This window comes from Chelon labrosus, assembly GCF_963514085.1.
Source record: "Chelon labrosus genome assembly, chromosome: 4".
Classification (NCBI taxonomy): Eukaryota; Metazoa; Chordata; class Actinopteri; order Mugiliformes; family Mugilidae; genus Chelon; species Chelon labrosus.
Window position 1 is genome coordinate 6,407,124 of NC_140340.1, and position 69,833 is coordinate 6,476,956.

A 69,833-nucleotide genomic window follows, 5' to 3' on the forward strand; every position below is an offset into this window, starting at 1 on the left:
ATCTCAGATTAATGTCCGCAAATTAAAAAGAAAATAGTTTAGTTTGAAGCAACATTTTAGTGGTTAACAGCGGTTTATACCTCTGCAAAGACAAAGACGCCGTAAACTACGCCATTTATACTTGTGCGCTCATCAGTCTGGCTCTCTCCGTAAAAATACCACCCAAACACTAGTCGCCGCTGTGTCTTTTTTGCCAGTCGGGTTAATTTTTGTTTCTACTTCCTGTTTCACTTTCAACAATGGTGACTGAAACCTTTTCGGAAATTTCGCCAAAGACGAGTTGGTATCTCCGAACCTCCTCAGTCAACCTTTCCTCAATGAGCAATCAATTCGAAAACTGCAGAGATGGAGAAGCAGCTGGAAATACTTAAGCGGGAACACGCTGCTACCGAGCGGACCAATCACAGCTCTTGCGCTCTGCGTCGCCGCGACGCGTAGTTACATTTCTGGCGAGGTGCACGTCAGGCTACGGTGTCAGGCTCTGGTGCTGACACTGTAGCTACAAATTGACGCAGAAGTATAAACAGCGCATTAGACATTAGGATTTTAAATTCATTACAAATGGAAGTTGAAGGCTGACAATTTTCTGCACCACACAAGAATCATCTAGCATTAATAAAATGTACCAAAGACGGATCAAAACCTGCTAATCAATAGTCATAAAGACTGGTGTGGTGCAGCTTTGAGGTAGTGGCCTTGTATTCAGACAAGCTCCTGCCTTCGCTTTGCACTTGACAAACCAGTCCCTGTCAAGCCGCAGGGCGATATGATGAGTGCGGCCTTTCCTCCGGTAATGAGCTACTTTCGCAAATCGGTGCAAGTGCATGTTTTCAATGGGACGTACTCTCACACACTGTATGTAGTGAGAGCGTTGCCATGATCCCCGTGTCCTTCATCTGGGTCATGGTCTCAGCAGTTGAGAAGGGCTCTCATTAGTGTGTGTGTGTGTGTGTGTGTGTGGACTCACCCACACACAGTACCAGAATGAAAGCAGCAGAAATGATGCTCTCCCGTTGTGAAATTCATCTGGTGCAGTACAGTGACAAGCAGCGGGGATGGAAGCATCCTGAATAATGAATAATAACACAGAGAATGACGTTGCAGTGCGATGAATCCTGTGGAAAACACACACACACACACTTCCACTTTGCTTACTGCAAGTACAGCACAAGGCTTACAACTCAGGGGTTCCTATCAATACAGTGATTTTTTTTTCTCCCCTTCAGGTAGCTACAGGAGTCAAACCATAAAATCAATAAAAAGCGGTCGATAAATTCCTCACGTTTAACATTTACCGTGCCCTCGTTAAAACCAAAAAACCGAGAAAATGACAAGCAAAAACTTAACGGTGGAAACTGGTGGATTTAATGACCAATAAATGAACGTACAATAGAGAGAGAGGCATGTCTTTTTATTGCCACCGTCTATCTTGATACATAAAAAGGAATATAAAAGGTTTATGTCATTGCAGGTGGCTTGCAGGTGATCTGATGTTGTCTCTCAGTGAATTAGAAGACAGACAGACACCGATCAGGCATAACATTATGACCACCTTCCTACTATTGTCTAGGAATCCAAAACCGGTGGGACTCATCAGGGATATGGACATGGGCCTTCTGAAGGTGTACCTATGGTGTCTGGCAACAGAATGTTATTAGTGGGGGGCCTTTGAGGGGAGGGGCCTCTGTGGATCATCCCACAGATACTTGATTAGTTTGGGATCTAGTGAATTTGGAGGCCAGGTCAACACCTTGTGCTGTTCTTCATGTTTCTTTGAACTGTTTTGTTAGGTTGCATCTTGCTGGGCATGGCTGCTGCCATCAAGGAGAGTCATTGCTATGGGGTGGGGGTGCCTGGTCTGGTCTAGGTGGGTGCTACATGTCTAAGTAACATCCGCACCAGTGAATGCCAGGTCCAAAAGTTTCCCAGCAGAACACTGAATTGTCACAAGGTGGTCAAAGTTGTTCACTTCTCCTGTCAGTGGTCATAATGTTGTGGCTGATCGGTGCACATACTTACAGAGTATGAAAACAGCAAAGTGCTGAGGTACGGTTTACACTATCTCGTGGGACTCAATGATAAAAAAAAAAATAAAAAATCTTGTTTTCACTTTTAATTTAACCGGTTTATTCTAACTGGGTCAAGCCTTCTCCATGGACGTGCTCTCTTTGGGAGAGCTGACTTTGTTGTGAGTTGTTCTCACATTCGCAGTACTGAGGCTGAAGTGTCTCAGCTATTTGAGGGGTTGCCAGTAAATTAAACACCGGGGTTCATGAATTTAGTGGTGCTCTCACACCTACACCACTGAAATGCCTTGACACCCTTGTGGGGAGTATTGCCATGGGCTTTGGTGCAGAAACACATGCCCCACTCAGAATGACTTGTAATCAGTTTATTGATCCCATGACTTTTCCTCTTGTCCCCCCAGCAGCTTGACATCTGTGGCTTCTGGTGAAATACCACACAACTGGATGGACTGCCACCCTGCTTGCAACACTAGCACGCTAACATTTCAGTTAGATCATTTCTCTCATTTGTGTGTTTCCATTTGCCTCAGATCATTTGCAAATGTCTGCATACATACATGCTAAACTAAAATGCTTAATATTAGCATGTTAGCTTTTTGGTAGCCTGCAAAATAGAGAATGTTTGTACTTTCTGTAACGCCCTAATTTCCCCACGGGGATGAATAAAGTCTTATCTTATCTTATCTTATCTTTCTCGACATTAGCATTTAGCTCAAACTGTAGCCTCAGAGCCACTTCTGCAAGTGTAGATTGTCTTGTTTAAACTTGCATATTTACAGCTATAGTTATAAGACCGCAGAGGCCAAGTCATATCTATGTAAATTAATATCCAAGTCAAATATGGATGTAAAATTATTAATGTTATTGGCGAGATCTTTCACCTCCCTGAGGGTGAGGAAGGGCGCAGGAAGCAGATAATAAAGACCATCAGACAAATCCCAGTGGGAGAACAGCATGAGCCATGCTTTGCCAATAATTATTCCCCTCATTACTACAACCTGTTTGGGTTGAAGTGAAAACATGCACTCTGCATTTTATGGTATAATTTCCTTTACCCTACTGCTACTGTTGTAAAATGAGCTGACCCCATAGACTGTATATAAGTATGGACAACACATCTCCACTTCCTTGCATTAGTCAAACTTACACTATTTTCCCGGGGATATGGGCGGCGCCATCTTGCAAGTTTGGAGCCAGAGTCTGCACAGCACGGTCCGAGAGTGGAGGCATGGGGTGCCGCGTTATCGATGACTCGACCACACTTCCTCCAGACTCACTCTAATTTTTGTTTAATTACCACTACTCTCTGCTCTACCTCCACCACAAAGAAATGTTGGATTATACGCTGTACTTATTCATTATTATTTATTTTTTTCGTCTCTCACGGTCCTGTGTGGAGCGTTTGACATGGCGACTGGTAGTCATCATGAGGTCATATCCTGTTTCTATAGCGTCAAACAACTAACTAAAACGAAATTTATCGTACAAATTGACACTTGAACATGCATCAGTATTATATTAACTACCTAAAATGACAGAAACCATCCTTGAAAAAAAATTATTTGATGTGTATTTTAATGTTTTTGTTTGTCCCAAATCCCATCCACTAACATGGAGGAGGTGGAGCTTATGATCTATACTGCAGCCAGACACCAGCGGGAGCTCTACTTGCTTTGGCTTCACTTTTGAGGAGCTGCTCCGTCGTCCATCTTTATTTATGGCCTATGGCTGAACCCCTTCTCCACCCCATCTTCTTAACACACCAGCCATCTATCTCTCTCTCTATATCTCTGACTCATTCACCTCCTTATTCACCCAGCAGAGAGATCACAGGCCGGAACAGATGAGGTGAAGCGCTCAGCGGTGTTGAGATATGAACCCATAGTCGGCGGCGGACAGAGGAGGGGAGGATGACATTGAGCTTGAGTCCAGAAAAATTAGTGCCAAGTTTTGAACTTCAGGTTTCATACAGTCACATCGATCTGTGAGAGGGGATCGCTAACAGATCTTTACGAAGCAACGCTGGCTTCAACAGACAAACAAAAAGCCGGCGCGGGGTGTCCTTCCTCGCTGCCGCCACGTCCTTGCAGGAGCAGTCAAACCAACTGATTAATGGTCCGGCAGTAAGAAACACACACAAAGGCAAGCAGGTGCTTTGGGAATCAATTCATCACACTTTATTTTGTGTGACCCCGGCAGCACAATCTACTCTCAGCACAAAAGTAGCATTGCAGCGCAGAGAACATATACAGTACGTTCACACACACACACTTAACAGATGACAAAGCCCGCTGCTAAGATTTTCAATCATCCTTTCTACCTGGGTTTTATTGGAACGAGTAAAGCAAGTGTGCACACTCGTGTTTGCTTATCGGGAATGTCCCTTTATCCTTTACACTTCTTTTGTTTTCTTGTTTTGAGAGAGATTGCAATTGAATCAAATACGACTGGAGCACAGGAGGGTGAAGGACATCTTGGGGTTAGCCTACGCTATGTTTAGACATCCTGAAGATGCTTCATGAAGAGGGGGCTATTGAGGTCACTAGGCCATCCCTCTAAAGGCTTGCAGGTGCTGGTTGAACTGGTCAGCACTTTCTCTGGCTGTGAGCAGTTGCTTTTCGCACCACTGAACCAGAGCCTGCTGCAACATCCGCAGACGGATGCCCTCGAACTGCGCGATCTGGGAGAGACGCGGGGAATTAATGTTAGACATTGAAGTGAATACATGTGAAAAAGTTAAAAAAATAAAATAAAATGGATGCTGCACAATAATCCATACGGGTGGAGAGTCAGTTTTACCTCCTGTTTAGCCACTTCACAGATGTGTTCAAATTCTTCCTCCGCTGCTTTCTTCACTTCCTCCATCTGGATGTGAAGAGCACACAGAGCAGCATCACTATAAAATCTGTCTTCATCAGCAGAGTCAACAAACACATTTAGTCTTTGCAGCATATTTCCTGCTTCATGCTCTACACCGATCAGGCATAACATTATGACCACCTTCCTAATATTGTGTAGGTCTCCCTTGTATCTCCAAAACATCTGTGACTCATCAGAAAATGGACATGGGCCTTCTGAGGGTGTCCTGTGGTGTCTGGCAACAGAATATTGTTAGTGGCTCCTATGGGTTGAGGGGAGGGGCCTCTGTGGATCATCCCACAGATACTTGAACAGTTTGGGATCTAGTGAATTTGGAGGCCAGGTCAACACCTTGTGCTGTTCTTCATGTTTTTTGTTGTTGTTCCTAAACCGTTTTTGTGTGGGGGGATGACTGCTGCCATCAAGGAGTGTCATTGCTATGGGGTGGGGGTGCCTGGTCTGGTCTAGGTGGGTGCTACATGTCTAAGTAACATCCACACGAATGAATGTCAGGTTCAATAGTTTCCCAGCAGAACACTGAACTGTCACAAGATGGTCAATGTTATTCACTTCTCCTGTTAGTGGTTTTAATGTTGTGGCTGATCGGTGTCGTGCCGAATTATATCAGCGGACCGCTGCTGACACCTGCTGGTCACAAGGCGTTTCCTTCAGCAATGCGTTAACCATACACGGCGACAGACACTCACAGTAGCCTTCTTGACAGGTTTGGCCTTCTCCGCGTTCCTCCTGGCGTTCTCTAACTCCACCAGTTTACACGTTCTCCTAAAGAGCATTTCCTGCGTCGGATAAAATAATCACATAACCACACGGGGACATTACACATGGGTCTGACATGTAGATGGAAAGACCACAACAGACAGAAACGAATGTTAAAGTAACTAGTAAACACACCTTTTCTGCCTCCTGGTAACGTGACTCCAGGTCCAAGCCGAGTCCGAGGGTGCTCACGTCGTTCTCAGCAACACTCATCATATTTTTCTGCCCACACACAAACACAGAATTTCTCAAACTACTGTATATAGTACTATTACCATATACCATACTTTATTAAAAAGAACAAACAAGTTACCTTTATAGAATCAAAGACTTCTGATAATTTCACACAAGTCCTTTAAGATAGAACATGATGTCAGTTTGTTAATGTATTTTAACTTGTATGAACTGTTGTGTGTGTAATCAGTAGTGTTGTGGTCTCACCTAGAGAAAGCCTGTTTGTCAGGGTCCTCCCCTTGTTCCACACAGAGATGCAGAGCAGCAGAGAAGTGCCCACAGGCCACGGCTACTTCTACAAACAAACACAGGACGCAACACACCGGACTTGTGACCACTACAACTGGAACAGTTACGCGAACGAATACTAACACACTACATACACCGATCAGCCAGAACGTTATGACCACGGATGGGAGAAGTAAATGACATTGACCATCTTGTGGCAATTCATTTCATGTACTGCTGGGAAACTTTTGGACCTGTCACTCATTCATGTGGATGTTACTTAGACATGTAGCACCCACCTAGACCAGACAAGGCACCCCCACCCCATAGCAATGAGGGTGTCATTGCTATCATTGTTGCTATTGCTTGATGGCAGCAGCCATCCCCAGCAGGATGCACACACAAAAGCAATTTAGGAACAACTAAAAAAACATGAAGAACAGCACAAGGTGTTGACCTGGCCTCCAAAATCACTAGATCCCAAACTGATCAAGTATCTGTGGGATGCACTGGAACGAGTTTCTTTCTGTAACAGATGTTAAAGCAAATTATTGCGCCTTATTAGTCCTTCTTATGTATATAATACACATTTACTTCGGTCTCTATTTCTTATACATTTGTTTATATGCAAATGTAGATTTTTTCTTATTTCTTCTTATTATATATTTTTTTATTTTACTAGATTTTTACTTATATTTTATTTTTATTTTATTTTACTAGATTTTTGCTTATATTTTCATTTTATTTCATTTTATTTATTTTTTTTAATTATTATTTTTGCTTGTGGTTTTCAAGAGTGCTTTTTGTGCAACTGAGCTACTGTGACCAAGCAATTTCCCTTGTGGACGATTCCCTTGTCTAAGTCCACAGAGGCCCCTCCCCTCAAAGGCCCCCCCACTAACACCATTCTATTAACAGACACCACAGGACACCCTCAGAAGGCCCATGTCCATTCTATGATGAGTTACCACCGTTTTGGAGGCACAAGGGAGACCTACACAATATTAGGATGGTGGTCATAATGTTATGCCTGATCACTGTATGCTCCTACACACATGAGCTGCTGAATCCCAGCACCAGTCCTAAATGACACCAGCTGGCGGATGCTACTTCCAAGCTTAAATGAAACGCTACTTTCATGAAAAGCAGCAGTTTTCTTACTTTGCTCGGTCAGCACCACGTCCTGGAATTTCTGCAAGTAAAAGCAAAAATTGGGTGAATCTCAGCAGGCGCGTGGGCATGTGAGAAATAAACAGGACAAGGAACACACACACAGGTGAGTGACTCACCTCAGCTGCAGTCTTGCTACAGCCGGTCAGGGTGAGGTTTTGATCGCGTTTCGTCTGAAAGAACTCATCCACGTCCTGCCGACACAATCATTAGTGCATTAAAAAAAAATAACATAAAACACCAGTCTTCTCATACAGACAGAGTACGTTACCTTATGACCCTCTTTCCTCATCTCTTCCACAGCTTGACTCAGTCTGTTGAAAATGTTTTTCCTTACTTTCTGTCTTCCTGGAGGCTGGACATAAGATGTACTGTAATTACATTTTGTCAAGCATGGTAGCATTCATTGCATAATAAGCCCGCTCCATTTGTATGGAGTCATAAGAGTGCCAAAAACTAATGTGGAGAATGTGAGAAGCTAATATTTTATATGAGCACTTTCACATATTTGTAGAGTATTTTTTTTTTTTTTTCATTTCTGAATACATAGCATTTATACATTTTTTTAAAGAAAAAATATATATTATTTATTTATTTATGCATATACATTTATTTTATCCTGTCATAATATTAATATATTTTTTTATTTACATCCATTTATTATCCCTTTGCTTTTACTATTTCAGTGTGTCAATCCACTTTTAATCAATCACTTTTAATTTTTTTTTCACTTTCGCTAAGTTAATTTTTAAGCAAAAATTAAAATGGATAGATTACTATTATGATTAATATATATTTAATTCAGAGGTTGTGCTTGACTTTTTCGTTGTCTGTCATTTTGACTGACAGGGTCATAAAAATCCCGTCATAATCTGTTTTTACCCATCACTTTAATTTTTTAAAATCATAATAATGACATATTCAATAGCATTATGTTTCATTAAGTTTTCATTAACTTTAAGTACTTTTTCAGAACAGTATTGACTTTAAATGGTAAAAAAAACAAAACGTTTGGGCTGCCGACACGTTTTGTTAGTACTCAGACCGGGGATTGCTAGCGCTAACAGCTCTTAGATGGCACCGTAGGGTTGAAGTGCTTCGGTGGTATGCAAACTCTTTTATTTTTGCACATTTTGCACAAAACTCCGCTTTTATCAAGGCTTCTATCAGGTAGTTTTTTAAATAAAATTTGCCTTCCATCAGTCCTAGCAACGTGCTTTCATCCGATTCCTCCATTTTGGTAGCCGTTAGCCTCATAGACATTATAGACAGATATACATATATATTGTATATATGTCTATGGTTAGCCGAGCTCTGACGTGTGCATCAGTGTAATCGGTGTACCAGGAAATCGTGCACTGACAAAAGTTCCGTGATGTTTGGAACGCAAACTGCGATAAGAGACAAGAGCCAATTAATAACATCACTCGCCACCAAGTGGTCAGGGGTGTGAATTGCAATCTGTCAAAATGACAGATGGCCTTTTTCCGTCATAGTTTTAAAAAAACGGTCAATGACCCCGATTTCATTTGTCTTTACATTTACACATTCATTTATTATTTTCTCTTAACAGCTGCACATTATTTTCTTCTTGTTTAATTTAATTTACGTCCATGTATTATATATATATATATATTTTTTTTTTGGCACACCTATGACTCCATAGTCACTGACACAAACTTATACACAATATAGCTAAGAGGTAGTGTCACTACAGTGTTTGTATGTGCGTCCATCTACATGTAAATCTGGATTTATACATGCAAACAGAGACACTGTAATGCACCAAAGTAGCCATCAACTGCACAGTGGACAGTCCCACTGTGCCAACCTAGTGTGCAACTCATTGTTCACAATTATGAGGCTACAGACTAGTACTCCCAAAAGTGCTATTCTACCTGCCATCTCACTTATATGTGACGAGGGTATGAAGTGCAAAATATATTGAGGACACGTATTCGGAGGGTAATGTGTTAGTCACGTGCAAATCCTTCTTCTGAAACACTGTAAAGTTAAGGTTTAACCATTTACAATCTATCTCCATCATAAAAAAACAACCACATTAAACCCTACTGTAACAGCAAACTCCTTCCTTTTCCTGGGCCTGATTCTAAACGTGAAGCTTGAAAAGAAACAAGCAAAAAAAATAAATAAAAATCTGTTTGTGTCCGCTTACGTCTGAGCTGGTCAAGAACACCTCCACTGCTTTGTTTTTGCTGAGTATGCTGTGTGCAGCAACCTGCCGGAGGAAGGTCTCCAGCGCTTTACAGTACGGCTGCCACTCTCCTAAAGCAAGGAAACCTGAAGGGAGACCACCAGCGTATTTGATCCTAACACTGACACTGAAATGCATATAAGTATATTCAATGTGTTTTCGTAGGGAGGTGGCCCTTGAGTGAACTCACCGAGCTGTTTCAGAACCTTGGAGGATGCATTCACTTGAGCCTTTGCAGGAAGAGGAGGAAACTTGAAAAGGAAAAAGGTCTTACGTTATTCTGCAACATTATTCTTTGAGAAAAGCTTAATGCATTTTGTTATCCGGTGCTTTGTTAGGTTGAAGTGCGCACATTTTATTTATTTCCTTTCTATCAGATATTACACAATGTGTTCACTTCACAATAGAGCAACTCGCTGCCTTACTATGAACCTGAAGCCTCCTGTTACACTCTCTCAAAAAAGAAAACGTGCAGATCTTCTGTGTAATTCTCTGCAGCGCTGCAGCACTTAAGTCTGCTTCCTGATTTCAGAGAATAGGAGGATGCAACGAAGGGAAAGCCGGAAGGATTATAAAAGACACAAAATGCTCTTCGTAAACCTGGAGAGAAGTGGCAAGTTTAGTCACCAGCGACTGCTGTTACTTGTCCCAGCAACAAAAGCATTGTGTACTTTTTTTGTTATCACTCGTAATATGTAAAGAATGTAGCTCCGCTTTATCCCTGAGCTCTGCCAACTCAAACTACAGCAGCAGATAAAGATTCAACATTTAGCTTTGCAGCTTTACTGACTGGACAACCACATTATTTGTCTTCTTCACGTGTTATTCTCAGAAAAAAAAACATGCAGAAGTTATGTTCACAATGAATTGAAGTACTCACTATGACGCCCTGTATCCCAGGAACATCTTCCTGGCAGAAGAGGTGCTGCTGCAGCCATTCAAAGTCCTCATAGGTCCGGTCCACATGGTACTCTCCCGTCCCAGACAGCTGAGGCACACGTGAGAGGAAACGGTTTGCAGTTTTGCAGAAGTCAAAGCAGTATACTTGCTGCCTTAAACTACATGTAGAGTAACAGTCTTCAGAAATTAGTTTCTCACCTTCTGGGACACAATTAGGAAGGTAAGAGCGTCCCCGTCTTTCAGCGCCTCTGTCACTGTGATGCTATGATCGTGTACGCTGAGGATGGACACTGGGCTCACTTCTTCCTGCAGTTTAAAATGCGGGTAGTAAGGTCATCAGTGCAAGCCAAGATTAAATTCACGTTTGTATGCAAACTTTATGTAAAGGTAGGAAAAAAAAAAAACCTTCACTCTGAGTTCTTGGACGTCGGCTGGCTGCAGTAAAAGGTCGTCACATGACACTCAAAGGTTTTCAAAAACAGCAACACTCACTGCACTTCAGGCGACTTACCATCATTGTTGCGGCTGCGGTTTAATGATTCCAGTGTGTGTTTGCAGAATGTTTTTAAATCTACTTCTGTCTCGAGTTGGAGACCTTTTCGTCTGCTGGCTTTGGTCGCGCTCAAGCCTCCAACTGCTGAGAAGGCACAGGATATCCTCTGGGTCAAAGTGCACAATGGTCCTGAGAGAAATGGAGTAAAGCGGAGCCGAACGCAAAGTGCTGGCGCAGGGAAAACAAATGAGTTAATGGTGTGTTAGTCAGTAACTCTGGACCTTGTGACACACCCATACAGGAAAAAGTGGCATAACGGTCCGCTCGCTTATCTCGCCCGCAGCGTTACAGCCTGAATTTACAAGTTTTTCCATAAAAGAGGCTCAACACAAACACATTCCCAAGGGGTCTGTTTAGGTCAGTTTCTACACACTGAATAAAAACATGCAATTGAAACCGTTTTGACTTTATTATCAATAAATGAAAATACATTAAAACGTCACACAGGGTACAGCAGGGTAAAAAGATATCTAGTAGAGGTAATCTTCCTCATCCACATCCCCAAAATGAAAGCTGAAGGACGACCCGTCAAAACTGTAATGATCGTAGTGGACGTACTCCTCCTCCTCTTCCTGAGCAAAGCTCCAGTAGAAGTGTGGGTCTTCCACAAACGGGCTGTCATCGTGGAAGTCGTGGAGGAAGTCTGGGAAGCTGAAGTGGAAGAGGGTGTCGTGCACATCCTCGGGCTCTTCGGCAGAGGCCTCCTCATTTAGGAAAGCTTCGTGGCCCACGCTGTCGTACAGCCTCCTCCTCTCCTTGTTGGAGAGCACAGTGTAGGCTGAGGGGAAGGAGGAAAAACGAGGAGGTTAGGTCTTCGATGAAGTGATTTAGTTTGTTTTACAATTGCACATACAACGATCAGGCACAACATTATGACCACAGCCAGGAGAAGCGAATAACCTTGAGCATCTTGTGACTGCTGGGAATCTTTTGGACCTGGCATTCATTCGTGTGGATGTTATTGAGACATGTAGCACCCACCTAGACCAGACCAGGCACCCCCACCCAATAGCAATGACACTCCCATCCCCAGCAGGATGCAGCCTGACACAGACACACACACAAAAACACTTTAGGAACAACTTAAAAAAAAAACAAAAAAAAAACATGAAGAACAGCACAAGGTGTTGACCTGGCCTCCAAATTCACTAGATCCAAAACTGATCAAGTATCTGTGGGATGATCCACAGAGGCCCCTCGCTCAAAGACCCCCCCCACTAACAACATATGTGTTCCCAGAAACAACAGGACAGGACACTCTCAGAAGGCCTTTGTCCATTCTCTGATGAGTCACCACAATAATAGGAAGTTGGTCAAATTCTAATGCCTGATCGGTGTATAATACTAACTGGACTAAAAGAAAAGTTTCAGGGTGTAGGATGCATGTTTTTGTTTTTTTTACCTTCAGCAATCTCCCTAAAAGTTTCCTCTGCATCGGCGCTCTTGTTCTTATCTGGGTGGTACTTCATGGCCAGTTTGCGGAAAGCCTTCTTTATCTGGTTGTCCGTTGCTGTTGCCTCCACACTCAGAGTGTCATAGTAGTTAGTCCGTGAGGCTGCAGGCAGCAGGGCTGCACACAGGCACAGCAGGAGCACCACGCCGGGCCGCATCCAGCCGAAAGCACCTTGCGCTGACATGTTGAGCGCCTGAGCACGCACGAAGGACTGGAAACCAAAAGAAAAAAAAAAAACGTCACGCAGCTGTGTTCATTTGGAGGCGCAGGCGGCTACCTTGCGGTTTGGCAGCTCATCTTTATGCACAGAGAGCTATCTGGTCTACACGTCAGCAGTTGCAGACTTCTGCTTCCGAGCCGTTTCATGTGCAGATGCTGCAAAGTGGCGTCAAAATAAAGTTTTAAATAAAGTTATTAGTTCTAATAAATTCACCTTTTATGCCACGAACGAATTATTTCCTGGTATATATATATATAAAAAAAAAAAAAAGCAGCCAAACTTCAAGTTACTTGTGTGCAGTTCACTGTTTTCACCGCTAGAGGGCATGAAACTACCATTATAGAAAACGAAGAGGAAGACCGTGTGTCTTCTTCGTTGGTAACGAAAGGTGCATCAAGAAAATGTGGTAAACAGCACCGGGGCCTTGAAGAACTGCCAAAAATAACACAAGCCCGATTTCTGTCTTTCGCTGGAATATCTGTGGACATTTCAGTGAGACGGAGACGAGGGGATTTGTTTCGTTTTGTTTCCTTTGCACCCGAGTTACTCGACTTTTCTCTGAATTCTGCTCTGCTGTTTGATTCGGTAAGATAACATTAGCATTTAGCCAGTTAGCCAGATATCGTTCGCTAGCTCTTAGCTGTTTTGCGAGCACGAAGCCCTCGTTGCATCTTTTTTTTTCTTTTTCTTTTGAGGCACATTTATCCAGGAATGTGATACGACAGTTTGTTGCTTTATTCATCCACGAACAGTCCGTGCGTTCAGTGCAGTTTGTGTTGTTGTGGTGCAGCATTAGCTGCTGCTTATCATCAGATGTCAACAACACCAGAGCTGCTTATTATTAACGAGCTTTTGTCACGTGCTAATATTTCATCCCCACCATTGCCTGGTTTAATTACACCTCCTATTTGTCATGTTTATTATCAATATTAATATCCTCCTTTACTTATAAACCTGATGTCTCAACTTGGGTTCATGTTTTTGTCCTGCAGGTAGTTGAATGAACAGCAGATTGCATCACTTGAAGGAAAAACTAAAAACAAACAGTTAATGACTTGTTGACCCGTGTATGTGAATGTTTACCAGGTCACGGCCACCAACCCTTCACACACATGAGTGCTACTTTCTCCTTGAGCTGGGCCGAGCGCCATGCCTGACCGGGACAGTTCCTACCTGTCAGGTGGTGGGAGTGGCGGTAGCCTGGGTGAAGAAGGAGGACCGGGGTCCGGTTTGGCGGGGGGCTCGGCGGAGGGCAGAGGAGGATCGGGAGGAAGCGTCGGCGGGAACGTCTCTGTCTCTGGGGGAATGGGTGGAGGAGGAGCGCTCGGCAACGGCAACGGTTGTGGGAACGGTGGAGGCGGGGGGCAAGGTGCAGGACTGGCACTGGACGGCGTCTGCAGGGACTTCATACGCAATGTCTGCAAGAGAGGGAAGCGCTGCCGCTTCAGGCACCCAGACTTCAACGAGGTGCCAGACTTGGGAGTGCAGAAGAACGAGTTCATCTTCTGTCACGACCATCAGAATAAGGAGTGTATGCGCTCCAGCTGCCGCTTTGTCCACGGATCCAAAGAGGATGAGGACTACTACAAGAAAACAGGAGAGTTACCTCTCAGACTAAGAGGGAAAGTTGCAGCACGACTTGGCCTGTCCCCCATGGACCTCCCGCACAGCCGTGGGGAGGTTCCCATCTGCAGAGATTTCCTGAAGGGAGAGTGCCAGAGGGGCAATAAGTGTAAATTTCGACATGTGAAAAAAGACTATGAATATGAACCTTCCAGGGTTGGGGTGGGCGGTGTTATAGGTGCGGGTACCAGTGGAGTTGTAAATACTGGGGTAGGGATAGGTGGTGGAGTAGGAGTTCCCTGTGGAGGAATGCAAGGACTTGTGGGAGGCGGGGGTGGCAGTAACATGATGGGGGCAGGCTGCCCCAGCTTGGGGGGTTGCAGGGATCCAGGTATCTCGGGAGTTGGGGGAGTGGGTGGAGGCGGGATGAGCGGTTGTCTGTCCTTAACCTCCTCAGGGCAGCGACGTTACGACAGGAGCACCTGCTCGGTGTACGACCCTCTGTTCGAGAGCGCGCTGTTCGATCCCGGTTCCCTGGAGGCGTCTATGGACCACACCACGCTGCAGCTGAAGAGGCGCCGGCTGGAGGGGCTGCGCCTGGCAGACGGGGGTGGGCACTACGAGTTGGGAGTTCAAGCCGCTTTGCCAGCTCGTCCTCTGGAGTACAGATTCCTGGAGGAGGAGAATTCACTGCTCAGGAAGAGGGTGGAAGAATTGAAAAAGCAGGTTAGAATAAGACATGAGTACATGTACATGACTGATCATCGAATCGCTTACATACAGTGTGGCTCAAAGACATAATGCCATTATCACAAACTACTTTATTCATTATTTGAAACTGATAACATAATATTTTATCACGTAAAATAAAATAATCCTTTAATTTATCCCCACAGTGGGGAAATTGGCAGTTTTGCAGCAACATAGGGTAATTAAGGACAATACACACAAGACAAGGAAAAGTAATACATAAAAATATCAAATTAAGTAGTAGTAGTAGTAGTAGTAGTAGTAGTAGTAGTTCTACATCTGTGGTCTACTGGGCGCAGGCTTGGTTATACATCCTCACAGCAGCAGGAAGGAGCGTTAATGCTCCTCCACACAGCGAGGGTGAAACAGACGGCCACTGAGGAATCTTCCCGTTGCTGTTTCAGCTCCATGGAGGGGGTGGGATGACAGTTTAGCTTCCGTCCTCTGATCACCCCACCACCTCCACAGGCTCAAGAGGGCAGCCCGGAACAGAGCCGGCCTTCTTCACGGCACGCTATATAGCTGATGCCACCACAGAGTCGTACAAGGATAACATGTCAAAAAAAAAAAAAACACTTTTAAAATACACTTGATTTGTTTTCAGTCAATACCAGATTAGTTGTTGACAAAATATGAGTCACATTTGACGGTATAAATCAACCGAAGACAAATATAATCTCAAATAATGATAATTTATCAAATTCAGTCAGTACTTAACGAATGTTAAATGCCATGAACCTTATAAATCTGTTTAATGCGGTGCTCTCTCTACTACCAGGGGTGTGTGGGGGCTTCAGTAGCTTTGAGATATAAAAGGCGATACGTCCCGCATGCATTACTAAACTGAAATTTTATCTGGGGGATGTACAACGCCTGCTTGAAATATGGCTTTACGGGTCCAAATGGTGTGGAGGTTTGGCGAGGTTTGCCCAGACTCGAGGATCAGCTACATGCTGGCTGCCAAAGAAAAGCAAGACTTTGTTTTTACACAGGCATGTTCTTGTTTTGCATGGTTTTATTTTTAGGCAGGAATGACTCTAAACAGCCAGAGATATGTCTGGGCTTCTTTTACTTTCAAGCAGCTTGTGATTTAGGAGGTCATCTGACAAGCACTCAAGTATTTATGAATATTTAATAAAGAAAAATGTAGCGTCTAACATCATAAGACACAGACTCTGAGACGGGAAAGAGTGCAGGACCGTGTTTTTTTACACATTCCTTTCTAAGTCCTGTCTATTTGTATCTCTCAGGTTTCTAATCTCATTGCAACAAATGAGGTTCTCCTGGAGCAGAACGCCCAGTTCCGCAGCCAGGCCAAGGTGATGACTCTGTCTTCCACTCCCACCCCCACCGAGCAGAGTCTGGCGCCCCCCGTGGGTGCAGTCAGTTCCTACAATCACGGCATCGCCCAGACCCACACCACCCTGAGCAGCGCCGGACTGCAGCCCCGGCCCGTCACCCAGCAGGACCTGGTGGCTCCCACCGGTGCCCCGGCGGCGCCCCCGACCAACGCGGCCCCTCCCACAGCTCCCCCGCCTCACCTCAACCCGGAGATCACCCCCCTCTCGGCTGCCCTCGCGCAGACCATCGCCCAGGGAATGGCCCCTCCCGTTTCTATGGCGCCGGTGGCTGTGTCGGTGGCGCCGGTGGCGGTGTCCATGACGCAGCCTCTGCCGGGCATCACCATGAGTCACGCCACTACCCCGATGGTGTCGTACCCCATTGCGAGTCAAAGCATGAGGATCACGACTCTGCCTCACTGAACTGTAAGACTGTGATACTCATGAGTCAGACTGTAGCATCCTTAATGGGGATTTTTTTTTAGCATAGATGATCTAGACGGATGACAGAGCAGGGACAGCAGTGAGACGCAGACACTTGTAAATCTCCACCAGAGGGCAGAATAAAGGCTCATCTTGTCCCTGAAGCAACTGTGTGTTCTGTGGCAAAAATAAAACATGATGTCCCGCAGACTAAAAGACTCTTACAAAACATTTTCTGCACCAAAAAAAAAAAAAGAAATGCCAACAAAAGTCAAAACATGTGAAGTCATCCATACTGCTTGAAACCATTTCTGCTGTGTCGTCCACGTGCGAGGACGTGGAGACCCTGGAAGCAGTTTGTCGTTATATTTTTGTGGTTCGCTCTGGTGTAAACTAACTTTGGTACTTTGCTCATTTAAAACAATAACAACCAGTCAACAATGAGCCTTGTGTGTGTGTGTGTGCGTGTCTTTCTTTTTGTGTACAGATTGTAATTACTTTTACATTCTCAGCTGGCAGAGGTCCAGGTGGGTACGCCTTGCCTGGGGAAACGTGGTTTCATATTTCAAATGCTCCTGTTAACACTAGCATTGCTTGAACCGTCTGGGGAGGAGTCGAGGCTGTGTCAACTTGGATTATGACCGATGTTTTCCTCAGTGGCTTCACATCCGTGTGGGCACTGGGCCGTTTGGCCTAGTATAATCAGAGGGAGTAGGCATGTCCACGGCCTGTGCGCTCACTCCGGATTTAGGGATCGAGAGGAATGCCAAGTGTGCTGTTTTAAAATAAACAGGAGCAGCTGAACGTCTGTTGTAGTGGGTTAACAATTTGCCTGGGCTTCATAAAACAGATGAAATAGTTTATTTCTAATAATAATAACGAGCTGAGGAGAGTCTGGGGTATGCGTAATGCCGCAGTAATAACGGTAATAGATTGACGCAGCGCTTGAAAGAGTCAAGGATGCGTTTTTTGTCACTGTGGGCGTGTTTTCTGTTCTCTAACGGGACTACGTGAGGAGCAGAACTTGCAGTCGGTCGCTACTTCAGGACCAGATCATAATCAGGTCCCCGTCTAAATAAATCAGTCCGTTTTAATAGAGTTAAATCAGAAGAGAAGTCGTGGATTAGCTGCGCTGCGGGCGGAGTTCTCGTTCATCTCCGCGTTTGCTGAAACTATCCGGCGCGAGGCATGAAACGCGCCGTTAAGTAAGTTAACTACGCGGTTTTAATCGGGACATTTTCCATCCAGCGAAAGCCCTTTGAGTCTTCCCTTTGGATTCAGAAGGTTCCGCCATGCAGAGCGAGAAATCCGAGCCGAAGGAAACCAAGGGCGCCGAGTGTCCGAGCAGCAGCAGCGGCAGCAGCGAGGCCGAGAAGAAAGCTCTGGTCGTGCAGCCAGAAGCTTCCAAAACCAAGGGGATAAGCGCGGTCGCGGTGCTCTGGACGTTTGGGAAATGCCTGGGCGCCCTGCTCCCCGTCTACCTGGCCGGCTACTACCGGGTCAGCACCAGCCTCCTGGTGTGCGGCATGATGGTCTACACGGGATGGAAACATGCCCGAGAAGCCAAGGAGGCGCGCCTCAAGTCAGCCATACAGCTGCTCAACGACGAGGAGGAGTTCTTGTCAAGGAAAGTGTCCAAAATCAAGAGGGACCTTCCCGCATGGGTGAGAGGAGACCGCACAGCTGTCTGAGCGATTATTCCATCATTAAAAATACCTGTAATATACTAATGCACTAGTATTCTTCCTCAAGCCACTTTGACCTAGAGTAACCTCACATTATATACATCAGTGCATCATAATATCCTGCAAAGAATGCATCTAATAGTTGCTGATGAGGAATAATGGATTCAATATTACAATCAAAAACTATTTAACTGGTAAAGTGCAGGTCCTCATTGATACATGAATGCAACCAGGCGTGCAGAAATATTTGCATTTTACATCCTACACTATGTCCCTCCACCTTTTTCAGCTGCAAAGTTTTGCTGTGCGTGCGTTTGGATTTCAAGATCAAACTTGTCTAAAAGCACATCAGCCTATTCTCGGTGAACATCCAAGCCCCTAAAGTCTTTGTGCAGCTGCAACCGAAGGTGGCTGGAAAAATGTAATCCTGTAGGCTACGCACGCGTTCATGTCTGTAGGCAAAATGGAAGTCCCGTAAACCCACATGTGCAAATGTGTTTTGACATATACACTCAGTGTTTTCGACTCAGAACATTTGGCCACACCCAAATGAGGTTCCTGAGGGTTTCTATTTCAGTCAGTGATTTCAGAGATTGCGTGCCTAGCCAGACGGCACGCGTCTCCTCATTAGAATATGTGAAGTGCTGTCAGGGTTGTCTCTGATTCTGCTGAATATGAATGGGGGGTAACATCTCCAGCACTTATAACACAAAAGTATCCCCACACCTGACATTAATCCAAAGTAAAATCAGGTATCGTTCAAACTAGAGACAAGCTTTATCCACACTTTTGGATAAAGTTTTCTTTTGAAAAACCTGGTGAAAGAACATCAACTGTGTTACTGAGGACTTGTTCAGAGCTGCATCCTCTGTGACTGAGTCACTTCCTTATCCTGTTGTGTGTTTACCGGGACCTTTATTCAAGGTGTGCTTGCACTGTGTTTCTTTCCCTTAGGTGAACTTTCCAGATGTTGAGAAGGTTGAGTGGCTGAATAAGGTAAACTATCACATCTATCGCTTTCATCCTTCATGTCCAGTCCTCATTAAGCTCGGCAAACACACGTCCGCCCATTCAATAGCCCAGCTGTTGTGCCGAGTGACACTTGTTGGTGTGTGTTAGTGTTTAGTAGCTGGTGCTGGCTGATAGACGGTAGCGCTGCTGCTGCCGAGTTCCAGAAAAGGCCACACCCTCGATAGTGTGTCTGCAGAGAGCAAGCTCAGTGCCAGGCAGCCCTCTCAAGATGGAAGATGGAAAGACAAAACACATACAAATCAACCCCACAACTAAAAGACACGCGCTCCTGGTGATGTGACTCTAGGTCCAGAACTAGTGCAAGAGAAAACAAGGCTAATACCACATGTGGGGCAAATAGACCTGACATTGTTATGTGGATGAACACTAATACTCTACATATGCTCCATAAATATCCACCCCTGAAACAGAGCACTCACAAACGTCCATTCAAAGGGTTCTTTGTGAAAGCAGACCTTTTCTTACATGTGCTCGTTCAGCAGCACATCTAGGAATGTCTCAACTTTTCCATTCCGTCGCAGGCGACCCGGCTGAAAGGGAAGGTGGGGGGCTGGGGGAGGAGGAGGAGCTGCTCGGTCCCCGAAACTAAATAAAACTGCAGCTATCACCCCGCCCCCCCTTCCTCCTTCAGTCTACTTGCCCCCGGAGAAAAAGGCCCTAACAACAGAAATAAAAATAATCATGCAAACCACGAGATCTGGACCAGAGAGCAAACAAAGCGGAGATTTGAGATCGGCTACCGGAGGGGAGGGGAGGGGATGGGAGGGGTGAGGAGGGGTGGTCAGCAGTTTCCCTGATTGCTCGAGCTTCGTCCTCCACAGGATCAGGCATCTGATGACTCACTCCCCGCTTATGCCAGACTATAACCACTATAACCAACTTTGGGGCTTTTCACAAGCACACAAAGAGAAACGGCCTCTGCTTTCACATTCCTTCCCAGAAAGAATGGACGGAAGGCCAAATAAGTTTGTAGTCTCAGCACTGATAGTCGTAAAAAGTGTAAGAACGCTGCTACTGTACACGCAGAGCACTGTAATTCCCAGTGTGATACAGCAAATAATGCAGCCAGACAGCTGAAGAGGCTCAGCTCAGTCCAGCTGTCTCTGTCGTTCTTCTCATATCGCTTATGGAATCCGCGGCATCTCACACCGTTTTGTTGCTAAATAGCCAAAATGCCAGAGCCTTAGCCTGGTTGCACACTGCAGGCATGCACACACGCTGAATTTTCTGCTCCTTACACATAAAAGCATCTTCTCCGCGGCGGTCCGGCAGGTCTTGCAGCAGGTGTGGCCCTTCGTCGGCCAGTACCTCGAGAAGCTTCTGGTGGAGACCATCGCCCCGTCTATCCGGGCCTCGAGCACGCACCTCCAGACGCTCAGCTTCACCAAGGTGGACATGGGCGACAAGGTGAGGGTCACTGAGAGCTTAGCTTCACCATAACACGGCTGAAACGCTGCATGTCAGTGCAAACAAATGTGCTTTCCGTTCGTTTCAGGCCATGAAGGTCGTAGGGATCAAGGCCCACACGGAGAACGACAAGGGGCAAGTCCTGCTGGATCTGTATATCAGGTGACCGTTAACCCTTCGCACCTTTGAGTCACATTTTTATTAAAGCTTCTAGAAGGCGTTTCATTTTCGTTTGCTGACGTTTTCCTTTCTTGCGTCCTCAGCTACGTCGGCAACGTGGAGATCAACGTTGAAGTGAAAAGGTACTTCTGCAAAGCCGGAGTCAAAGGAATACAGGTGCGCCCTGACGTCAGCGTGCAAAGCATCATGTTCTTAAACCTTTAAGGATTGAATGAAACGCTCTGCCTCGTTTCACAAACATCCTTTGTGTCTCTGTCTTTAGCTTCATGGGATGATGCGGGTCATTCTGGAGCCTCTGATCGGAGATGTGCCCATAGTGGGCGCAGTCACGATGTTTTTCATCCGTCGGCCTGTAGGTCCATCCACTCTCACCTCTATTTGTCCCTTTCTTGCTAACCTCCTCCACCCCCACTCCTGCGACTATCACATGTCCAAATATTGCCCCGTATGCTTTTTATGCTATTGATTTCTCGTCAGTCCTGATTGATTTGCTCCACATTCTTCTGTCTTATCTCCTCCCAGAAACTGGACATCAACTGGACTGGACTGACTAATTTGTTGGACGTTCCTGGACTGAAGTGAGTCGTGGTGAAATTAGCCTCTCTTAGCTTTATTACGTTAGACATACCCACAGCCTGTTAAACACAGAACAGTGTAATACTGTGTGTGTTTCTTTATACAGTAAAGGGCAAAGTAGATCCACTGTTTCCTCTGAGACTGTTACTCCCTCCTTCGTTGCAGCGTCATGTCCGACAGCATGATCATGGACGCCATTGCCGCGTTCCTGGTGCTGCCCAACCGCCTGGTCGTCCCTCTGGTTCCCGGCCTGCACGTGGCCCACCTGCGCTCTCCTTTGCCCAGGGTGAAGACTCAGCGTTCTCCCTGCAGATTGAGAACATCACATTAGAATATCACAAACTCAGAAAACAACTCTCTTGTTTGTTTTTTTGCCTCAGGGTGTGGTACGAATCCACCTGCTGGAGGCGCAGCAGCTGGCGGCCAAGGACAACTACGTGAAGGGGGTCATGGCCGGCTTGTCGGACCCGTATGCCATCCTGAGGGTGGGCCCTCAGACCTTCACCTCCAAGCACATCGACAACACAGACTCTCCCAAGTGGGGAGAGGTGTACGAGGTGAGGAGGAACGGGCGTTTTGTGTGTTTTTCGGCAGTGTGTATAAAATCATCTTTGATTTGTTGTGCTGATAGGCGATCATTTTTCATTCATGAGGCCAGACACATCTTCCCTGCATATCAGCCTTCATGTCCGTTATGTGTGTCCTGTACGTCAGGTTATAGTCCATGAAGTGCCTGGTCAGGAGCTGGAGGTGGAGGTATATGACAAAGACCCAGACCAGGATGATTTCCTGGGCAGGTACATGCACATAATTCACGTCTGTCTTTTACATTTGTCACTTTTCACCCGTCACTCGTCACCTTACGCGAAAAGTTCGTAATCTTGTAGAGTATATTTATAATTTTTTGTTATTGTTAACGGTACAGAATCTGATTTCTGCGCTGATGATCCTCTTTATCTTTTATCTTCTAATAATTCTCCTCCACGCAGGACCAAACTGGATTTGGGCATTGTGAAGAAATCCATACTTGTGGATGATGTAAGTGAAAAAAGCCGTTATCGTCTTAGCCACAGATTAGAACATGCAACATGTTTCTAACTCTGAATTTCTGTCTTTTTTCCCCAGTGGTTCAATTTGAAAGATACTCCATCTGGACGTGTTCATTTCAAACTGGAGTGGTTGTCTTTGCTGCCGAACACCGATCGACTTGAGCAGGTTAGAGTCTTATTCTCCTGTGTATAATATTATGATGGTTGTCGTTGGTGTGTGTTAATCTGCAGTCTGTTTTTATTAACAGTAAGAATAAAAACTTAATCTCTGTCTTCAATTCTGATCCCAGACCCTAAAGAGGAACGAAAGCGTCACCACGAAGGCTGCCGATCCCCCTTCATCAGCCATCTTGGTTGTATATCTGGACAAGGCTGAGGCACTTCCTGTGAGTCACATATCTACCCTCCCCGTGCCCACATTCGTGCTTGGCTCAGAGCTGCATCCTGTCTGTGGTTGTGGCTGAGCTGTAACTGCCATCCGTTTCACTTTTTTTGTTGCCTTGTGGTCCGAACCCCGTTCACGCTATGCTCCTACGGATGCGTTTATCTAACGTTAGCCGAGCTTGTCAAACACACCTTTTTTTACTGTTCTCTTTTTCCCTTGTTTGTAGCGAACACAAAAGGGAACAGTAGTTACAGAGGCACTGGTGTGAAACCCAGTGCTTGTGGTTTTTAACTGTGTAGATTCATACTTCCTGATTATGCCAAGCGGCATGCTGCTTCCTTTCAGCTGTTTGTGCTGTTGCTACGGTAACCTCATATACACGGTTATTCACACCGGCCTCGTGTTGTCAGGATGGCAGATAAGTCTGTTTATCGCTCGGCTCTTGGTCGCGGGACGTCATAGTTCGCATGCCTCACCGTGTATTCATGTTTGTCTCTTAGATGAAGAAGGGAAATAAAGAACCCAACCCCATGGTGCAGGTGTCCGTGCAGGACATCACTAAAGAGAGCAAGGTATACCAAAGCAGATTAAAATACAGTAGATGGTGTTTTTTTGAGTTTCATCTTTTTTTTGTAAACGCACGATTCTTGTCTTCAGACTTGTTACACGACCGTTAACCCGGAGTGGGAGGACGCTTTCACCTTCTTCATCCACGATCCCCGCAAGCAGGACATAGACATTCAGGTAAACGGCCCGTAAGACGAAGTGTTGCACGCTGGAGGTGTGTGTGTGTGCTTCGCGGTCTGATGTTCTGCTGTGGTTCTGGCTTTCCTCGGCTCAGGTGAAGGATGCCGACCGCGTGCAGGCGTTGGGCAGTCTGACCATCCCCTTGTCCCGTCTGCTGTCGAATGCCAATCTCTCTCTGGACCAGTGGTTCCAGCTGGACAACTCGGGACCGGCCAGTCGCGTCTATATAAACGCAATTCTCAGGGTAAAATGGCAGCTTTAACTCCACACTGCATATCTGGTAATATAGAGAAATAAAGGAGGAACATGACTACAGGATTAAACTGGAGTTCTGTTCTTCACCTCCCATCTTCCGCTTCAACGTAGGTCCTGTGGTTAGATGAGGAACGCATTTCATCGGATGAGTCGTCCACTCTGGCAGCTGCACCGTCCAAGCAGCTGTCCCAGCACACCTCCCCCCATCCCAGCTTTGCCACGGAGGTAAAAAAAACGGAGGACATGTTTCGAAACGTCTTAAGCTTTCTCGCGCATGCTTTATTTATTTTAAGCATTATTTATTTATTTATTCATTTTCAGGGGCTGCTGCGAATTCACCTGCTGGCAGGACAGAATCTGGTCCCGAAGGACAACATGATGGGAGGGATGGTGAAAGGCAAGAGCGACCCGTACGTCAAGATCAACATCGGGGGCGAAACGTTCACCAGTCACGTCATCAAGAGCAACCTGAACCCCACCTGGAATGAGATGTATGAGGTGGTTTTAACCCAGCTTCCGGGACAGGAGCTGCACGTGGAGGTGTTTGATAAAGACATGGACATGAAGGATGACTTCATGGGCAGGTGACTGGGTGTAATTTAATTACCACATGTGCTGATTCTATTCTAGAGGATGCATCCTGATCTAATTTTTCTTGACTAACAGGCTGAAGGTCAGTCTGAAGGACATCATTGCATCCCAGTACACTGATCAGGTGAGCAGGAGCTGCTTTTGATGACTTATACTCATATCTATGAATGCAAATTAGCCCATACTCGGCCAGAACACTCTCAAAATGTTTTCAACTACTTTCCCAGTGGTACAATCTCAGTGATGTGAAGTCGGGTCGGGTTCACCTGGTGCTGGAGTGTGTTCCTACGTCCTCAGAGCCAGACAGACTGGAGCAGGTCGGTGTTTTTTAAAATCAACCCATGAGTAAAAGGACTCTTTCAGGAGGTTTGATTCATATTCTTTGCGGTTCTTTCCTGCATCTTTAGGTTCTTCACTTCCACTCCAGACAGTCCTACCAGAATAAAGCAGTTCCCTCTGCAGGCCTACTCTTTGTGTACGTGGAGCAGGCTGATGGCTTACCGGTGAGTCTTTTAAAACCGCTGTGAAGTATAAATGAGCAGGATTAACAGTTAAATTTTCAACTTGTTGTCTCTCTGCAGGTGAAGAAAAGTGGAAAAGATCCAAAAGTGGGTGCGGAGATTACTCTTGGAGAAACATCTCATAAAACTACCGTAAGAGTTCTGCGTTTTGAGAATACTGGTTGATGTTAATTCTAAGAGTGCCAAAGTCCCGTATGTGTCAGTGATGCTGGCTTGACACTTGAGTCTCTTCTGAAGGTGTGTGAACGCACAACGTCCCCCCGCTGGAACGAGGCATTCTACTTCCCGGTTCGTGACCCCAGAGAGGATATTCTGGTCATTAAGGTGAGACGGCTTCAGTGGTGGAACAAAATAGGCGTCATAACCCATCATACGGACAGAAATAGTGGCGTCGCTCTTTTATAATTACTCCTCTGTTGACATTCAGCATTGTGTTTTCCCAGTTCTCCCACACCTGGACTCTGCCCATCGGCTCCCTGGTTGTTCCCATTAGAGAGCTTCTTTCTGAACCGGAGCTGGTTCTGGATCAGTGGTTCCATCTGGATGGAGCGTCACCTGAGAGTCAGGTTCTTCTGAGGGCCGAACTCAAGGTAGGATAACCTCCGTCTGTTGAATGATATTTAGTACATTTTTTTTTGCCGTTCCTTAAATTTGTATTGTTATATACACCGATCAGCCACAACATTAAAACCACTGACAGGAGAAGTAAATAACACTGACCATCTTGGGACAATTCAATGTTCTGCTGGGTAGCACCCACCTAAACCAGGCACCCCCACCCCATAGCAATGACACTCTTTGAGGGCAGCAGCAGGATACAGGAACAACAAAAAACATGAAGAACAGCACAAGGTGTTGACCTGGCATCCAAGATCCTGATCAAGTATCTGTGGGATGATCCACAGAGGCCCCTCCCCTCAAAGCCCCCCCCCCCCCCCCCACTAACAACATCCTGTTGCCAGACACCACAGGACACCCTCAGAAGGCCCATGTCCATTCTCTGATGAGTCACAACTGTTTTGGAGGCACAAGGGAGACCTACACAATATTAGGAAGGTGGTCATAATGTTATGCCTGATTGGTGTAGATGCTCTTTTGCGGAATCTGGGCTGTTGTAACGCTGACCTTCAAGGTGAAATAATAATCATATCAACTCAATTGCAGATGCTGATTCCCACCAAATGTCCCGGTGCCGTTGATAAGCCAAAGGTCACTTCAAAACCAGACCCTCCAACTCCTCAGCGAAAGCCGGAGACAGACACTGTGCTCAGGTGAGATACTGTTAATACAGTATACCTTTTTCTCAGTATCTCTTATCTCTTAACAATTGTGGATTGTTTCTGAACGTCACGCTGCTCACTTGTGCCTTAAATTGCCCCGCCCGCGGATGTATAAATCTGAATTTCTGCTTTAGGTCCAGCTCGGTGGACGTTCCTCCTGTGGAGACCATTGTCTCCTCAGAGATTTCGCATGAAGAGGACGTTAGCGTAAAGGAAAAGGTAGCCGACGTGGCTGAAGAAAAGGTGGAGGAACCACCGACTCCCGCCATAACGCAGCCTCCTCATAGCTCTCCAGACATCAGCTTTGCCAGTGAGGTAACACCGCTAAATAGTGATCTGTAGCAGCAGACACAAGAAACGGGGCAAAGCAAGCTCCAGTTTAATAAAAGACAATATAAAGACAAATTTCTCCCCTCCCTCCCCTTCCTTACTTGCAGGGGCTGCTGAGAATCATCCTGCTGGAGGCCCAGAGTCTGGTTGCCAAAGATAACATGATGGGCGGCATGGTGAAGGGCAAGAGTGACCCGTACGCCAAGATCACTGTCGGAGAGGTTGTGTTTAAGAGTCACGTGGTGAAGGAGAATCTCAACCCAGTCTGGAATGAGATGTATGAGGTGTGTATGAGAGGCAGATCATTTGAGACATAAGGCTCATTTAAGGTACTGCGGGACATAACCTACGTACGTAGCCTTCACCGGTGCGAGACATTTATACTTGTGCGCTCGTCAGTCTGGCTCACTCTGTAAAACACCACCCAAACGCTGGTCTTACGCTAGGGTTAACTTTTGTTTCTACTCCCTGTTTCACAGAAGTCGAGTCATACAAATGCTTGTACCTTCAATCCTCCTCAGTTAATCTTTCCTTCCTTTTCCACGTGTTCTATTTTTTTGATCCAAGACAGTCAAATCAAAAATTGCGAAGATGGAGAAGCAACCGGAAATTCTAAAGCCGAAGCACGGCGCTACCAAGCGGACCAATCCCTACTCTTGCAGTCTGCATCGCTGCAATGTGTAGTTACATTTTTGGGGATGTGCACGTTGGCTACGGTGTTAGGGTCTAGGTTGACGTCGTAGCTAGGGCGTCAAATTGACGAAGAAGTGTCCATGTACTTTTAAAGGCTCATTTAAGGTAGAAACTACCTACTGTAACCTACCTACGTAGCCTACGCCAGTGCTAGCTATTTATACTTGTGCGATCCACCCAAATGCTAGTTGGCGCTGTGTCTGTTTTTGCCAGTCGGGTTCATTTTTGTTTCTACTTCCTGCTTCACTTTCAACAATGGCAACTGAAACTTTCACAAAAATATTGCAGAAGATGAGTCATAGAAATGTTTGTATTTCCGAACCTCCTCAGTTAGCCTTTCCTCCACGTGTTCCATCTTTATTGATCCAAAACAATCAATCTGAAAATTGATTGTCGAAAATACTAAAGTGGAAACTACCAGCTACTACCAAGTGGACCAATCGCAGCTCGCCGCGGTGCGTAGTTACTTTTCTGGGGAGGTTCACGTCTACGGCTACGGCGTCTGCTCTGCACTGTCGCTGTAGCTATGCCGTCAAATTGACGCTGAAGTCTGAACCGCCTATTAGTGTCAACCTGCTCATTATCATGTTATGATCACTGTTGTTGTTCCCTCAGGTGGTGCTGAGGCCTCAGTCGGGACAGGAGGTGCAGGTGGAGCTGTATGACAAAGACATGGACAAAGATGATTTCCTGGGCAGGTGAGGAATAATTTGATCAGCAACGACTCGGAGGCTTCTCATCCTTCCTGCCTCAGCTTAATCTTCTGGAAATAAATGTGTTTACTAAATGTAGTTAAGACTGTATGTTATGATATCCTTTATATCATTTAGTGTTCCTAAACTGATAATACATCAGAATTTATTCTCATATCTCATTGTGCATTTTCTTCTTCAACAGATTCAAAATCAGTGTGGTGGACGTAATCTCTTCCCAGTTCAAAGACGAGGTGGGTATCCTGTCTGCTCTGTGTCTACTTGTGTTCCCCTGGTGTAATTATACTCTGTGATTCAGCGAGTGTACCCCTCTGTTCCAGTGGTACACCCTGACCGACGTGAAGTCTGGCCGCGTCCGTCTGATAATGGAGTGGGTTCCGGCCGTGTCCCATAACGACACCTTGGACGAAGTCAGTGCAAATTTATATCATTTGCTAATGTTTCTCCTCCGCATCTCCTCCACATCCGCACCGTTCTCCTCTCGTTGCTGATTCACTGCCCTCATATCGATGCTGAGTCACTCTAATGTATTTTTCATTGGACTGTTTGCTGCAGGTGATGCTGCTGAGGTCTCTCCAGTCCTACCAGAACAAGGCTATTCCCTCTGCAGCGCTGCTTTTTGTTTATGTGGACAGAGCACAGTCATTGCCTGTGAGTACCTTGTAATTTCGTGCGCTGGAAAACACAGTAATAAGCGTGTCGTCTTGGACTTAAAGGATCATTCTAGCATTTTGTGTCTAGATATTTAATAGGCACCAAACTGTGGCTACCACCAAACGTCTGAGATGGGGCGTGTGTCTGCCGTCGCCTTAAAGCACATGCTCAGATTATTACAGGTGCAGCAACATTCAGCTCAATGTACACCGATCAGCCACAACATTAGGACCACGGACTGGAGAAGTGAATAACACTGACCATCTTGTGACAATTCAGTGTTCTGCTGGGAAAAATTTGGACCTCACATTCATTCATGTAGATGTACTTAGACATGTAGCACCCACCTAGACCAGACCAGGCACCCCCCACCCTACAGCAATGACACTCCTTGATGGCAGCAGCCATCCCCAGCGGGATGCAGCCTGACACAGACACAAAAATGGTTTAGGAGCAACTAAAAAAAACATGAAGAACAGCACAAGGTGTTGACCTGGCCTCCAAATTCACTAGATCCCAAACTGATCAAGGATCTGTGGGATGATCCACAGAGGCCGAACCCTTCAAAGGCCCCCACTAGACACCACAGGACACCCTCAGAAGGCCCATGTCCATTCTCTGAGGAGTCCCAACTGTTTTGAAAGGCACAAGGGGAGACCTGCACAATATTAGGAAGGTGGTCATAATGTTATGCCTCATTGGTGTATGTCTGACAGGCCACAGCTCTTGCTTAAGGAGAAATCTCGTGCCTCGATCGGAGTAAGAGAGAGCCTTCTAGGGAAGAGTAAGGTTACAGAGTTGAGAAACAGAAAAGTGCTGTTACGTAAAAAGGTTAAGAAAAGGAAAAATGGTTTTGGTTTTAAAATTGTGGCAACAAAATGGCCAACCTGAAATTGCAGCTAGTTCTACTACAAATGGATGCCAGCCATCCCTGTCAGTGCACCGCGACTCGCAGCCCATTGTGTTCCTTAAGAGCTTTTTTGACCAGACCACTGCTGCCACTCAGATAGGAGAAGAAACACTTCACCAAAACACCATTCCCTGAAGAAAAAGCCCTCTCAAAGAAACCTGCCGCAGACAGAGTGGAGGAAATTTGTTAGAAGCAAAGCAAACTAGACTATCTGTGTTGTAAGCCAATCCATAATGTTGTTGGACACTTACAATCTGAGCCTGTCGGGGAAAGAAATCGCACTTTAAGTGGACAGATAGCTCATTTGATTACGTATGCAGCTGTTTACTGGTCGCTCTTTATGGCGTCGTTCTTCTTCACTGTTGAACCAACTCCGAACATGTTTGTCCCTATTATTTATTCAGATGCGAACAGATGTAAAAATATGGGGGGCCAGGTTTATGGACAGACGGAAAAAAAGAAAGACTGAGTAACAGCTGCTGTTTGCTGACTAACAGTCATTCCTATCATGAAGCAACGGTGTGAATCACTCATTTATTTTTAAAGGAAGCGTTGGGTCTCAAACTATTCAATACAAAACCGTACAAAGTGGAAAACTGGGTTTGTCACAGCTACTCTAATAATGGTACGTGTCTTTCTGTGTCCAGTTCAAGAAAAGTGGAAAGGAGCCCAAGGCCGGAGCTGAGCTTGTGTTTGGTGACACATCCTACAAAACCAAGGTATGACGTGGATTATGCAGACGTGGAAATTGCTAGATATGGCAATTTAGGGCTGCAGTTAGTATTTAGTTTTATCATAACAATGGTTGATCCATTAGTTTTTGGATTATTAGTCTCTGTCTCAACTAACCAGGAGGTCATTGGCTGTTTGTAAGATGCTACACTTTGGCTCCCCCCAGTGGTAGTATCTCAAAAGACATGAGGTTTGGCAAGAATGAATGCCAATAACCCCAGCGTTCAAGAAGTGCAATATTTAAAGTATATCCTTGTTATTTAATGACCACATCTGTTCATTAACCTCCTCTACCCCTTTCCTCTGTGCAGGTATGTGATCGCTCCAGGTCACCCCAGTGGAACGAGGCGTTCCACTTCTTGGTCCGCGACCCCAGAGAGGAGATGCTCATAGTGAAGGTGCCTGCACCGAATACCTCACGATATTTAACAAACCAGCGTTCGAAACCGTCTGCCGTCACAGGATCATAGTAAACACGCGTGTCCTTGTGTCTGTAGCTGTCCAGTGCGTGGGATCAGCCGATGGGGTCGCTGGTCCTGCCCGTGCGAGAGCTGCTCTCCGAGCCGCAGCTGGTCCTGGACCAGTGGATGCACCTGGACGGGGCGTTGCCTGAAAGTGAGATTCTCCTGAGGGCTGAACTCAAGGTATGACAATATGCACGCACACACACAGTGGGTTAGAGATGTTGTGATTGAAAATAGAGAAATTGAACCGGTAACTTGTTGTTGGTAGATCCTTGACTCGAGGATGGCTGAGGTGCCACAGCCAACTGCAACGGGATCAAAAAAAGAAGAGATGATCACCACCGCTGAAAAGACGCTCAGAGCAGCAAGTGGGGAGCCGAAAATCTCCGAGCCGCCAAAGCATGAGTGAGTTGTTTGCGACGATGATTTATATTTGAGTAGTCTAACACAAAAACGTGCAGTAAGTAAACGTCCTACAGGTTTAAATGCATTAAATTTACGTTTAAAACGGAAACAAGCACTAAAGTGTCTGTGCATGAGGGAAGGATTTACAGCCAAGTGAAGCTGTCCGGTTAGTTCCTGTCCCGTCTGGCTGTCATGTTTCCTAAGAGCAGCTTGTGTTTTCAGGTCTGTCGCGGTGTCAAAACAACCCGAAGCACCAGAAGCAGATCCTCCACCTGCCACAGAAGAGATGACTGCTGCCGAACCGGCTGCCACTCACGCTGCACCTGAGACAATCCCTGCTGCTGCTGCTGCTGCTGTAAGTCACGTCACATAAAAGTCAAGTTGTCTTTACGTCCGAGCTATTTCCACCTTCTTTACTTTTATTTTTTTCTCTCAGCTGGTGGAAGAATCAACAGGTGAAGACGAGGATCTCGCCCAGCAGCAACAACGCACGGCTGGTCGAGGAGAGTTTGATCCGCAGCAAACGAAGAGGTCAGCTCCACATCGCAATAAATACAGCCATATTTCTTTTGGCTTAAAATAAATTATGAACTGGGAGATAATTTGTGCGACAACTCCGTGTCTTTGTGTGCGAATGTAGCGCCGGTTTGGACGACCTCGCCCACGCCACGGTGACCGGTCTACCCACTGACACTGTGAAGCCGGCGGAGACCACAGAAGTCCCCAAAGCGGGCCAAGTTCTTCCACCACACACAACCCCGAGCCAGGACTTTGGTAAAGAGGTGGGTTTGAGTTATGGTTTTGGTGAGAATCGCTGTGGCTGTTTCCACCAGCTCTCTGCCAAAGTAAATATAAAACGGGGGAATTTTTCATCGCTAATGCTGTGAAATGCTTAGAAACAGTAATGTTTATCAAAGCTGTGCGTCTGAGAATGTGTCACTTTGTTCCCACGGTCATTTCATGGTGACCTGTAAATAGCCCTCCGTGTCTTTTTTTGCCCAAACACCAAGAATGTTCCACATCCTCTTGTTTTAAAATATCGAGTTGTGACGGGATGATTCCAGCTTCCTCTGCTGTTTCTGTGGATCTGGTGTGGAGTCTGTTGAATGTGGCCGGCCTGTATGAAAAAGAAGGACTTCCTGACACAGAATGTTGTTAGTGGGGGAGACCTTTGGGTCCTATGGGTTGAGGGGAGGGGCCTCTGTGGATCATCCCACAGACACTCGATCAGTTTGGGATCTAGTGAATTTGGAGGCCAGGTTTGTGTGTGTGCATCCTGCTGGGGATGGCTGCTGCCATCAAGGAGTGTCATTGCTATGGGGTGGGGGTGCCTGGTCTGGTCTAGGTGGGTGCTACATGTCTAAGTAACATCCACATGAATGAATGCCAGGTCCAAAAGTTTCCCAGCAGAACATTGAATTGTCACAAGATGGTCAATGTTATTTACTTCCACTAATAATGTTATGCCTGATCGGCGTATCTCACTCTAGGACTTCCTGTATATTTTCTAACACTCCTGTCTTCCTCCTGTAGGGGCTGCTGAGGATTCACTTGCTGGAAGCCCAGAATCTAGTTGCAAAGGATAACCTGATGGGCGGCATGGTGAAGGGCAAGAGTGACCCCTACGTGAAGATCAACGTAGGGGGGGTCAACTTTAAGAGTCAAGTTATCAAAGAGAATCTGAACCCAACATGGAACGAAATGTATGAGGTACGAAGCTTTTAGCTGAACCTGTTATTATATATTGTTTGGATTTCACTGTATCCACATTATTATAATTTTTATTTTTTATTTTTTTTTAACAGGTTGTCCTGAATGGGCGCAGCGTCCAGGAGATCAAGCTTGAGGCGTTTGATAAGGATTTGGATTCTGATGACTTCCTGGGAAGGTGTGTGTCATGTGCATATAAATCAGTAGTGGTAAATCAGTCGTCCATACACGGACCTAGAGAAGACAAGCTGCACAGCTGCAAAGTAAAAAATGGAACAGTGCACAATATGTACAAAAATCATGCGATGAATGTTCAAACTGTCTATGAAGGACAGAAACAAGGCTGCATGAATGAAGTGGATAAAGTGCAAACAGGGTGAGGTTAAACGGAAGTAAACAGGATTATATATTTAACTGTTATTGCAGAGGTAGTATGCATAATAAATGATAATAAATCACAACAGGAGACAGCTGCAAAAAAGGTACTTTAAAAGGTGCTAAAAAAAATAAAGAAGTACACTAGAGGATTGTCCTTAAACTGCTCTAATATGTATTTTGTCAAAAGTAGACTTCCCTCATATGAAGTTAAACCCTTGTTGTTGTTGTTGTTTACTGCCTGTTCTTCTGTCCACAGATTCAGCATTAAGCTAAATGAGGTCATCAGATCACAGTACACAGATCAGGTTAGTCAACAACTCATAATCTCAAGTTGCACCATGTGATTTCTGAACTCTGTCCCGTGTTATTTCCTCATGCCAAGGGCGTGCCGCTGCTGCTCTAACCGCCGCTGTCTCTGTTGCAGTGGTTCACTCTGAATGACGTGAAGTCTGGGCGAGTTCACCTGATACTGGAATGGGTCCCTACGGTGTCCAGTTCGGCCAGACTCGACCAGGTTGTCCCCTTTGTCCTCCACCTCCTTTACTTAAACAGGGCGTTTTGAAATGCCTCTATAATCCTTGATAATGCCGTTGGATTGAATCCATCATCCGAGTCACGCTACTGTTCACACTGCGACATACAGTAATTATCAGGCCTAACTGCTCGTGCTCCAACTCACAGGTGCTGCAGCTTCAGTCTCTCCAGTCGTATCAGAACAAAGCGGTGCCTTCTGCAGCTTTGCTCTTCGTCCATATCGAGGCTGCACATGCGTTACCTGTAAGTGACCTGCTGGAGATTTACATGCTGCACTGTAGTTCCATTCCTTACAACAATACATCTTGAACACTTCTCTTTTTACTGCTCAGCTGAAGAAGAGTGGAAAAGAACCCAAAGCAGGAGCCGAGCTCGTTCTGGGCGAAACGACTTACAAAACCAAAGTGAGACTCTCGACGCATGATGCTCCGTGCCTCGGTGTCACGAATACGTTGTTGTACTGTAAATAACTTCGTTTTCACTGTACCTCCTCAGCTGTGCGAGCGCACTGCCAGTCCTCAGTGGAACGAGTCTTTCTACTTCCTGGTCCATGACCCGAAACAGCAGATGCTGGTGGTGAAGGCAAGGGACTTGTTTACATCTGTTTGTTTGCAGAATCTGCACTTGTGCTCTTATAGAACTTTTTCACAGCAGACATTTCGATTTCTCACACTAGGAAGTCACAGATGGAAATAAAGACGTTATGGATTATTCAGTTTCCTAGGAAAAAGCAGCATCTCTCTTACTAAGAGGATTGCAGCCATCCCTGTGCTACTCCTTCTGTAACTTGTGCTAATGTCTGCTGTGAAAAATGTACATTGCATCCATTTGTAGATGCAGCAGTAACAGAGTTAATGTTGGAGTGACACATTTCATCCTCCATTCCTGCATTGCAGTTGTCCAGCGGCTGGGACCAGCCAATGGGATCTCTGGTGGTTACCGTCAGGGAGCTGCTCGCAGAGCCGCAGCTGGTCCTGGATCAGTGGTTCCATCTGGACGGAGCGTTGCCCGACAGTCAGATCCTGCTAAGGGCTGAACTCAAGGTGATCATTTCTGACATAAAGATAGAAGCTATATTGTGTGTGTTGCAGCCATAGACTGTATATAAATATACACACACTTCCTTGCATTGGTCAAACTGACGCTAGTTTCCTGGGGATACGGGCGGCGGTGAGTTTGGAGTCTACACAGTACGGCCCGAGAGTAGCCACGCGCAGTCGCGTTATCGACATGACCCGCCCACACTTCCTCTCGACTAGTCTCTTGCGTTTTCGTTTAATTAATACTACGCTCTGCTCTACCTCCACCAGTTACAAGGAAATGTTGGATTATACATTGTACTTATGTATTTTTTTTATGTATTTCAATTCTTGCGGTCCTGTGGGATTGCCATGGCAACTGGTAGTCACCATGATGTCACATCCTGTTTCTATAGCGTCAAATAACTAACTAAAACAAAACTTATCCCAGAACAGAATAGATTGACGCATATTTTATTGTTTTAATTCAGCCACAGTCCTATCCACTAACATGGAGGGGGTGGAGCTTATGACCTATACTGTAGTCAGACACTAGGGGGAGCTCTACTTGCTTTGGCTTCACTTCTGAGGAGCTGTTCGGTCGTCCATCTTTATTTACAGTCTATGGTTTCAGATAATTAATACCGACTCTTGCTCCTTTTCACAGATTCTGGATTCCAAAATGGTGGACATGATCAGTGCGGGGACTGTGCCCTGCGGATCTGGAAACGGACAGGTGAAGCTATCCCTTTCGTATGCCTCCCAAGACAGAAAGCTCACCGTCATCATCCATGCCTGCAGGTGTGTGCATCAAAACACACTCTCAGTTGCAACGTTTTCATTTGCTTACAACAGAGAGTATTTAGAGCTCAAACACTGAAGTTTGTCTCATTTTCACAAATTGGATAATGAGTCCTTTGACTAATGTGGGTGTTGCAAAAGAAAGTCAGCATACACTGATATAAACGTCAGTGTGTGACTCTCTTCTGCCAGTTATTGTGAAGATGTGTCCAGCCACAATTACTGCGTGTGAAAGTCAATAGAGTTGAGTTTAATAACAAAGCTCAGCTGGGATGTAAATCCCAGAGCAAAAAACAAAAATGCAAAAAGTGCAGGAGAAACAAAAGAAAACACAACGGGCCACAAGGGCAGGAATCTGGCTCTCTCTGGGAGGCAGTGGAAAAGTTCAGTGTTTGCAAAAGAGAAACCCACAAAGGCGCAAGGCAAGCTGGCACAAACCATAACATGTGGAATGATCTGGCACTGGAGTGAAGCCATGGCCAGCCCTTTAAAGAGTGTTGATTGATAACTGGCTGCAGCTGAGTCAGGTGCTCCCGCCCAGGTGAGCCTAATGAGGGAGAGAGAGAGAGAGAGAGTGCAGGGAAAGAACAAAAATAGCATCAGCACTGGAAACCCAGGACCACAACAGTTATAGTAAAACTGAAGAAGATCAGCTTTAAGAAAAAACTACAGAGTAAAGAACATGGTGATGATGTCTCAAATAACCCATGAGCGATACACACTATAGCACGTTGCACTGTACTGTACAATCAGAGTTACACTTCTTGAATATAATATAATCTCCTAAATTTCATTTTTTAATCTTTTCTTTCTTCTCTCTGCACCCAGAGGTCTTCTCTCACAGGGTAAGGACGGCGTAGACAGCTACGTGTCCCTCATGCTCCTCCCAGACAAAAGCAAGGCCACCAAGAGAAAGACAGCGGTCAAGAAAAAGGACCTTAATCCAGAATACAATGAAAGGTAAATTCACTTTACTGTCTCTGTGTTTCTGTTAATGTTTTATTTTCCTTTTTATATCCCTCTTGTTTACGGCTCATGTTGTGATTGTCTTTTAAGGTTTGAGTATGACCTGCCTGCGGAGGAGGCAAGGTTCAGGCGCCTCAGTGTATCAGTGAAGAATAACTCGGCCTCATTCAGGAGCAAAGACGTGATTGGACAGGTCGGTCCAAAGCCGTACTCCACCTGCACCTCTGTTAACGGCTCACACTCATATGTCTGGCCACGGTTTGCTCAGCACTCACACTCGCATTCCCAACATGAAACTAAAAGATGACATTTCTGTTCTTCAGGTCCTGATCGAGTTGGCCCAGGTTGACCTGAAGTCTGGTGTCACAGAATGGTGAGCAGCGCAGAGCAGGCTGGACTCGCGTCAGGCTTTTTGTGAAAGTGCAGCACTGCATGAGATATTTAGCATCAAAACACTTAACCCTGCGCTCAGCTGAAAAGTGGCTGCAAAAACGCAGCAGTTTCCTAAATGATCAATCATTGAACTGCGCGTTTTTTTTTTCCAGGTTCACTCTGAGAGACGAGGCTGAATAGACGCCGTGCTCGCTGCCGTCGCGCCAGAGACGATGATTACTCATCGCTCAACCCGGCGCTGCTGCTACTCACACCGATGCCTTCTCCTTCCCACTTCTACATTCAGGGCCACTGTAGCAGCCCTACCTACATCCACCCAGCTGTCTGTGTATTAATTATCATATATAGAATAGAAGTGGACTGCACTGTTTATTCACACACGCACACCAAAGACGAGAAGGCCTAAGTAGCTGAGATGAGGACAAAGTGCACGTAAGTCATGATTGAAGGTCACATTTCTACATGAAGGAATTTAACGACTGAGTAGAGGAAGTGAAAGATGAACACGGCCGGGGAGAATGAAGTCATATTTTATTGCTTTGTTTGAGCTGCTTCTTGTTGTTTTGAATCTGAGTGCATCTTGTTTGAAGTGTAGTAACATGTTTCTTTTAGATTTTTTTTACGTATCATTCATCACTGTTAACACCACTTCAGTATCTAGGATTTGGTTTGACGGCAGGCTTACGTTGGTATTCGTATTTTGTTTTTTTTGTTACAGCACTTTGCCATGACAGTGCCTTTGGAAATACTTTTCTATGTTTATTGTTTACGCATACATTTTATTACGTACATCACCATTATGGAAGGATTTTGTGTATATTTGCAAAGATTGCAGGTCAGATCGGATACTGCTTGTCAAAGGGTGGCAAGAAAAATAAACGGATTTTGCACTTCTCGCTTTGTGTGTTTGTGGATTAATTTATGGGGTTATAAAAAACAATCTTTTTTGTGTGTATATTATTCCAATTTTTACTGTCTTTTCTACATTTGCATCGTTTCCTTTCATTGTTGCTGTCACCGACTATGATCTACGTTATGAAGAAATCTCTCCGCCGCCAATTTAATCTAAAAAAAAAAAAGTAATTTGTGGTACTTCACAATGCAAACAACACAAAACTTTGGAGATGTGTGTTTCTTATAAAATGGAAAAAAAAATTCTTGCCTGTTACCGCGGTGTAAAAATAGACATACATAAACTACCTGAGGGAAATGTGTGAGTAATTACCACAATTTATTATCTACTTATACTTGGGTAAAGTATAACTGAGGTACTTCATTTACTTGGGTATCTCCATGTTATGGCACTTTCTACTCCACTACAGTTGTTTACAGAAAATGCCGCCCAAAAAATAGGAACAGGTTTGATTGCTCAACCCCCTCAGATTTATCTGCTACAACAATAACGTGCAGATTACACACTAATGTTTCACCATTAATAACCTAACAACATACAGCATCAGTTTTCAGGACCAAACAAGTATCCTACTTCACTTTTATACTTTACAAACTTCACTTGCTGCCAATATTCACCTTTATACCTGATTTGTCATGCAGGACTCTGATACTTGTAATTTGCAGTAGTGGTACTTTTATTTAAGTAAAGGATCTGAAAATATCAGTTTATTGACTGAAGATGAAAGAATAGTTTTTTATTTAGGTGTCCAACGCCCAAATAGGACACAGACTCATAGACACTATTACATTACTTAATTTACAGTACACTGACTCATTATACACCGATCAGGCATTATATTATGACCACCTTCCTAATATTGTGTTGGTCTCCCTTGTGCCTCCAAAATAATTGTGACTCATCAGAGAATGGACATGGGCCTTCTGAGGGTGTCCTGTGGTGTCTGGTAACAGGATGTTGTTAGTGGGGGGGCCTTTGAGGGGAGGGGCCTCTGCGATCATCCCACGGATACTTGATCAGTTTGGGATCTAGTGAATTTGGAGGCCAGGTCAACACCTTGTTCTGTTCTTCATGTTTTTTTAGTTGCTCCTAAAGTGTTTTTGTGTGTGTGTCTGTGTCAGTCTGCATCCTGCTGGGGATGGCTGCTGCCATCAAGGAGTGTCATTGCTATGAGGTGGGGGTGCCTGGTCTGGTCTAGGTGGGTGCTACATGTCTAAGTAACATCCACATGAATGAATGCCAGGTCTAAAGGTTTCCCAGCAGATGAACAAATGGGCGTTTCCACAGACAAGTTAACCGAGCAAACAGGCCCCTCCTCCTCCTCCTCCTCCTCCTCCTCCTCCCCCTTCACTGCTTTCACTTTCATTTACGAGGAAGAGCCAGTGTCGGGGGAAGGTAAGTTCTATACGCCATTAACTCATATTTAGGTGCAGAATTTATGTCCAACCAGCATCAAAAGTTAATATAACACGACGCAGAAAAAAAAATCAATGTAGGTTCAAAATGTAAAGATGTAAGAACGAGATAAGAAAGAGGCGAGTTAAAGCGTATTTGGCTTTAACCGAAAGTAGATTCGATTGACAGTACTCCCACAACACGACGACGTATCTGGTTTCAGCAAATAATCCGAATAAAAAGTGTTTGCTGGGTTTGAATTTGATAATTGCTGCTGTCATGTAGATATATTCAATTAATGTTTACTGTGTTGTACAGGAAGAAGATCGAGAGACAAAATGGAAAGTGGTGAAGTAGAAGACATGGATACTGTGAGTTGAAAACTAGTACTGAACACTGCATTAGTATGAAATAGAATTATTTTAAGGGAACTATATATATACATATATATATATAGATAGCTAGATATATATATAGATAGCTAGATATATAGGTATATATAGATAGATAGATATATAGATATATATAGATAGATAGATAGATATAGAGATATATATAGATAGATAGATATATAGATATAGATATATAGACACACACACAAACACACCTATCAGGCATAACATTATGACCACTGACAGGAGAAGTGAATAACATCGACCAGCTTGTGACAATTCAGTGTTCTGCTGGGAAACTTTTGGACCTGACATTCATTGGTGTGGATGTTATACTGCCTTCTGTTCAGAAGTAATTACATTATACTATTCTATTTTGTCTTTGAAAATATTCTCTTTCCCCTCATCTTTGTATAGACCCCTGTTGACTATGAAATGCAAAATCAGGACTTTTATGATGCCCAGGTAGGTGTTTTCCTTAGTGTATCTTTCTACATTCAGTAACTTCAACCAGTCTGAAGTCCTGGTTAAACAGGAATCTGTTTTCTGTAAAGAGTATGTGAAAGTGAAACAATTAGACTGAAAGCACATGATCAATAACATAATATTGTGTAGGTCTCCCTGTGCCTCCAAAACAGTTGAGACTCATCAATCATTTTGAAGTATTTACCTTATACTATAGCATTTCTTGAAATATTAGCTGAAAACTACCACCCACCTAGACCAGACCAGACACCCCCACCCCATATCAATGACACTCCTTGATGGCAGCAGCCATCCCCAGCAGGATGCAGCCTGACACAGACACACACACAAAAATGCTTTAGAAACAACTCACAAGGTGTTGACCTCCAAATTCACTAGATCCCAAACTGCTCAAGCGTCCGTCTTAAGTATGTAGTGGTTTTTAAAATCATTTTGAAGTATTTACCTTATACTGTGCTATTTTTAAAAAAATCTATTTTTCTCATGTTTATATAGAGTTCTGCTGATGGTGAAACCCCTCCAGACGCAGCATCTCCTGATACACGTGCACAGGTAGGTGTTTTCTTTAGTATATCTGTCTGCGTTCAGTCTAAAGCAGAGGTCTTCAACAGGGGGTCCGCGACCCCTAGGGGGTCCGCGGAGGTACTGCAGGGGGGTCGCGAAAATGTTTTGATTGATTAGACATTTTTTTATATTCACCTCCACAATTTTTTTTAAACACACATGAAGTTCTTTTTAAATGTTATACAGCTTGGGGATTATGGGGAAAAGAATCAAGGCTCTAACTATTATATAACATATATTTATGGGCGATTTCCTGATAGTAGTGATCATAAACGGCAACAGAGTCAACCATCTTGATGTAAATAAACGATCTATGCTGCTGTGCCATACTATAGGACCGGTTTAATATAAAACACAATTTTATACAATATATATATATAAGTAGGGGGTCCCCGCTCCATCTCTCCATCAGATTGGGGGTCCTTGGCCTGGAAAACGTTGAAGACCCCTGGTCTAAAGTCCTGGTTGTACAGGCCTCTGTTTTCTGTAAAGAGTAAGTGAAAGTGAAACTATTAGACTGAAGGCACATGATCAACACTGTAATCACAAATACCATAATCTCACAAATAGACTAAAGATGATCCTATTATTACCAGCAGCATGTCAAAGAGTTCTGTTCTAGTGAGAACTAGAGAACTTGCAAGGCTGTAACATTGTACAAGTCTATTTAAAACTGCTGCTGTTGATGTGAAATTGTGTCAGAGTAGCTAACCTGGTATAATTTATTAAATGTAATATAATGTCATATAATGTTGTGTTTTTACATAACTAGGACCGTGGTGTTTTAAATACAATTAACATGAAATTATTTACAAAGCTCAGTTAACAAACACTGTGTTTGTTACATGCTTTCAGGCCGGGATGACTTCACCACCTGACAGCGAAGTTTTTCTTACTCTGTCATTCAAGTGGTTAGAGCCCAATCGACCACAGAAAATAAAAACAGAGCTAGAGCTACTGCTTCAGTCTTGGTTCAACAAAAACACAGATTTTGTGGACTGCACAGTTGTAAGGTTCTTAGGAGACACTGAGGTTTTGATAAAGCTTCATCCTGTTCCAGGTGTAGTATGACTGTGTTTAAATTATGTTATTTCTACAGTAGAAACTCACACAATCATCTCATTACATATTTGGCAGCTTTCTGTATTAATATTAGTTTTGAAAGTTAATTTTGTGCTATTCTTCCTTTTAAGCCCTGAGTGTGCTTCAAACGCTCATTGGACAGACACTGAAATACAAGAAAAACAAGGAAGACAAGAAAGACATCAAAGACACGAAAGACATGAAAGACAAGAAAGACGTGAAAGACATGAAAGATGAGAAAGACAAGGAAGACAAGAATAAGGTCACCATAATGTCTGTTAGTCTAACTCTACTAGATCAGGACACACAAATACCTGAGGATGCTTCAATGAACTTCTCTCCTTCGATGTCAGAGCCGCAACATGTATGTACTGTGTAACAAATAATAACACGTTTTTTTCAAAACTATTGTTTTTTAATAAATTGATATGCTGTGTTTTTATTCAGGAACAAGTTCAGCAGGTGGAACAGAGTAGTGCAGTTTCTGCAGCAGAAGAAGACAAGACACATACTGTTCTTGTCCCAGTGGGTCATTTCTTGTATGTGAACCACATCTACAAGGAGGAAGTTAAACGCATAGAAAAAAAAAACGGAGTTCAAATGAAAGCAGAGGTAAAGGTGACATTTGAAGCAAAACAGAAAGATGGAAACCCACAGAACGCTGAGGCTGAGTTCACAAGTCTTGTCCAGAAACACTTAACTGAATACAGTGGCTCCACTGTTCCTCTCAAGAACATAAATCCTGGTAACTGGAGTGGCATACAGAATATCATCCAGAAAAATGACAACAAGCTTTTACTTACTCTATCCTCTGAAGAAATGAATATATATGGACCCAAACATCATCGAGATACTGTCCGCGAGTTCTTAAATGCAACACAGAAAACAAATACAAATGCATCTCCTGGAGAGTCAAAATGGCCATCTCAAGACACGTCCCAGAAGATTAAAATGACCATCAAAGACCCTCTCGTTGATGAAGGAGTAACCATGGAGGAGAGCTGCTGGAAGCTGATAAATACTTCTTTCATTGAGCAACTAGCAAAGATCAAATATAAGTTCGATGTGGACTTTAAAGTGTCAGACAACAGTCACGGCAAAGTTAATGTTAAAGCTTGCTACATAGGAGCCGGAGAAAACCCCTCCATGGAGAGTCATGCTATCAGAGCTCTTCTCTGTCTGTACCAGAAGATTTCCACCTCACCCATGGGCTTCACCTCACACCAAACTTCCACTGGGTTCAGTGGCCCACTGGAGAAGTTGAGCTTTGATTATCAGGCAGACAGGCCATCCCACAGACCTGCGCCGAATGGACAGTCAGCATACAGCATGGACAACGCTGAAGAACGCTCAGCAGGGGGAGCAACAGCAGCAGACAAAGATGAAAACTGTCCAATATGTATGGATACGTTTACCAACAAGAAACAGCTGAAGTGCAAGCATGAATTTTGTGAGGAATGCCTGCGAAGGTCTGAGAAGTCAATGGGACCCACCTGTCCTATATGCAAGGACGTCTTTGGTGTGATGAAGGGAGACCAGCCAGAAGGAACAATGTCGACAAGACAATTTCCCTCACCCCTCCCTGGATTCCCAGACTGTGGCACTATAGTGATCACTTACAACATTCCAGATGGAAAACAGACGGTAAACAAATGAGTTTATTTTAACACCCCTTATGAGGAAATCACCTCAATTGTGCTCTAATTTTGTATTTTCTATATGTGAATTTCTAACAATGATGGCTACTCTTTATTCTCCTGATGCAGGAAAAACATCCCAAACCTGGACATCACTATTCAGGTATCACTAGACATGCATATCTGCCAGACAACAAAGAAGGAAAAGAAGTGCTGCAGCTGTTGAGAAGAGCTTTTGACCAGAAACTCATTTTCACTGTCGGGACATCCAGAACTACTGGGTTGGGTGATCAGGTGACCTGGAACGACATTCATCACAAGACATCAATGACAGGAGGATCACAGATGTACAGTATCCCAATCTCTTTCTTCTGTTTCACTAAACACTCATCAGCCAAAACATTAAAATACCTGAAGATGTTTAGGTCCCCCTAATGCCTCAAAACAAATCTGACCTCTTATGGCACAGACATGGGATCTCTGTGGATGTCCTCTGGTTTGTGTCTCTCACGGATTCAAAGTCTGATTGGATATGGAGAGTTTGGAAGCTGGGTTAACATCTTGAGCTGTTCATGAGCAGTTCTCTTGTCCTGCTGGGGGTTACTGTTGTGGCGATATGCCCATTCTGCGATAATACGTCCGTGGGTCCTACGAATCAAAATTAAATATGACTACATGACAGAAAATGACATCATAATGAGACAACCTGGAGTTTTAACTTCAACTATCAGTGAATTTAATGTTATGGTTTATTGGTGTACACACCAATCAGCCACAACATTATACAGATACAGAAAGCTTTATTAATCCCCAAAGGGCAATTCAGTTTCTACAGTCCACCATCTAGACATACAACCATTAATGCAACAATAGTATATAGCAGGAGTAGCATGATATGGTTTTGGTCCAAGTACAATTAATAATAAACATCAGAAGTAGAATAAATAATGATAAAAAGAAAGAATACAATGAACCGCTTGTCCTCATAGAGAATAAAGTAAGATAAAAAATAGCAGCCCAGAATAAAAGATAATATGTGCTTATTAGAGAGACATATTAAAAAATAAAAGTTGCCAAGTTAAAAAATTAGTAATAAATAACTGAATAAATAAATGGAAGATGAATTGCACATATACGTTCGACCTAAACTACATTGTGCCAAGAACAGATCAGTCAATAATTAAGAAGGAATAAATGAACTTGCATAATGGTTTGTCTTTCTGGGAGGCTGCAAGTAACGCCGACCTGATGGCATAAGAACAAATTAATTTCCAAAAATATGATATAGGTTCACCAAACTTTTTGCTTTTTACACGTTTCTCCCAAAGAGAATTTAGGTCGCACATTTGGATTCCAATCATTTTGACCACCGTCAGGAGAAGTAAATAACATTGACCATCTTGTGACAATTAATTCAATGTTCTGCTGGGAAACTTTTGGACCTGGCATTCACTGGTATGGTTGTTATTTAGACATGTCGCACACACCTAGACCAGACCAGGCACCCCCACCCCATAGCAATGACACTTCTTGATGGCAGCAGCCATCCCCAGCAGGATGCAGCCTGACACAGGCAAAAACACACAAAACACTTTAGGAACAACTCAAAAAAACATGAAGAACAGCACAAGGTGTTGACCTGGCCTCCAAATTCACTAGATCCCAAACTGATCAAGTATATGTAGGATGATCCACAGAGGCCCCTCCCCTCAAAGGTCCCGCTACTAACAACATTTTGTTGCCAGACACCACAGGACACCCTCAGAAGGCTCATGTCCATTCTCTGGTGAGTCACAACTGTTTTGGAGGCACAAGGGAGACCTACCTATGTTATGGCTGAGCGGTGTATTATTCCTCAGTGTTTTCTGAAATATATTAATCCCTGCACATATCTTATTTCCACAGGTTTGGATATCCTGACCCCGACTACCTGAGCAGAGTGAAGGATGAGCTGAAGGCTAAAGGCATCAAGTGAAGACTTTGATAAATAACACAGTCTAAATAGAAAAGAAATAAGACGATTGTGTAAAACAGGCAATTACTGGCATTCACAAATGATTTTCTTTTTCTTCTCTAGCAGCGTTTCAAATTATCAGAAAGGGCTTTTCTGAACTGCATCTTTAAGAATATACTATACTATGTTCATATAGTGATACTGTAATTTCTTTAATGAAGGATTTGGAAGCATTTTTTGTTGATTAGCAAATCAGTCTAAGTCTACAGCACATAAATCGTTTTAAATTTTAACTTTTAATATGTTTAAATTAACACTGACTCATTGGAATAGATCAGTGACGTAGCAAATAAGACAGACAATAGACCCCATCCAAATCTTTCCCTTCCTCACATTTAACCACACATCCTCTGATTCTATTGTTTCCTTTTCTGTTTGCACAGAGCTGGTGGCCGTATAGATAACCAGTATGTGGAAAAGTGTAAATTAAACTTTCGTTCAATTATTTTTTGTTATTTGATTCTGATTCCAAAAAATCTCAAAAGAACATAATATGTACTTCAATCACATACAAATGTAATAGTTCACATTTGTGCAACGCTTTTTCATCAGCATGATCGACACCAGTTTACTCTAATAAAGTTTCGAGTGTGATCTGCAAGTGGTGAATTCTTCTTAATTTACTTTTACAACCATATTACATATCACAAACCCGTTTTTATTTTGACACACTGATGAGCAAACACGAGTGACACAAGCTAAGAGCTGGATTCACAGTAAAGAATTAATAATATATTAATGAGAAGTCAGAATTAAAAGACATTTTCATAAAAAGAATAATTGCAACTGGAGTTTACATGCTCTCCCTGTGTCTGCGTGGGTTCTCTCCAGGTACTCCAGCTTCCTCCCACCGTCCAGAGACATGCTGGTTAGGTTCATTGGTGATTCTAAATTGGCTGTAGGTGTGAGTGTGAATGGTTGTCTGTCTCTCTGTGTTAGCCCTGAGATAGACTGGAGACCTGTCCAGGGTGGACCCCGCCTCTCGCCCAATGACAGCTGGGATAGGCTCCAGCCTCCCCCGAGGCCTTTCAGAGGTTTATGTGGCGATACCTTTAAAACTATAGGCTCTACAAAAGAGGATTATTCATTCATTCATTCATCTTCTGTAACCACTTGTCCTCTTAAGTGTCGCGGAGAGCTGGACCCTATCTCTGTTTTCATTGGGTGAGAAATGAAAACAGAGCTTGGTCACTAGCTAGGAAGACTGGAAACCCATCACATTGGTTAGCTTTTAAACAAATTAGAAATAAATGCACATCATCTGTGCGGAAAGCTAAATCTAATTATTACTTAGACTTGATAGCAAACTCCAGCTCAAATCCTGCACAATTTTGGAAAGCAGTGAACTCAAACAAAAACACAACCACTAATTCTCTGCCCACCCATATCAAATATGATGACTGTTTCATATCTGAACAGAATGAGACTACCCTTGCTTTCAGTAGACATTTTGTTGAAGCTGGGCATTTATTTGATAAAGAGTTTAAAGGGACTACTCAGATAGTTGACAATTGTGTGCAATATACAAACCATGCTTCTAAGTTTACTTTTCAACCTTTCTCTCAAAATGAAGTGTCTGAGGCATTACAAGCTATTGACACTAGGAGTGCTACTGGATAAGATAATTTAGATCCTTTTTTCCTTAAATTGTCTGCTCCTATTATCACAAAGCATATAGTGCATATATTTAATCTTTCCATTGTGATGGGCATATTTCCTAGTGCATGGAAACTAGCCCATGTGACACCTTTGTACAAAGGGGGTGATAGAGATGATTTAAATAATTACCGTCCAATCTCCAAATTACCCTGTTTATCAAAGATTTTTGAATCACTGGTTAATAACCAACTCAAGTCATTTCTTTCATGTCATCAAATTTTAAATCCACAACAATCTGGGTTTAGAACAAACCACAGCACTATCACAGCTACCACATTAGTTACTAATAATATAATATCTGCCTTAGACGTTAAGAAGCACTGTGCTGCCCTTTTTGTTGATTTGTCAAAAGCATTTGATACAGTGGATCATCCCTTACTCTTACAAAGATTACATAATATTGGTTTGGATGATAAGGCATGTGAATGGTTTTGGAACTATTTGTCTCAGAGGTTTCAGTGTGTGAAGTCAGGAAATGTCAAGTCAGAGTTTTTGCCAATCACAAAGGGTGTTCCACAAGGGTCCATTTTGGGCCCAGTTCTCTTCACCATCTATATTAATGATATTGTCTCTACCTTAAATGGTTGTCAAGTCCACCTTTATGCTGACGAAACTATTTTGTATTGTATTGCTGTTCTTCAAGAAGCTCTCATTAACCTTAAATTAGTACTAAATGAAAAGAAAACTAAATATATGCTATTTAGTAGAGCAAGGAATATTGAGGTTAATGATGTGCAAATAACCACTGTAACTGGTTCCAGCATTGATAGAGTTTCTGAGTACAAATATCTTGGTATATGGCTGGATGACAAACTCACATTTAATTACCATATAGCCATCCTAGTAAAAAAACTGAGACAAAAAATTGGTTTCTTCTACAGAAACAAAGCCAACCTCCCTATGGAATGTAGGAAACAAGTTGTTGAAGCAGTTTTTATGTCAGTTCTAGACTATGGTGATGAGTCTACCACTCTGCTCTGAGGTTCATTACTGGTGATGCCTATAGCACTCATCATTGTGTCCTCTATGGTAAAGTGGGTTGGTCATCTTTGTCTGAGAGGAGACTTAATCATTGGTACCTGTTTATTTACAAAGGTATTATTGGAAAATTACCAGGTTATATTTCAAACATGCTTGTTTGGAATTCTGGTCCCTATCAGACCAGATCAAATGACTGTTTGATGCTCAAGGTTCCTCGTATCCACACTGAATTGGGAAAGTCGGCCTTTTGTTATGGTGCCCCTACTTCCTGGAATAATCTCCAATGTAACATAAAAATTAACTCTCTACTTTCTTATAATCAATTCAGATCTGTAATCACAAACCTTCCTATGTCAAATTGTACCAGTTTTATGTAAATGTTATTTTAATATTATTATTATCATTATTATTATTACTATTTTATTATTTTATTATTTTATTATTTTACTATTAATATTTTCTGTATCTTTATTTTTCCCTTCCTTCCTCCTTTATAATGTTATGTAGGTTATCTTATTATTTGTTTTATTTTGTTTTATTTTCCACAATTATTATACTATATCTATTGTTATCCCATTGTTACTGTGTAATCTCGGCTTCACTGAAAATGAGGACTACCCTCAATGAACCTCCGAGAATAAATAAAGATTGAATGAATGAATGAATGAATGAATGTCTCCAGTCTATCACAATAAAAGTACAATTGTGGATATATAGACAGCAAAAATGTGCATAAACTACCCAAGGGAAATATGTGAGTAATTATCACAATTTATTATCTACTTATACTTGGGTAAAGTATAACTGAAGTACTTGGATGTCTCAATGTTGTGGTATTTTCTACTCCACTACAGTTGTTTTACGGCCTTAGTTACTTTTAAGATTAGCATTATAGGAAGCATTTTTAAATACTCAAACAAAAGTTTAACCTTTTTCAGATCCTGGTGTCTCACAATAATCAGCGTGTGACACAATTCAATTCAATTTTATTTATAATAGCGTCAATAACAATACAAACCGTCTCAAGATGCTTTAAACCTGGCCTGAAACCCCCAGAGCAAGCCTGAAGGTGACGGTGGCAAAGAAAAACTCCCTTTTAACAGGAAGAAACCTTGAGCAGAACCCAGCTCATATGGAGGGACCCATCTGCCTAAGGCCAGCCGCGGTACAGACAGAAGAAAGAGAGAGAAGAGAACAGCAGGAGGAATGAGATAAACATACATCTGTCATAGATACATATATGTGACTAAAGCGTACATGTGGAATCTTATGATACAAACTGATGATGTTACATGACAGTTTGAAAATGTAAAAGGAATCATAGGCAGGTTGGAGAATTGTTCATTCAGTTAGGAGTGGTGTGACAAAGGCGTCGTCACAGGCCTGGGACAGCACATGGTGTTGAACAATCGAATTCACATTCACATACAATAATTTCTTATTGGGTATGGTGGTGAGTGCACGTACCACTTACAGGTCAATAAAATAACACACATCACCACATTTAGTTTAGAGTATTTAGCAATTTATTTTCATTTTTGTCATAGTCATGTTTTCACCTGTTCTCACCAATGCTGTTTTTTTTTCTCTGTCCCAGGGATTAACCAGAACTGTGGCTGAGGCCCAATTCAATAGGTTCACAGATTGCTCTCAGGTGTGTTGGGTGTGGAACTTACCAACTGAAAGTAGGTCAGGGGTGATTTTGTTTGTAGTATAATAAGTTATGTTGGTTTATGTAAAACTTGTGACTTCCGAGTAGCACAATATGTCAGAATATCATGGTTGTATATATAAATCATGTTTATGTTGTCATACTAAATTCAGGAGGAGTAAATCAATTATTGCAGCGAATGGTTGGTCCAGAGGGAGGGGCTGAAGGTATAAAACCTCTGGCCACCAAGGCCATGAGAGAGAGAGTTAAAAGATGATGCACAAAGTGCGGAGGATTGATGGGATGTTTGCTGAACAGGTTTCAGTTGTTTTTCACATTTTTTTTTCTGTAAATAAAGGCACACTTTTCGTTTGCAACCAAAGCCATCTCCTTGATGTTTTTAACTAACTGCAGGAGACAGTGAAGACAGGACAGGTTGATGAGACCACATCAATATCATATATATATATATATATATATATATATATATATATAAAAATAGATAGATATAGAAGAAAATGCTCAATAAAATTAGGAATAGATTTGTGATTGCTCAAGCCTCCCAGATCTATCTGCTACAACAGTAACGTGCAGATTACTCTCCATTAATAATCTAAAAACATACAGAATCAGTTTTTAGGACCAAACAAGTATCCTACTTCACTTTTATACTTTAAAAACTACACTTGCTGTCAATATTCACTTTTACCTGATTTTTCATGCTGGACTCCAATACTTGTAATTTGCAGTAGTGATACTTTTACTTAAGTAAAGGATCTGAAAATATCAGTTTATTAACTGACACAGGCTCATAGACACTATTACATTACTTAAATTACAATACATTTACTCATTATACATCGAACATGAATAACATTATGACCACCTTCCTAATATTGTGTAGGGACACATTGTCAAATTAAATTAGTTATGTAGGTGTGTGGGTAACCTATAGAAATATACCAGCTAGCTATTAAACCTACCTACAGAAAGGATATTTGTAGAGAAATTAACATATCAAGCGTGAATATAAATCAAAGAGCATTTAATATATAAAGCACATTTATGTTACTTCAAAGAAGCAACAGACAGTTTTGAGAGCTGTGTGTTTTAGTGTGTTACTCCAGTTCAGTTCCAGCTTCAGGTGTGTATGAGCGTGTGTGTCTGAGTGTGAGGAGAGTATGTTGGATCAGAGGGGAAGACAATTTTTACAATATTTATTTGACTCTTTTTCTTCAAATAGGAGTCAGATTTAAATGAACTTGGATTGCTTTGTCTTTGTTCCTCTCACTCTCACTCCTCTCTGTTCTCCTCTTTACTGCTTGTGTCAGTTGTTTCTTTCTTCCCGGCTCACAGGTGTCACTCCTTTGTTAATTCACCTTCTTCTTTTTTCTCTCACTCCTTCCGCCCCTCCTTTTCCTGTCAGGAGGTGAAGGGCTGTTCTGTTGTTTTACCTTTCTGCCACACTGTGGTGTCTGGTAACATAATGTTGTTAGTGGGGGCCTTTGAGGGGAGGGGCCTCTGTGGATCACCCCACAGATACTTGATCAGTTTGGGATCGAGTGAATCTGGAGGCCAGGTCAACACCTTGTGCTGTTCTTCATGTTTTTTTTGAGTTGTTCCTAAAGTGTTTGTGTGTGTGCCTGTCTGGCCGGGATGGTATGTATGTATGAATTCAAATTTTCTTCCATATAAAGCTGACTTAACTCTGGGGTCATGATCAAATGACCAATCAAATATAAAATGGGCGTTTCCACAGACATATTAGGCGCGTTCGACTTGATGCAGATCTGAGCAGATCTGACTTGACGTGATGCATGCTGGGTAGAACAAGTTCATTTTAACCAATCATATTCGAGATCTATGAGCATGACAACCCAGCATGCATCACGTCAAGTCAGACTCAGACAGATCTGCATCAAGTCGAACGCGCCTATTAACCGAGCAAACAGGCTCCCCCTCCTCCTCCTCCTCCTCCTCCTCCTCTTCCTCCACTGCTTTCACTTTCATTTACAAGAAAGAGTCAGTGTGGGGAAAGGTAAGTCCTATACGCCGTTAACTCATATTTAGGTGCAGAATTTATGTCCAACCAGCAGCAAAACTTAATATAACATGACGCAGTGTTAAAAAAATCAATGTAGGTTCAAAATGTAAAGACATAAGAAAGAGGCAAGTTAAAGTGTATTTAGCTTTAACCAAAAGTAGAGTCCATTGACAGTACTCCCACAACACAATATTTCACCAAATAAACCGAATAAAGAGTGTTGATGGGTTTGAATTTAACAAATGCTGCTGTCATGTAGACATATTTAATTAATGTTTACTCTGTTGCACAAGAAGAAGATCGTGAGACAAAATGGAAAGTGGTGAATAGCCCATGGATTATGTGAGTTGAAAACGAGTACTGAACACTGTATTAGTATGAAATAGAATTATTTTAAGGCAACTCTGGAATTATATATAAAACACACCTATCAGGCATAACATTATGACCACTGACAGAAGTGAATAATATTGACCGTCTTGTGACAATACAATGTTCTGCTGGGAAACTTCTGGATCTGGCATTCATTCGTGTGGATGTTACGCCCATTTGATCATGACCCCACAGTTAAGTCAGCTGTATATGGAAGAAAATGTGACAGAGTCAGAGCATTGTGGGTTTGTTTGTTCACTTTCTACACCGATCAGCCACAACATTAAAACCACTGACAGAAGTTGTAAATAACATTGACCATCTTGTGACAATTCAAAGTTCTGCTGGGAAACTTTTGGACCTGGCATTCATTGGTGTGGATGTTACTTAGACATGCAGCACCCACCTAGACCAGACCAGGCACCCCCACCCCATAGCAATGACATTCCTTGATGGCAGCAGCCATCCCCAGCAGGATGCAGCCTGACACAGACACGCACACAAAAACGCTTTAGGAACAACTAAAAAAAAACATGAAGAACAGCACAGGGTGTTGACCTGGCCTCCAAATTCACTAGATCCCAAACTGATCAAGTATCTGTGGGATGATCCACAGAGGACCCTCCCCTCTAAGGCACCCCACTAACAACAATCTGTTGCCAGACACCACAGGACACAGGATGAGCTGAAGACTAAAGGCATCAGGTGAAGACTGAGATAAATAACACAGTCTAAATAGAAAAGAAATAAGATGATTGTGTAAAACAGGCAATTACTGGCATTCACAAATGTTTTTCTTTCTCTTCTCTAGCAGCGTTTCAAATGTTCAGAAAGGGCTTTTCTGAAATGCATCCTTAAGAATATACTATATTATCTTCATATAATGACACTATAATTTATTTAATGAAGGATTTGGAAGCATTTTTGATGATTAGCAAATCAGTCTAAGTCTACAGCACATAAATCGTTTTATATTTAACTCAATATATGCTTAAATTAACACTGACTCATTGGAATAGATCAGTGAAGTAGCAGATAAGACAGACAATAGACCCCATCCAAATCTTTCCCTTCCTCACATTTAACCACACATCCTCTGATTCTATTGTTTCCTTTTCTGTTTGCACAGAGCTGGTGGCCGTATAGATCAGTACGTGGAAAAGTCAGCATACAGCATGGACATGGCTAAACCACTGGTGGCAGGGGGAGCAACAGCAGCAGCCAAAAACAAAAAATGTGCAATATGTATGGATACGTTCACCAACAAGAAACAGCTGAAGTGCAAGCATGAATTTTGTGAGAAATGCCTGCGAATGTCTGAGAAGTCACTGGGACCCACCTGTCCTATATCCAAGGACGTCTTTGGTGTGATGAAGGGAGACCAGCCAGAAGGAAAAATGTCGACAAGTCAGCGTTCCTCATCCCTCCCTGGATTCCCAGACTGTGGCACTATAGTGATCACTTACATCATTCCAAGTGGAAAACAGACGGTAAACAAATGAGTTTATTTGAACGCCCCTTATGAGGAAATCACCTCAATTGTTATAATTTGGTATTTCCTATATGTGAATTTCTAACAATGATGGATACTCTTTATTGTCCTGATGCAGGAAAAACATCCCAAACCTGGACATCACTATTCAGGTATCATTAGACATGCATATCTGCCAGATAACAAAGAAGGAAAAGAAGTGCTGCAGCTATTGAGAAGAGCTTTTGACCAGAAACTAATTTTCACTGTCGGGACATCCAGAACTACTGGGAAGGATAATCAGGTGACCTGGAATGACATTCCTCACAAGACATCAATGACAGGAGGACCACAGATGTACAGTATCCCAATCTCTTTCTTCTGTTTCACTAAACACTCATCAGCCAAAACATTAAAACACCTGAAGATGTTTAGGTCCCCCTCGTGCCTCAAAACAAATCTGACCTCTTATGGCACAGACATGGGATCTCTGTGGATGTCCTCTGGTTTGTGTGTCTCACAGATTCAAAGTCTGATTGGATATGGAGAGTTTGGAGGCTGGGTTAATGTCTTGAGCTGTTGATGAGCAGTTCTCTTGTCCTGTTGGGGGTTACCATTCTGCAATAATACTTACGTGGGTCCTACTTTTCAAAATAACATCCCTAGAAGAAGATGACATCATGAAGAACATCACAAGGTGTTGACCTGGCCTCCAAATTCACTAGATCCCAAACTGATCAAGTATCTGTGGGATGATCCACAGAGGCCCCTCCCCTCAAAGGCCCCCACTAACAACATTCTGTTGCCAGACACCACAGGACACCCTCAGAAGGCCCATGTCCATTCTCTGATGAATATCAATTGTTTTAGAGGCACAAGAGTGACCTACCTACAAGGGAGATGGGTGTATTATTCCTCAGTGTTTTCTGAAATATACTACCCCCTGCACATATCTTATTTCCACAGGTTTGGATATCCTGACCCCGACTACCTGAGCAGAGTGAAGGATGAGCTGAAGGCTAAAGGCATCAGGTGAAGACTTTGATAAATAACACAGTCTAAATAGAAAAGAAATAAGATGATTGTGTAAAACAGGCAATTACTGGCATTCACAAATGTTTTTCTTTCTCTTCTCTAGCAGCGTTTCAAATGATCAGAAAGGGCTTTTCTGAAATGCATCCTTAAGAATATATTATATTATATTCATATAGTGATACTGTTATTTCTTTAATGAAGGATTTGGAAGCATTTTTGTTGATTAGCAAATCAGTCTAAGTCTACAGCACATAAATCATTTTATATTTAACTCAATATATGCTTAAATTAACACTGACTCATTGGAATAGATCAGTGAAGTAGCAGATAAGACAGACAATAGACCCCATCCAAATCTTTCCCTTCCTCACATTTAACCACACATCCTCTGATTCTATTGTTTCCTTTTCAGTTCACACAGAGCTGGTGGCCGTATAGATCAGTACGTGGAAAAGTCAGCATACAGCATGGACACGTCTAAAGCACTGGTGGCAGGGGGAGCAACAGCAGCAGACAAAGACAAAAACTGTGCAATATGTATGGATACGTTTACCAACAAGAAACAGCTGAAGTGCAAGCATGAATTTTGTGAGGAATGCCTGCGAATGTCTGAGAAGACCCTGGGACCCACCTGTCCTATATGCAAGGACATCTTTGGTGTGATGAAGGGAGACCAGCCAGAAGGAACAATGTCGATGAGTCAGCGTTCCTCATCCCTCCCTGGATTCCCAGACTGTGGCACTATAGAGATCATTTACAACATTCCAAGTGGAAAACAGACGGTAAACAAATGAGTTTATTTGAACGCCCCTTATGAGGAAATCACATAAATTGTTAGATTTTGGTATTTCTTTCTGTGAATTTCTAACAATGATGGCTACTCTTTATTGTCCTGATGCAGGAAAAACATCCCAAACCTGGACATCACTATTCAGGTATCATTAGACATGCATATCTGCCAGACAACAAAGAAGGAAAAGAAGTGCTGCAGCTGTTGAGAAAAGCTTTTGACCAGAAACTCATTTTCACTGTCGGGACATCCAGAACTACTGGGAAGGATGATCAGGTGACCTGGAATGACATTCATCACAAGACATCGGTGACAGGAGGACCACAGATGTACAGTATCCCAATCTCTTTCTTCTGTTTCACTCAACACTCATCAGCCAAAACATTAAAATACCTGAAGATGTTTAGGTCCCCCTAGTGCCTCAAAACAAATCTGACCTCTTATGGCACAGACATGGGATCTCTGTGGATGTCCTCTGGTTTGTGTCTCTCACGGATTCAAAGTCTGATTGGATATGAAGAGTTTGGAGGCTGGGTTAATGTCTTGAGCTGTTGATGAGCAGTTCTCTTGTCCTGCTGGGGGTTACCATTCTGCAATAATACTTACGTGGGTCCTACTTTTCAAAATAACATCCCCGGCAGAAGATGACATCATAATGAGACAACGTAGAGTTTTAACTTCAACTATCAGTGAATTTAATGTTATGGTTTATTGGTGTACACACCAGTCAGCCACAACATTATGACCACTAACAGGAGAAGTTAATAACATTGACCATCTTGTGACAATTCAGTGTTCTGCTGGGAAACTTTTGGACCTGGCATTCATTGGTGTGGATGTTACTTAGACATGTAGCACCCACCTAGACCAGACCAGGCACCCCCACCCCATAGCAATGACACTCCTTGATGGCAGCAGCCATCCCCAGCAGGATGCAGCCCGACACAGACACACACACACAAAAAATGTGAAGAACAGAACAAGGTGTTGACCTGTCCTCCAAATTCACTAGATCCCAAACTGATCAAGTATCTGTGGGATGATCCACAGAGGCCCCTCCGTTCAAAGGCCCCCACTAACATTATTCTGCATTCTCTGATGAGTCACAATTGTTTTGGAGGCGCAAGGGAGACCTACACAATATTAAGAAGGTGGTCATAATGTTATGGCTGATCGTTGTATTATTCCTCAGTGTTTTCTGAAATATATTAACCCCTGCACATATCTTATTTCCACAGGTTTGGATATCCTGACCCTGACTACCTGAGCAGAGTGAAGGATGAGCTGAAGGCTAAAGGCATCAAGTGAAGACTTTGATAAATAACACAGTCTAAATAGAAAAGAAGTAAGATGATTGTGTAAAACAGGCAATTACTGGCATTCACAAAAGTTTTTCTTTCTCTTCTCTAGCAGAGTTTCAAATGATCAGAAAGGGCTTTTCTGAAATGCATCTTTAAGAATATACTATATTATCTTCATATAATGATACTGTAATTTCTTTAATGAAGGATTTGGAAGCATTTTTGTTGATTAGCAAATCAGTCTAAGTCTACAGCACATAAATTGATTCATATTTAACTCAATATATGCTTAAATTAACACTGACTCATTGGAATAGATCAGTGAAGTCAGACAATAAGACAGACAATAGACCCCATCCAAATCTTTCCCTTCCTCACATTTAACCACACATCCTCTGATTCTATTGTTTCCTTTGCAGTTTGCACAGAGCTGGTGGCCGTATAGATAATCAGTATATGGAAAAGTGTAAATTAAACTTTTGTTCAATTATTTTTTGTTATTTGATTCTGATTCCGAAAAACCTCAAAAGAACATAATATGTACTGCAATCACATGCAAATGTAATAGTTCACATTTGTGCAACGCTTTTTCATCAGCATGATCGACAGTTTACTCTAATAAAGTTTCGAGTGTGATCTGCAAGTGGTGAATTCTTCTTAATTTACTCTTACAACCACATTACATGTCACAAACCCATTTTTATTTTGACACACTGATAAACAAGCACGAGTGAAGCTAAGAGCTGGATTAACAGTAAAGAATTAATAATATATTAATGAGATGTCAGAATTAAAAGACATTTTCATGACAAGAATAATTGCAACTGGAGTTTGCATGTTCTCCCTGTGTCTGCGTGGGTTCTCTCCAGGTACTCCAGCTTCCTCCCACCATCCAAAGACATGCTAGTTAAGTCCATTGGTGATTCTAAATTAGCTGTAGGTGTGAGTGTGAATGGTTGTCTGTCTCTCTGTGTTACACCCTGGACAGGTCTCCAGTCTATCACAATAAAAGTACAATTGTGGATATATAGGCAGCAAAAATGTGCATAAACTACCCCTTATAAAACTGAAAAGGGAAATGTGTGAGTAATTTCCACAATTTATTATCTACTTATACTTGGGTAAAGTATAACTGAAGTACTTGGATGTCTCAATGTTGTGGTATTTTCTACTCCACTACAGTTGTTTTACGGCCTTAGTTACTTTTAAGATTAGCATTATAGGAAGCATTTTTAAATACTCAAACAAAAGTTTAACCTTTTTCAGATCCTGGTGTCTCACAATAATCAGCGTGTGACACAGTTCAATTCAATTTTATTTATAATAGCGTCTATAACAATACAAACCGTCTCAAGATGCTTTAAACCCGGCCTGAAACCCCCAGAGCAAGCCTGAAGGTGACGGTGGCAAAGAAAAACTCCCTTTTAACAGGAAGAAACCTTGAGCAGAACCCAGCTCATATGGAGGGACCCATCTGCCTAAGGCCAGCCGGGTACAGACAGAAGAAAGAGAAAAGAGAACAGCAGGAGGAACGAGATAAACATACATCTGTCATAGATACATATATCTGAGTAAAGCGTACATGTGGAATCTTATGATACAAACTGATGATGTTACATGACAGTTTGAAAATGTAAAAGGAATCATAGGCAGGTTGGAGAATTGTTCATTCAGTTAGGAGTGGTGTGACAAAGGCGTCGTCACAGGCCTGGGACAGCACATGGTGTTGAACAATCGAATTCACATTCACATACAATAATTTCTTATTAGGTATGGTGGCGAGTGCACATACCACTTACAGGTCAATAAAATAACACACATCACCACATTTAGTTTAGAGTATTTAGCAATTTATTTTCATTTTTGTCATAGTCATGTTTTCACCTGTTCTCACCAATGCTGATTTTTTTTCTCTGTCCCAGGGATTAACCAGAACTGTGGCTGAGGCCCAATTGAATAGGTTCACAGATTGCTCTCAGGTGTGTTGGGTGTGGAACTTACCAACTGAAAGTAGGTCAGGGGTGATTTTGTTTGTAGTATAATAAGTTATGTTGGTTTATGTAAAACTTGTGACTTCCGAGTAGCACAATATGTCAGAATATCATGGTTGTATATATAAATCATGTTTATGTTGTCATACTAAATTCAGGAGGAGTAAATCAATTGTTGCAGCAAATGGTTGGTCCAGAGGGAGGGGCTGAAGGTATAAAACCTCTGGCCACCAAGGCCATGAGAGAGAGAGTTAAAAGATGATGCACAAAGTGCGGAGGATTGATGGGATGTTTGCTGAACAGGTTTCAGTTGTTTTTCACATTTTCTTTTCTGTAAATAAAGGCACACTTTTCGTTTGCAACCAAAGCCATCTCCTTGATGTTTTTAACTAACTGCAGGAGACAGTGAAGACAGGACAGGTTGATGAGACCACATCAATATCATATATATATATATATATATATATATATATATGATATTGATGTATATATATATATATATATATAGATAGATAGATATAGAAGAAAATGCTCAATAAAATTAGGAATAGATTTGTGATTGCTCAAGCCTCCCAGATCTATCTGCTACAACAGTAACGTGCAGATTACTCTCCATTAATAATCTAAAAACATACAGAATCAGTTTTTAGGACCAAACAAGTATCCTACTTCACTTTTATACTTTAAAAACTACACTTGCTGTCAATATTCACTTTTACCTGATTTTTCATGCTGGACTCCAATACTTGTAATTTGCAGTAGTGATACTTTTACTTAAGTAAAGGATCTGAAAATATCAGTTTATTGACTGACACAGGCTCATAGACACTATTACATTACTTAAATTACAATACATTTACTCATTATACATCGGACATGAATAACATTATGACCAGCTTCCTAATATTGTGTAGGCCTCCTTTGTGCCTTTCAAAACAGTTGTGACTCATCAGAGAATGGACATGGGTCTTCTGAGGGTGTCCTGTTGTAGCGTAGGGACTAAAAACAGTTACACACACACACACTAATAGTTGGGCGCCAGACAGGAGATTAATAAAAAGTTGAACTATAATCCTGTCAAATTAAATTAGTTATGTAGGTGTGTGGGTAACCTATAGAAATATACCAGCTAGCTATTAAACCTACCTACAGAAAGGATATTTGTAGAGAAATTAACATATCAAGCGTGAATGTAAATCAAAGAGCATTTAATATATAAAGCACATTTATGTTACTTCAAAGAAGCAACAGACAGTTTTGAGAGCGGTGTGTTTTAGTGTGTTACTCCAGTTCAGTTCCAGCTTCAGGTGTGTATGAGCGTGTGTGTCTGAGTGTGAGGAAAGTATGTTGGATCAGAGGGGAAGACAATTTTTACAATATTTATTTTACTCTTTTTCTTCAAATAGGAGTCAGATTTAAATGAACTTGGATTGCTTTGTCTTTGTTCCTCTCACTCTCACTCCTCTCTGTTCTCCTCTTTACTGCTTGTGTCAGTTGTTTCTTTCTTCCCGGCTCACAGGTGTCACTCCTTTGTTAATTCACCTTCTTCTTTTTTCTCTCACTCCTTCCGCCCCTCCTTTTCCTGTCAGGAGGTGAAGGGCTGTTCTGTTGTTTTACCTTTCTGCCACACTGTGGTGTCTGGTAACATAATGTTGTTAGTGGGGGCCTTTGAGGGGAGGGGCCTCTGTGGATCGTCCCACAGATACTTGATCAGTTTGGGATCGAGTGAATTTGGAGGCCAGGTCAACACTTTGTGCTGTTCTTCATGTTTTTTTGAGTTGTTCCACACACAAGTGTTTTTGTGTGTGTGCCTGTCTGGCCTGGATGGTATGTATGTATGAATTCAAATTTTCTTCCATATAAAGCTGACTTAACTCTGGGGTCATGATCAAATGACCAATAGAATATAAAATGGGCGTTTCCACAGACATGTAAACCTAGCAAACAGGCTCCTCCTTCTCCTCCTCCTCCTCCTCCTCCTCTTCCTCCACTGCTTTTACTTTCATTTACAAGAAAGAATCAGTGTCCGGGAAAGGTAAGTCCTATGCTCCGTTAACTCATATTTAGGTGCAGAATTTATGTCCAACCAGCAGCACAATTTAATATAAGATGACGTAGTGTTAAAAAAATCAGTGCAGGTTCAAAATGTAAAGACATAAGAAAGAGGTGAGATAAAGTGTATTTAGCTTCAACCGAAAGTGGAGTCCATTGACAGTACTCCCACAACACAATATTTCACCAAATAAAACAAATAAAGAGTGTTGATGGGTTTGAATTTAACAAATGCTGCTGTCATGTAGACATATTTAATTAATGTTTACTGTGTTGTACAGGAAGAAGAAGAGAGACAAAATGAAAAGTGGTGAAGAGCCCATGGATTATGAGAGTTGAAAACTAGTACTGAACACTGTATTAGTATGAAATAGAACTCTTTTAAGGTGACTCTGGAATTATATATAAAACACACCTATCAGGCATAACATTATGACCACTGACAGTAGAAGTGAATAATATTGACCGTCTTGTGACAATACAATGTTCTGCTGGGAAACTTCTGGATCTGGCATTCATTCGTGTGGATGTTACGCCCATTTGATCATGACCCCACAGTTAAGTCAGCTGTATATGGAAGAAAATGTGACAGAGTCAGAGCATTGTGGGTTTGTTTGTTCACTTTCTACACCGATCAGCCGCAACATTAAAACCACTGACAGAAGTTGTAAATAACATTGACCATCTTGTGACAATTCAAAGTTCTGCTGGGAAACTTTTGGACCTGGCATTCATTGGTGTGGATGTTACTTAGACATGTAGCACCCACCTAGACCAGACCAGGCACCCCCACCCCATAGCAATGACACTCCTTGATGGCAGCAGCCATCCCCAGCAGGATGCAGCCTGACACAGACACACACAAAAACACTTTAGGAATAACTAAAAAAACATGAAGAACAGAACAGGGTGATGACCTGGCCTCCAAATTCACTAGATCCCAAACTGATCAAGTATCTGTGGGATGATCCACAGAGGACCCTCCCCTCTAAGGCACCCCACTATTAACAATCTGTTGCCAGACACCACAGGACACCCTCAGAAGGCCCATGTCTATTCATTGATAAGTATCAACTGTTTTAGAGGCACAAAGGAGACCTACACAATATTAGGTTATAATGTTATGGCTGATCGGTGTATTATTCCTCAGTGTTTTCTGAAATATGTTAACCCCTGCACATATCTCATTTCCACAGGTTTGGATATCCTGACCCCGACTACCTGAGCAGAGTGAAGGATGAGCTGAAGGCTAAAGGCATCAGGTGAAGACTTTGATAAATAACACAGTCTAAATAGAAAAGAAATAAGATGATTGTGTAAAACAGGCAATTACTGGCATTCACAAATGTTTTTCTTTCTCTTCTCTAGCAGAGTTTCAAATGTTCAGAAAGGGCTTTCCTGAAATGCATCCTTAAGAATATACTATATTATCTTCATATAATGACACTGTAATTTATTTAATGAAGGATTTGGAAGCATTTTTGATGATTAGCAAATCAGTCTAAGTCTACAGCACATAAATCGTTATATATTTAACTCAATATATGCTTAAATTAACACTGACTCATTGGAATAGATCAGTGAAGTAGCAGATAAGACAGACAATAGACCCCATCCAAATTTTTCCCTTCCTCACGTTTAACCACACATCCTCTGATTCTGTTGTTTCCTTTTCAGTTCACACAGAGCTGGTGGCCGTATAGATCAGTACGTGGAAAAGTCAGCATACAGCATGGACATGTCTAAACCACTGGTGGCAGGGGGAGCAACAGCAGCAGACAAAGACAAAAACTGTCCGATATGTATGGATACGTTCACCAACAAGAAACAGCTGAAGTGTAAGCATGAATTTTGTGAGGAATGCCTGCGAATGTCTGAGAAGTCACTGGGACCCACCTGTCCTATATGCAAGGACGTCTTTGGTGTGATGAAGGGAGACCAGCCAGAAGGAAAAATGTCGACAAGTCAATTTTCCTCATCCCTCCCTGGATTCCCAGGGAGGGATGACTTACAACATTCCAAGTGGAAAACAGACGGTAAACAAATGAGTTTATTTGAACGCCCCTTATGAGGAAATCACCTCAATTGTTATAATTTGGTATTTCCTATATGTGAATTTCTAACAATGATGGATACTCTTTATTCTCCTGATGCAGGAAAAACATCCCAAACCTGGACATCACTATTCAGGTATCACTAGACAGGCATATCTGCCAGACAACAAAGAAGGAAAAGAAGTGCTGCAGCTGTTGAGAAGAGCTTTTGACCAGAAACTCATTTTCACTGTCGGGACATCCAGAACTACTGGGAAGGATAATCAGGTGACCTGGAATGACATTCCTCACAAGACATCAATGACAGGAGGACCACAGATGTACAGTATCCCAATCTCTTTCTTCTGTTTCACTAAACACTCATCAGCCAAAACATTAAAACACCTGAAGATGTTTAGGTCCCCCTCGTGCCTCAAAACAAATCTGACCTCTTATGGCACAGACATGGGATCTCTGTAGATGTCCTCTGGTTTGTGTGTCTCACGGATTCAAAGTCTGATTGGATATGGAGAGTTTGGTGGCTGGGTTAATGTCTTGAGCTGTTGATGAGCAGTTCTCTTGTCCTGCTGGGGGTTACCATTCTGCAGTAATACTTACGTGGGTCCTACTTTTCAAAATAACATCCCTGGCAGAAGATGACATCATGAAGAACATCACAAGGTGTTGACCTGGCCTCCAAATTCACTAGATCCCAAACTGATCAAATATCTGTAGGATGATCCACAGAGGCCCCTCCCCTCAAAGGCCCCCTCCCACTAACAACATTCTGTTGCCAGACACCACAGGACACCCTCAGAAGGTCCATGTCCATTCTCTGATGAGTATCAATTGTTTTCACAAGAGAGACCTACCTACAAGGGAGATCGGTGTATTATTCCTCAGTGTTTTCTGAAATATGTTAACCCCTGCACATATCTCATTTCCACAGGTTTGGATATCCTGACCCCGACTACCTGAGCAGAGTGAAGGATGAGCTGAAGGCTAAAGGCATCAGGTGAAGACTTTGATAAATAACACAGTCTAAATAGAAAAGAAATAAGATGATTGTGTAAAACAGGCAATTACTGGCATTCACAAATGTTTTTCTTTATCTTCTCGAGCAGCGTTTCAAATGATCAGAAAGGGCTTTTCTGAAATGCATCCTTCAGAATATACTATATTATCTTCATATAATGATACTGTAATTTCTTTAATGAAGGATTTGGAAGCATTTTTGATGATTAGCAAATCAGTCTAAGTCTACAGCACATAAATCATTTTATATTTAACTCAATATATGCTTAAATTAACACTGACTCATTGGAATAGATCAGTGAAGTAGCAGATAAGACAGACAATAGACCCCATCCAAATCTTTCCCTTTCCCTTCCTCACATTTAACCACACATCCTCTGATTCTGTTGTTTCCTTTTCAGTTCGCACAGAGCTGGTGGCCGTATAGATCAGTACGTGGAAAAGTCAGCATACAGCATGGACATGGCTAAACCACTGGTGGCAGCGGGAGCAACAGCAGCAGACAAAGACAAAAACTGTCCGATATGTATGGATACATTTACCAACAAGAAACAGCTGAAGTGCAAGCATGAATTTTGTGATAAATGCCTGCGAATGTCTGAGAAGACACTGGGACCCACCTGTCCTATATGCAAGGACGTCTTTGGTGTGATGAAGGGAGACCAGCCAGAAGGAACAATGTCGATGAGTCAACTTCCCTCATCCCTCCCTGGATTCCCAGACTGTGGCACTATAGTGATCACTTACATTATTCCAAGTGGAAAACAGACGGTAAACAAATGAGTTTATTTGAACGCCCCTTATGAGGAAATCACATTTGTGTTATAATTATGTGGGAGTTTCTAAAAATGATGGCTACTCTTTATTCTCCTGATGCAGGAAAAACATCCCAAACCTGGACATTACTATTCAGGTATCATTAGACATGCATATCTGCCAGACAACAAAGAAGGAAAAGAAGTGCTGAAGCTGCTGATGAGAGCTTTTGACCAGAAGCTCATTTTCACTGTCGGGACATCCAGAACTACTGGGTTGGATGATCAGGTGACCTGGAACGACATTCCTCACAAGACATCGATGACAGGAGGACCACAGATGTACAGTATCCCGATCTCTTTCTTCTGTTTCACTCAACACTCATCAGCCAAAACATTAAAATACCTGAAGATGTTTAGGTCCCCCTCGTGCCTCAAAACAAATCTGACCTCTTATGGCACAGACATGGGATCTCTGTGGATGTCCTCTGGTTTGTGTGTCCCATGGACTCAAAGTCTGATTGGATATGGAGAGTTTGGAGGCTGGGTTAATGTCTTGAGCTGGTCATGAGCAGTTCTCTTGTCCTGCTGGGGGTTACTGTTGTGGTGATATGCCCATTCTGACATAATACTTCCGTGGGTCCTGCGTAACAAACTAACATCCCCGGTTTCATGGCAGAAGATGACATCATAATGAGAAAACCTGGAGTTTCAACTTCAACTATCAGTGAATTTAATGTTGTGGTTTATTGGTGTACACACCAATAAACCACAACATTATACAGATACAGATACAGAAAGCTTTATTAATCCCCAAAGGCCAATTCAGTTTCTACAGTCCACCATCTAGACATACAACCATTCACACAACAATAGTATATAGCAGGAGTAGCATGATATGGCCTTGGTCCAAGTACAATTCATAATAAACATCAGAAGTAGAATAAATAATGATAAAAAAAAGAATACAATTAACCGCTTGTCTTCATAGAGAATAAAGTAAGATAAAAGCTAGATAAAAACAGCAGCCCAGAATAAAAGGTAGTATGTACTTATTAGAGACACATATTAATAACTAAAAAAATAAAAGTTGCCAAGTTAAAAAATGAGTAATAAATAACTGAATAAATAAATGGAAGAAGAATTGCACATATCCGTTCTACCGAAACTACATTGTGCCAAGAACGGATCAGTCAATAATTATTTCCTCAACTCCGTATTCAGCAGCGTAATAGCTGAAGGAATAAATGATCTTGCATAACGGTTTGTCTTTCTGGGAGGCTGCAAGTAATGCCGACCTGATGGCATAAGAACAAATTCATTTCCAAGAATATGATATTGGTTCATCAGACTTTTTGCTTTTTGGAGTACACGTTTCTCCCAAAGAGAATTTAGGTCGCACATTTGGATTCCAATCATTTTGACCACCGTCATTAGAAGTAAATAACATTCACCATCTTGTGACAATTCAATGTTCTGGTGGGAAACTTTTGGACCTGGCATTCATTCGTGTGGATGTTACTTAGACATGTGGCACACACCTAGACCAGACCAGGCACCCCCACCCCATAGCAATGACACTCCTTGATGGCAGCAGCCATCCCCAGCAGGATGCAGCCTGACACAGACACACACACAAAAACACTTTCGGAACAATTCAAAAAACATGAAGAACAGTACAAGGTGTTGACCTGACTTCCAAACTGAACAAGTATCTGTGGAATGGTCCAGAGAGCCCCCCCCCCCCCCCCCAAAGGCCCCCCACTAACAACATTCTGTTACCAGACACCACAGGACACCCTCAGAAGGCTCATGTCCATTTTCTGATGAGTATCACCTGTTTTGGAGGCAAAGGAGACCTACACAATATTAGGTCATAATATTATGGCTGATCGTTGTATTATTCCTCAGTGTTTTCTGAAATATATTAACCCCTGCACATATCTTATTTCCACAGGTTTGGATATCCTGACCCCGACTACCTGAGCAGAGTGAAGGATGAGCTGAAGGCTAAAGGCATCAAGTGAAGACTTTGATAAATAACACAGTCTAAATAGAAAAGAAATAAGATGATTGTGTAAAACAGGCAATTACTGGCATTCACAAATGTTTTTCTTTCTCTTTTCTATCAGCATTTCAAATGATCAGAAAGGGCTTTCCTGAAATGCATCTTTAAGAATATACTATATTATCTTCATATAATGATACTGTAATTTCTTTAATGAAGGATTTGGAAGCATTTTTGTTGATTAGCAAATCAGTCTAAGTCTACAGCACATAGATTGATTTATATTTAACTCAATATATGCTTAAATTAACACTGACTCATTGGAATAGATCAGTGAAGTAGCAGATAAGACAGACAATAGACCCCATCCAAATCTTTCCCTTCCTCACATTTAACCATGCATCCTCTGTTTCTGTTGTTTCCTTTGTAGTTTGCACAGAGCTGGTGGCTGTATAGATAATCAGTATGTGGAAAAGTGTAAATTTAACTCTCGTTCAGTTATTTTCTGTTATTTGTTTCTGATTCTGAAAAATCTCAAAAGAACATAATATGTACTGCAATCACATGCAAAAGTAATAGTTCACATTTGTGCAACGCTTTTTCAACACCAGTTTACTCTAATAAAGTTTTGAGTGTAATCTGCAAGTGGTGAATTCTTCTTAATTTACTCTTTCAACCATATTACATGTCACAAACCCGTTTTTTTTTTTTTTTTGACACACTGATGAGCAAGCACAAGTGACACAAGCTAAGAGCTGGATCCACAGTAAAGAATTAATAATATATTAATGAGATGTAAGAATTAAAAGGCATTTTCATATAAAATATTATTACAACTGGAGTTTGCATGTTGTCCCTGTGTCTGCGTGGGTTCTCTCCAGGTACTCCAGCTTCCTCCCACCATCCAAAGACATGCTGGTTAGGTTCATTGGTGATTCTAAATTGGCTGTAGGTGTGAGTGTGAATGGTTGTCTGTCTCTCTGTGTTAGCCCTGTGATAGACTGGAGACCTGTCCAGGGTGTAACCCGCCTCTCGCCCAGTGACAACTGGGCCTGCGGCCCTTCAGAGGATTATATGGCGATACCTTTAAAACTATAGGCTCTACAAAAGAGGATTATTCATTCATTCATTCATTCATTCATTCATCTTCTGTCTCTTGTCCTCTGAAGCATCGCGGGGGGGCTTGAGCCTATCCCAGTTGTCATTGGGCGAGAGGCAGGGTACACCCTGGACAGGTCTCCAGTCTATCAAGTAAACGTACAACTGTGGATATGTAGGCAGCAAAATTTACATAAACTCCCTGAGGGAAACGTGAGTAATTATCACAATTTATTATCTACTTATACTTGGGTAAAGTATAGCTGAAGTACTTGGATATCTCATTGTTGTGGTACTTTCTACTCCACTACAATTGTTTTTCGACAGTTTTCTAGAGCCATCCACTGATTTTGATATTATTTAACATTATCATTATTCTTTTTGTTATGCATGCCAAAACGGAAGAGGCAGCAGAAGATTGACTTCTTTTTCAAGTTGTCATGTAAGTGGTTATGTGACAGGAGGTAAACAGAAAGCGAGCTGTCAATCCATAAATGCACTAATTAAATTGAATTGGTGCACTATAAAATTAATTTTATAGTAGTACATATTCTTGCATTAATGTCATGTAGGTCTTCATTTACGTAACTTAAAGCTATTTGTTGGAGCTTAAAACCTTCTTTTCAATGAAGAAAATCCCCTGCATCAACTTACTGCTCTCAGAAACTAAACAAATAGAAATGAAGACAAATGCAATAAAACTATTAAAATCTTAAATAATAAGAGGAATAAAATAATAATATAGAGTAAGATAAAGGCTAGGATGAAAGATTAGTTAAAACAGATTAGAACAACAAAATATATGTGAAATAATTAATAATCAATCAATCAATCAATATTTATTTGTATAGCACCTTCCGACACCCAATGGTGCACAAGGTGCTTTCCAGGGTCATAAGAAGCAGGTAAAAGAACAACAAAAGAAATGAATGTTTCCTCATCAAAATCAAGGCTGTAGAGGTTTGTTCTAAGTTTACATAAAATATTTCAACACTTCCATGTTCAGGAATATTAACATTGAGTTCTTTATGTAGGATGAGGAAGGGAAGTCCAGCAGTCAGGACAAAGGAGAGCATGGAGAAGATGAGGGAGAGAACAGGAGAGAAGCTGGAGGGAACATTAGAGAAGAAGAAGGGGAGAACATGAGAGGAGAGGGAGGGAACACAGTGTTCTTGTCACTCACACTTGTTCTTTAATAAAACATAAAGGAATTGCTTAATACCAGGGTATGTGATTGCTTGTGAATATAAAACTTGGGTTAAAGGGTGTTGTGCTATAATGTACATTTTGAATGCAATATTATTTGCATATCCTCATGAAGAAAATCTAGAAATGCATTGCATTAGTTTTGGAGACTGAAACAGGGGCCAAAGGTGGTTGCAGTGCTCGTGTGCTACCCCTAGAACCCCCCCCACCCCCCCACCCCACCCACTTTTAAAATTGGTGCTCCAACCCTGACTGTTCTTTATGTTTTTTTTTTAGTTGCTCCTAAAGTGTTTTTGTGTGTGTGCCTGTGTCAGGCTGCATCGTGCTGGGGATGGCTGCTGCTATCAAGGAGTGTCATTGCTATGGGGTGGGGGTGTCTGGTCTGGTCTAGGTGGGTGCTACATGTCTAAGTAACATCCACATGAATGAGTGCCAGGTCCAAAAGTTTCCCAGCAGAACACTGTATTGTCTTAAGATGGTCAATGGTATGACACTGTATGAATTAATATTTTCTTCCACATAAAGCTGACTTAACTCTGGGGTCATGATCAAATGACCAGTCGAATATAAAATGGGGGTTTCCACAGACATGTTGACCAACAGGCTCCTACCCCTCCTCTCTCTCCTCCCCCCTCCTCCACTGCTTTCACTTTCATTTACAAGGAAGAGCCAGTGTCAGGGGAAGGTAAGTCCTATGCACCATTAACTCATATTTAGGTGCAGAATTTATTTCCAACCAGTAGCA

The 69,833-nt window shown here is 42.5% G+C and overlaps 6 protein-coding genes across 10 annotated transcripts; 4 read left to right on the top strand and 2 right to left on the bottom strand.

Annotated features, from left to right (window-relative positions):
- Nucleotides 1–4,132: 4,132 nt before the first annotated feature.
- On the bottom strand, nt 4,133–11,182 carry LOC311486710 (sorting nexin-6). Its single transcript, XM_084542672.1, has 14 exons — nt 10,922–11,182; nt 10,609–10,716; nt 10,391–10,498; nt 9,701–9,761; nt 9,472–9,596; nt 7,567–7,650; nt 7,415–7,489; nt 7,287–7,317; nt 6,105–6,192; nt 5,977–6,016; nt 5,799–5,885; nt 5,594–5,683; nt 4,827–4,892; nt 4,133–4,707 (listed from the first exon to the last, which is right to left on the bottom strand). Exons 1-14 carry the CDS (start codon nt 10,925–10,927, stop codon nt 4,570–4,572), a joined length of 1,107 nt encoding a protein of 368 aa, XP_084398798.1. The 5' UTR covers nt 10,928–11,182; the 3' UTR covers nt 4,133–4,569.
- A 133-nt stretch (nt 11,183–11,315) lies between these two features.
- Nucleotides 11,316–12,772, bottom strand: LOC311486711 (dnaJ homolog subfamily B member 9-like). Its single transcript, XM_084542673.1, has 2 exons — nt 12,366–12,772; nt 11,316–11,741 (listed from the first exon to the last, which is right to left on the bottom strand). Exons 1-2 carry the CDS (start codon nt 12,598–12,600, stop codon nt 11,434–11,436), a joined length of 543 nt encoding a protein of 180 aa, XP_084398799.1. The 5' UTR covers nt 12,601–12,772; the 3' UTR covers nt 11,316–11,433.
- A 111-nt stretch (nt 12,773–12,883) lies between these two features.
- zc3h10 (zinc finger CCCH-type containing 10) lies at nt 12,884–17,161 on the top strand. Its single transcript, XM_084542665.1, has 3 exons — nt 12,884–13,221; nt 13,723–14,925; nt 16,200–17,161. Exons 2-3 carry the CDS (start codon nt 13,786–13,788, stop codon nt 16,710–16,712), a joined length of 1,653 nt encoding a protein of 550 aa, XP_084398791.1. The 5' UTR covers nt 12,884–13,221; nt 13,723–13,785; the 3' UTR covers nt 16,713–17,161.
- A 90-nt stretch (nt 17,162–17,251) lies between these two features.
- Nucleotides 17,252–38,017, top strand: esyt1b (extended synaptotagmin-like protein 1b). Its single transcript, XM_084542661.1, has 51 exons — nt 17,252–18,376; nt 19,352–19,393; nt 20,702–20,836; nt 20,925–20,998; nt 21,100–21,172; nt 21,279–21,368; nt 21,539–21,594; nt 21,758–21,878; nt 21,973–22,149; nt 22,307–22,389; nt 22,582–22,630; nt 22,718–22,807; nt 22,932–23,027; nt 23,527–23,598; nt 23,684–23,770; nt 23,868–24,017; nt 24,140–24,253; nt 24,350–24,612; nt 24,695–24,743; nt 24,847–24,936; nt 25,027–25,122; nt 25,201–25,272; nt 25,378–25,464; nt 25,584–25,730; nt 26,305–26,411; nt 26,555–26,735; nt 26,858–27,034; nt 28,059–28,141; nt 28,341–28,389; nt 28,477–28,566; nt 28,712–28,807; nt 30,368–30,439; nt 30,764–30,850; nt 30,950–31,096; nt 31,185–31,321; nt 31,544–31,676; nt 31,758–31,852; nt 31,962–32,103; nt 32,855–33,031; nt 33,127–33,209; nt 33,666–33,714; nt 33,834–33,923; nt 34,091–34,186; nt 34,276–34,347; nt 34,439–34,525; nt 34,840–34,986; nt 35,630–35,763; nt 36,592–36,723; nt 36,820–36,922; nt 37,053–37,102; nt 37,275–38,017. The coding sequence occupies exons 1-51, from the start codon at nt 18,005–18,007 to the stop codon at nt 37,300–37,302; spliced, it is 5,529 nt and encodes a 1,842-aa protein (XP_084398787.1). The 5' UTR covers nt 17,252–18,004; the 3' UTR covers nt 37,303–38,017.
- A 1,289-nt stretch (nt 38,018–39,306) lies between these two features.
- Nucleotides 39,307–46,200, top strand: LOC311486882 (E3 ubiquitin-protein ligase DTX3L-like; the record flags this gene model as incomplete). Its single annotated transcript, XM_084542900.1, has 9 exons — nt 39,307–39,430; nt 39,749–39,801; nt 40,240–40,287; nt 40,804–40,860; nt 41,728–41,932; nt 42,066–42,319; nt 42,403–43,599; nt 43,722–43,939; nt 45,498–46,200. The coding sequence occupies 9 exons, from the start codon at nt 39,307–39,309 to the stop codon at nt 45,565–45,567; spliced, it is 2,226 nt and encodes a 741-aa protein (XP_084399026.1). The 3' UTR covers nt 45,568–46,200.
- Nucleotides 46,201–51,663: 5,463 nt separating this feature from the next.
- dtx3lb.2 (deltex E3 ubiquitin ligase 3L b, tandem duplicate 2) lies at nt 51,664–57,674 on the top strand. 5 transcript variants are annotated; one of them, XM_084542669.1, is made up of 7 exons: nt 51,902–51,935; nt 52,930–53,018; nt 53,443–53,803; nt 53,924–54,141; nt 54,751–54,816; nt 55,232–55,601; nt 55,721–56,327. In XM_084542669.1, exons 3-7 carry the CDS (start codon nt 53,489–53,491, stop codon nt 56,024–56,026), a joined length of 1,275 nt encoding a protein of 424 aa, XP_084398795.1. In that variant the 5' UTR covers nt 51,902–51,935; nt 52,930–53,018; nt 53,443–53,488; the 3' UTR covers nt 56,027–56,327. The 5 variants fall into 5 exon arrangements, with proteins under 5 accessions (XP_084398796.1, XP_084398795.1, XP_084398797.1 ...); XM_084542671.1 differs by lacking the exon at nt 51,902–51,935 and adding an exon at nt 56,848–57,674 and having other exon boundaries at nt 52,723–53,018; nt 55,721–55,938; XM_084542670.1 differs by lacking the exon at nt 52,930–53,018 and having other exon boundaries at nt 51,664–51,935.
- The last annotated feature ends 12,159 nt before the right edge of the window (nt 57,675–69,833 follow it).

What these genes read in the sequence shown, in the direction of transcription:
- LOC311486710 (XM_084542672.1), bottom strand. An exon ending in CTGGGATACAGGGCGTCATA is followed by an intron (nt 9,762 to 10,390) that starts GTGAGTACTTCA and finishes TTCCTTTTCAAG; the next exon opens with TTTCCTCCTCTTCCTGCAAA. An exon ending in GTGAAGTGGCTAAACAGGAG is followed by an intron (nt 4,708 to 4,826) that starts GTAAAACTGACT and finishes CGTCTCTCCCAG; the next exon opens with ATCGCGCAGTTCGAGGGCAT.
- LOC311486711 (XM_084542673.1), bottom strand. Translation starts at nt 12,600, where the DNA reads ATGTCAGCGCAAGGTGCTTTCGGCTGGATGCGGCCCGGCGTGGTGCTC. An exon ending in TTTTAGGGAGATTGCTGAAG is followed by an intron (nt 11,742 to 12,365) that starts GTAAAAAAAACA and finishes CCTTCCCCTCAG; the next exon opens with CCTACACTGTGCTCTCCAAC.
- zc3h10 (XM_084542665.1), top strand. Translation starts at nt 13,786, where the DNA reads ATGCCTGACCGGGACAGTTCCTACCTGTCAGGTGGTGGGAGTGGCGGT. An exon ending in TGGAAGAATTGAAAAAGCAG is followed by an intron (nt 14,926 to 16,199) that starts GTTAGAATAAGA and finishes TGTATCTCTCAG; the next exon opens with GTTTCTAATCTCATTGCAAC.
- esyt1b (XM_084542661.1), top strand. Translation starts at nt 18,005, where the DNA reads ATGCAGAGCGAGAAATCCGAGCCGAAGGAAACCAAGGGCGCCGAGTGT. An exon ending in AGGCTGCACATGCGTTACCT is followed by an intron (nt 34,187 to 34,275) that starts GTAAGTGACCTG and finishes TTTACTGCTCAG; the next exon opens with CTGAAGAAGAGTGGAAAAGA. An exon ending in AAGTCTGGTGTCACAGAATG is followed by an intron (nt 37,103 to 37,274) that starts GTGAGCAGCGCA and finishes TTTTTTTTCCAG; the next exon opens with GTTCACTCTGAGAGACGAGG.
- dtx3lb.2 (XM_084542670.1), top strand. Translation starts at nt 53,489, where the DNA reads ATGGACATGGCTAAACCACTGGTGGCAGGGGGAGCAACAGCAGCAGCC. An exon ending in TTCCAAGTGGAAAACAGACG is followed by an intron (nt 53,804 to 53,923) that starts GTAAACAAATGA and finishes GTCCTGATGCAG; the next exon opens with GAAAAACATCCCAAACCTGG. An exon ending in CTGAAGGCTAAAGGCATCAG is followed by an intron (nt 54,817 to 55,231) that starts GTGAAGACTTTG and finishes TTTCCTTTTCAG; the next exon opens with TTCACACAGAGCTGGTGGCC.